A 67041-nucleotide genomic window follows, 5' to 3' on the forward strand; every position below is an offset into this window, starting at 1 on the left:
CCGTACTATGCTTCAAGTCCTCGGACGAAATAACGAGCACCTATCAATTTTCCGTTGCAGGCTTTGGCACCATCGAAGTGCTCTCCGGATTCACAAACTCCCTTCCATCGAGAGGGGATTGGCCCCAGATTTTCTTCATTGAAAACTTGCAATTCTGGCCATATACCTGCTGATTTACTAAGAGATTAGTTTAAACCGGAACTGTTTGACATGCAAACACAGTGGAAGAGATGGGAAGCAGACCTGTATCAAGGAGACCGATGATGACACCATTTCCCATTTTACTTCTGTTAAGAAGATTAGATGGGGAAGTGGAGGAGAGGCCAAGGTAATCCCAGCTTCTGGTTGTTTGCACCTTGTAGAATCGATTGCGTGTGACATGAACCACGCCAGGTAATTCTACCACCAAAATACAAACAAAGGATAAAATGCTTTCCACTCCATCAATGATTCAAGATTATCACCGTCTTATGTTTTTATACACTACTAAAAATGATGGGTTTTAAATAGCCTTCCGCGACCATAGTAATAATGTCCGTTATATAGCGGTAATAGTGCATTATTATTACATGACCGTGATATCCGTAATCATAGTAATAATAGTAAGGATGACAATTTAACTCGAAATTGACCCGATTCAATCCAACCGGGTCAGATTTTTTTTAAAAAAAAATTCAAGTTCGGATTTGAGTCGGGTCAGGTCTGGTCTTTTAAGGGGTGAGGTCGGGTTCGGGTGGAGGGTGAAAAAACTCCAACCCGACCCAACTTGGGTATAATAAGGTACCTTTTAAAAAAAAAATTATATATTTTTAATTAAGTCTTTATTTTATAACTGATTGGGTCGGGTTAGGTCGGATTTATACTTTAAAAATTCGAATCGGGTCAAAGTCGGATGGAGGATATATATTTTTCGAGTCAGGTCAGATGGAGGATATATAATTTTCAATTCAAAAAATTCAATTCGAATTGGTTCGATTCGTAATTTTATAAACTCAATTCAACTCGAAAAAAATTCAAATTCAAATTGAGTTATAAAATAAAACTCGAATAACTTGAAATTATTTAGTAGTTAGTGGATTGATTTTAAAATTAGAGTCGAGTCTCTCCACTTTGCATGATATATATTGCGTATGAAAAATATATATGTATTGTATATAGTTATAGAAAACCGTTTAAATTGGAATCAAACAGTATCATAATATCATAATATTAAATTTTATAAACTCTAACTCAAATTTTATAAATTCAGCTCGATTAAAAAATTAAATAAATTTTAAATTATAAAATAATACTAGAATTAGCATAAAATATAACCAATGTAAAGACCCAAATAGAAAATTACTAAATTCACGCACGACACAATTAGTATGTATGCTTGCATGCATGGCATGCCACCCGCCCTATTATTACCACATAGTTCTTATTATCATATAGCACATTTTGTTCGAATGATTTTTTTTTTGTATAATCACTGGTATTTGATATATTGATTTATTAGTTCAAATCAGATACTGTAAAGGTAAGGGCGATCATTCTAACCCAGTTTACTCTATTCGTAATCGCCAGAATTCAAACCTCTAACCTTACTTAAGGAATCTAGTGTTTCATCCCACTAGAATGATTGTATTCAAATAAATAATTATTTCGAATACAATATTTATTTATGTAAAAATTAAAAGGTAACCATTAATTATATAGGTGCAAAATTAGAAATTATATATATTTTTGGATGGAATAAAGAATTATTAGTTTACTAGTATAAAATAATATTTTTTTATTAAAATAAATTTTGATACCTAACTTTGTATGGATTTGCAATGTGGTGTACGATTATTTTTTATGTAATTAGATACATAATTACACCATTTAAAAAGTTAATTTAATTGTACCAAAAAAAGTTTTTTTATTAGCGTAGGATAAGTATAAGTCAATATATGTTCAAAGAATACTCTCAATCTTTCGACATCGAATGGTCACACCCCTTACATCTATGGTGCTCGAACCCGAATCTTTAAAAAATAACAACAATTCTTTTTCTACGGTGACCACTTAGTTCACACTACCAAAAAAAAGTTAAATATTTCAAATGTTCACCATAGTGTAATATTCCAATCCAATTAACTCCTCCTTGGGACTTGAATTTGAGCATATATGTAAGATTGTCTTAGCATTTAATGTCAAATGATTGAAAATCTTTGAAACATATATTATCTTATTTTTACCTATATGGATTAAATTTGTATTTATATTTTTAAAAAAGTTGTTTAAATGCAATAAAAATATAATAATTTTGCAGCGAAAAAAGTTAAGAGCACATAATATTTTAGTGTTTAGACTAGGGTCGCAAATGAGACGAGACAGATCGAGAGCTACTTGAGATCGATTCGGTCAATACTCGATAAATACTCTACTCGAATTCGTAACAAACTACTTGATACTCGTCTCAAAAAGCTCAGGACTAGGGGTGCACAAAAAATACGAATATCCGATTTTGCGAAAAAAATATCCGAAACCGGATTTGGGAAAAACCGGTTTTTTTTAACCGGATCGGATTTTTTTAAACCGGTTATTTTAACCGGTTTGGAGAAAAAAACCCAGACCGGTTTTTTTACCGGATAAAAAACCGGTTTGAAAAAAACCGGTTAAAAAACCGGTTTTTATCCGGAAAAAAAAACGGTCTGGGTTTAAAAAACTAGCCGTTAATATAGCCGTTTGTGACCGTTTTGACCGTTTTTTTCTTTAAAAAATTACCATTTTACCACCCTAAACATGTATAAATAGGTTGGGGATGTATTTGGTTGATTACAACTTTCTCAAATCTTATTACACAACACTTAAACATCTCTCAAATCTTAGTTTTGTAATTTTTTGTTCATCATGAGTAACACTGCTGAATCTTCCGTCGGGGGAAACCTTGAAGTCGTGAGAGTGATCGAACACACTCGAAACAAAGATATTTGGGATCACTACGATTTATGTGAGATGTCAAATGGCTCGAGGAGGGCGCGTTGTAAACTTTGTCTAAAGTTTCTTGCATCGGAAGGAAACACAACGTTGAAGAACCATTTGACAAAATCATGCAAGGCACTTCGCTCAAGATCGGATCCTAGTCAATTGAATCTTACACCGCAAGGTGGTGTTTTTGTTTACGACAACGAAAAATTACGAGAAGCGTTTATAAAGTTCGTGATTACAAAAGCATTGCCGTTCGACCACTTTGATGATGAAGATTTCACGACAACAATTCAACAACTAATGCAACCACGTTATACTCAAGTAAGTCGTACTACCCTTAGAAGAGATGCTATAAAAATGTGGCATACGGCGAGGGAAAAAATGATTTTAGGATTCCAAGAACACCGTTATGGTGTGTCGCTTACATGTGACGTTTGGAGTTCCCCTCATAATACCGGAAATTCTTTTTTAGCCGTTACGTCACATTGGTTAGATCAAGATAATTGGCAAATGATGAAAAGAACAATCGCGTTTGAATTATTCGGTGAGCCGCATACCGGTGCTAATTTATTTGCACTTTTAAAACGGGTAATTTGTCTTTATAAATTAGAAAATAAAGTTTTTTCTATATCCTTTGATAATGCATCGAATAATACAAACACGGTTCCAAGATTGAAAATATTACTTTCACCGATTTTAGACGGTGCGTTTTTTCATACCCGTTGCGTTGCACACATAATTAATTTATCCGTGCAAGCCGATTTGGAGGTTATTGAGCCAATTAGATTAGAATTTAAAACAATGATAAAATCGATTCTTTGTAACAACAACAAAAGACTAAATGATTATAAACGGTTTTGTAAGTCTGTTAATAAAAAAGCTTTGGGTCCTAATTTGGATTGTCCAACTCGTTGGAACTCAACTTGGATGATAATGCATACTGCCTTAAGGCAAAGGGAAACATTGCAAACATTTCACGATCGGCTTTTCGAGAGGGGTCATGTCCCAAACATTTATCCGGATTCGAGTTGGGAAACTATAGCCAAAATAACCGATTTGCTTGAGGTTTTTAAAAATGCAACAACTTTTTTATCCGGTGTTTATTACCCTACTAGCCTGTTGGTTCTTAATCAAATATTTTTGTTGGCTACCCGACTAAATGACTTTGAATTTGAAACCGAAGTTTTTCAAGAAATTGGTTTTGCAATGAAGGAAAAACTTTTAAAATATTTTAAGGAGATTCCCCCCATTTTTACTTGTGCCGCCGCTTTAAACCCAACGTTAAATGTTGGTGGGGTTGAAACACTTATTGAACAAATTGCGTTTGCTTTTAATCTAACCGATGATGAACCCAACTTTGTCCAAAACCAAATAAATTATTTTAACAAATGTTTTCGAGACATGTTTGCAATTTATTTAACTAAATACGGATCAAGTAGTGTAATACACGATCAAATGAGAATGAATGCGGAATCATCTAGTAGACGTCCAAGTAACATAAATTTGAATCTTTTTAACACTCTTGTAAATTCCCAATCCAAACGATCACGTACTACCACCCCAAGTAGCGAGTTGGGAAATTACATGTCATGCGATTTTCTATCAAAAATGACATTTGAAGAGTTTGAAAGTTTGGATATTTTGGCTTGGTGGAAAGAAAAGGAAGCACAATTTCCGATTCTAGCCGCCATGGCCCGTGATTTACTAACCGTCCAAGCTTCTACGGTAGCTTCGGAATCCGCTTTTTCTGTTAGTGGCAGGGTTATATCACAACGGAGATCAAGACTAAGTCCCGAGTCGGTGGAAGTATGCATTTGTTTAAAGGATTATTTGGATGGAGCGGCTCGTAAGCAACATATCACCACCCTAGAAGATGCAATTGATGCCGATTTGGAAGCAAACTTACACATTGAAGAAGTCGAACTTGGAATATCCCCTCCAAACGAAGAAGGCGAAGATGATGAAGAAGAGATGGCAATGTAGTTTATTTTATAACTTTATTTCAATTATCGTAAACTTTGTTTCAATTATCGAACTTGAAGTTTTTAAGTATTTGAATTTATCGAACTTGGAAGTTTTTAAGTATTTGAATTTATCAAACTTGGAAGTATTTAAGTATTTCAATTATGTTGAGTTAATTAAGTATTTCAATTAAGTATTTGAATTTATCGAACTTGAGGTTTGATGTTTTCTCTTTGATTCTCTCTTGATTTTAGTTGCTTGATGTTTCTTGTCTTTGATCAATGACTTCTAAGCTTGCTTAAATACACCTTGAATCACTTCTGAACGTTAGTGATAATTAATGAAGATAATATAGCCGTTTAAGTGTGAAAACATTTAATAAAAATGCTTAGAGCGTGGGGGAATCGGTACCCTCTCATAGGGAATCGGTTTCCTCTCATAGGGAATCGGTTCCCTAAGTGTAAAATTCAAATATTTCGACCGTTGAATATGGGGGAATCTGTACCCCTATGGGGGAATCGGTTCCCTCCGAGCATTCTGGAAATCTCGGAGCCAAACCATTCAGTGAGGAATCGGTACCCCCTTGGGGGGGAATCGGTTCCCTATGAGCAATCTGGAATATTAAAATCGGTTTTTTTATAACCGGTTTTTTGGTTTTTTTAAAACCGAAACCGGTTACACCGGTTAGGATATCCGACCCTCCAAACCGGTTAGAAACCGAACCAGTTATTTTATAAACCGGTTTTTTTTCTATGGGAAAAAACTGGATCGGATAAAAACCGATCCGGATCGGATTGAAATCCGAATTATGTGCAACCCTACTCATGAGTAACTAAAAAAATTATATATTAAAATTTTGTTTTAAAAAAAAATCAAATTATTAATAATATTAATGTTTATTTTTTTGTGAAAATATATTACTATAAGGTTTTCATATACTTAAGATTCATGTTCAAGTTTGAGTATCTTCAACCGAGTTAATTTTAAGATTTTTCTTTATTTCGAGCTTTAATTCATGATTTTGAGTTCGACTCGAGCTTGAAAATTTTAGGCTCACAAATATTCGATATGAGGAAGCTTCATTTTAGAGTTTTCTAGGCGAGTAGAACTCAAACATACTCGGGCTCAACTCGTGTGGTTTACATTTCATCCCTAGTTTAGACCAAAAAGTGAAGGAAAAGGAAAATGGAAGAGAGTTAAAAACACATACCAGAGAGCTTTTGAGCTTGATCTTCTGTCATCTTTGCCGCGAAGCCAGAGAAACCATATTTATAGCTGTATACCATGGAATCTTTGGGTGTTTCTTCTCTGCCATAGTTGACAAAATTAAGGCTCTACTTACAAAAATCCATGAGCAACATATATAGAAGAACATCAGTTCGTTTATACAAGAATTTGTCTTAGTTCAGAACCTTCCGAGAACGGATGCGAGCATGTCGTGATGGGTTTCTGCAAGAAGCTCAACATCATGGTGCTGCCTTTTTCCCATGTAAACAATGTAGACCTGTCCAGTTTTGTATAAACTTTACCTCTCTCTGAAATTAATCAGCATGAAAATTCGAAACCTAACAAAGAAAAGTGAATGAATGATGGATCATTCATGGTTATGGATTTACTAACGTTTCGATTGGAACCTGAAACTGCTGCAAGAGCCGGCAACACATGATAATGCATGTTTACGATCTGCAGTAATGCAACTAAAACTAACGACATAATCATGGCGTTCATGAAGAAGAAAAGCCTTTCTTTTTCTTCTTCCTTCTTCTGTTGCGATGAGAGAGAAACTAAGGAGAGGTGGGTTGTCGTGCTTGGAAGTTGGAGCCAATCATCCTTTAAATAGAGGGGTAAAAGGTGGATTGAACGAATTTAGCCGTAATCGAGTGTACTATAATAGAATTCATGTTATTATTTAGGATTTAGGTTTTAATATTATAAATGTCGGGGTGTGAGCGTTTTGAATGTTGAAAGGTTGAGAGTTATTTTTAAATATATATTGTATTGCATTTATCTAAGATTATTAAATAAAAAGTGATAAATTTATAAAATTTGAAAGTGTATTAATTTTTATAAAATTTTTAAAGGATAAAAACATAATTTTAATTGAATTTATAAAAAAAATCTAAAAATTTTAATTTGTTAGGGGTGATTATTTCCGCTCCATCTCGATCCATCTTTGGTTGATCTAAAAAAACAAATGAAGCTTAGTGAGATTGACAAATTTTGAAATATTACACATGTATTAATAACACAAATTTTATGGTAAATTACGTGTTTAGCATCTAAATTATTAATTTTGATTCGTTTTAGTACCTTAACTTTAATTTTTTTCAAATCATACCTAAAATTTAGTTTTTGTTTCATTTTAGTACCCAACCATTAAAAACTTTAGTTTTTGTTTCATTTTAGTATCATAATTCAAAATTTAACATCAAGTTTTGAAAAAATTAAAAGTTTGGGTACTAAAACAATCCAAAACTGATAGTTCATGTCTTAAGGGTGCGTTTGGTTCACGGAATGTAAGATTACCAGTGGGAATAAAAGATTACCAGTGAATAGGATTACTGAGAATGTTGTATTTTGTGTTTGGTTGGTTTAGCAGGAATGTAAGATTACCGTGTTTGGTTAAAGGAATAAAAGATTATTGGAATGTATATTTGACCAAATTGTCCTTATTATATATTTGTATAATATTACAAATTGTAAAATATTTATATATTTTCTTTAAAAAATTAAATTCATAATATTTATATAATTTTTTTTACAAAATTAAAAAATATAAAAAATGTTTAATGAAAGGGTAAAAAAAAATTTAACCCCTGAACTTCATATAAAATTTTAATTATAGACTTTTTTTTGTAAATATAAAATAATTTAAGGATAAATTTGTAATTTAACATTCGTAGAATTTTTATTATTCAATGACAGAAGAAGAATATTTTTGAAAAAAAAAATTTAAGGGCATTTTAGTCCAAAACGCCGGTAATGTTACAATACCTAAGGGAAGGGAGACAATGACATTCCTAGTAATATACCCCAAAAAATCTACTATTGGTAATAAAACATTACCGGGAATGAGATTCCCGGCCAACCAAACATGCATGGGAATCCCACATTCCTTGAACCAAACACCCCCTAAACGTGTTAAGTTTTTAACGGCAGATGCTAAAATGAAATGAAAACTAAACATTAGGTATGGTTTTAAAAAATTGAAAGTTTAGGTATTAAAACGAACCAAAACTAGTGGTTAGGTACGAAATGCGTGATTTACCCAATTTTTATATACGGTAAGTAAATAAAATTTCAACATGATCACAACCAACAAAATGAATAACAAATCGTAAAAAAATTCAAATGTTAAGATGAGTTCGTGCCGATTCTTAATTATGGGTTGATTCAGCCACTTGTTCGTGGGAGATAAATAATTGCATTAACCCCTCAACTAATGGAATATCGATTATTCCCCCCTCTCTCTCTCTATAAATATATATTATGGAAATGATATACAGGTATGAGTGTATAAATGAATGCTACCACTAATGGAAGCAATTTACTGTCGTGTCTTCTTTAAGCAGGGGACATTCAGTGCACCATCCATACTGTTATTTTCAGATAGGAACAAGTCCCTGTTAAGGATAAAAGCATCCACTTTCGTCCCCATTTTACTCATCAATTCCCATAAAATTATATTTTTTTTAAAAAGAAAAATGTATGTGGGGTTTACCTTCAATTTGTCTTTGCAGCTATCATTGGCTGCTGCAATTATTTTTGGTCCCCCACCCCTCACTTCCATTCAAACCCTGAATCAATTATTACTCCAAATTGAGCGGCTCTGATGTTTTCTCATGGAGCAGCCAACTGGAACTTTTTATTTTGGTGCAGCCACGATGCATAGCATTCTGCCCCCGACAAAAGGAACCTTCTTTTAGGCCCCTGAAAGACATATTGGCGTTGTATGTTTTTGTTTCTAGTGATGATCATTTTGCAGAAGACCCAGTTACACTTTCTTCTCCTTTATTCACACGCCACTTCCATCATGCGAGCCTGTGTGGGGGAACCGGGATTTAAATCGTGGTTAACGTATATTATTGCGGTCATTGTGGATATCACAATCGTGCAACAACAGTTCAAATGCACATGGTTCCCGCCACCAAAAAACTATATCTTTATGTTAGGCAGAGAAGCAAGAAAAAGAAGCTGACGTGTTTTAATTGCTTGAAATGAGATGAGTTAATGAAGTCTGAGCTCAGTCGTGGTGGGCTGAAGCCGAGTATTGAAGATGGGCAAAGCAAAGACAAGGTGCCCAATATGCAAGACCAGCAGATGACAGACCAAACAGGAGAAGAAGCCCAACATCAAAATCTAGTAATGAAGAACGAAGAGAGAGCAGCAAAAGCAGCTACGGGTTGCATTATGGTAGGTTAAATGCTTGAGGCTATTGGGAGACTATCATCATTCAACTCGTATTGGTTTTGTTGAGTTCAAAAATGGGGAGTCTGTGCCCATAAGTTTAGTTGAAGTGTGCCTTTGAAGGACAATAAACTAAGTCTAGAACATCTACTAAGGTTAACTCGCTTCTCGAATTCGGCTCATCAAAAGAGAGTTCTGCAAACTCTAAATATTCCACATCTCGAAAAGCATCAGATGCATCTCTACCGGCATCTCAAATCTTGGTTTTCTCATTTTCATATTGATTAGAATTCCTTAATAAATGACGAAGATAATAATAGATCTAAAAACTAAAATCATATGCTAATTCAACAGTACCCCATAATCATGGGACGTCTCTAGCACATACTCAAATCGTATTCCTCGGGTACCCATCTCGGAGCATATCTGAGTATTTGGTATGACACTAAATTAAAATTATTATTTTCTTTTAAATAAAAAAATTAAAATGTAAAATCCCTTCCCTTCCCTTCTGTTTTCTGTTCTTTTTTTTTTGGCTTGTAGAGAGTAATTTGCAGTCACTGGGCTTACATTGATGAACTTTGTGCAGAGGCCGCTCCGGTAACTTCTTCAACTGTTGTACCTGCATTGCATTTGTAAACCGAGTTTTTACTATCAGACGACATTATATCTCCCTCAATAATCACCATGTAAATTAATGCAAGTAAACTCAACCGGTGGCTGTGACCGGTGTCGGAGAGGGTGGCGGTGGAAGCGTTAAGGTCACAAATGCTCGGTGCTTGGGATACTGGGGAGGAGGATACATCGGGAAGTAACTCAGGTAGACTCCAGATGTCCCAGTTGTGTAATGTGATGGAAACTGTTGCCCTCCATATACACTGTAATAGTTCTGCAAGATGACTAATTAATGATCAAACACAAACCCCACAGATTCTGGATTGCAGATTTGAATGAAACTCGAGTGAACTTTACACAGAAACATGGTTTAGATAGAATAAAAGACTAACCAGTGGGTACATGTTGTGCGAGTAACCAGGATACCTGAATGTTAAAAGGAAAAGCACTTAGAGAAGCAAATTTCTAGTAAAATCGTGCATGCTTTGCCTGAGGTTTTGAATTGGATCTAACCCGTAAGGAAATGCGTACTGCGGGATGAGTTGACGGTAAAATGCAGGAGTACCGGTCGTTGAAGGGGCCATCACCTGAGCCGGTGGAGGGCTGAATTTCTCCATCTCTGTAACATCTTTTTACCAATCCAATGATATATATGTATGTATGTATGTATAAGCAATCATCTGTTATATCAAAGTAAGGGTTGGAATTTGAAATGAATACCATGGTGTGAGTGGGAACGATTCTTGTGAGCGCCAAAAGCTGCGAGATTACAGTTTGTTCTTCTTCCATCAATCACAGGAAACGGATTATAACAAGCCCTGATCGCCGAATCAACCTCCTTATACGTTACCTACACCATGCCATAAGTTCAGAATTCGAAAACAAAAACGAACCAGAGGAGGAAAAAGATAGAGAAGGGGGCTTACAAAGCCATAGCCTTTAGATTTTCCAGTGATTTTATCATTGATAACAACAGCTTCAATGATCTCTCCGAACTGCTCAAAATAACGTTTCAAGGCATCTCTTTTAGTTTCCCAAGCCAAACCCCCGACAAAGATCTTGGTGTAAGTCGTGTCTCCACCGTGACCAAACCTAACGGCATTGGCGTCGGTCTCAAACGCCATCTTCTTCAACCCTGATTCAGACATGGAGTGAACGGGCCAAAACACACTGGAAACAAGAGAGGAGACAAAGTGAGGAAGGAGCCGTTGGTTGACAAGAAATACGTGTATGGACCGAAACCAATCACATCAAACAACTCCAAGCCTTTCAAAGAACTTACTAGATTTCCATGGACAACTCACCTTAGATTCCCCCAACAAGGATACCCTAAACAAGGAACTTATGATGATCGCAGTCTATTTGGAATCAACTGATACTCGGCTTAACGATCAAAGGGTTAAAAACAAAAAAGAAGGTTGCAAGTGGGGCAGGGAAGAAGTAGAGAGGGGAATTTCCAATGAAATACGATCAACTTTCGATCATAATTTAACATACTTGCTATATATACATATTACTTTTTAATGGGTCCAAATCTACAAGCCTTGCTGTATCCAACTCCCCATTTTTTCTTCTTTCCTCATCCGTCATGATTTGTTTATGCATATATTCCTTTTCCATATCATTAAACTATGTATTAATTGCCCCCTAATGGCCCTTAAAAGACATGCTGCTATCGTCACCTCCTACTACCAGTTCAACAATCTACAGCAACTAACCATATGCATTTCCTTTCCTTTTCTTTATGGATATATACTAGTTATTATTAGGGTAAAGTACACAAATGGTCCCTCAACTAAAGAGTACTGCTTTGTTAAAAGTTACAAAATGGTGACGTGAATATTCATTATGTTTCAAACTCTTCCCTTTCCGTTAAAGATTTGACAATTCTTTAAGTTGAACGTTAACATGACGATGACTGAGATATGATAGTCGTTTGAGATTCTGGGATTAGATTTTATCATGTCACAATTAACATGGTAACGTTCAACTCACAATAGCGTCAATTTTTTTAAAGGAAAAAGACGAATTTTGAACATAATAAATAGTTGGATGATCATTCTGTAACTTTTAATAATCGAGTGACTTAACAAAGAACACTATAATTATTGGATTGTTTTCTACTTTTAATAGTCGAGGGACCACTTATGTACTCTACCCTAATTATTATTGCATAAATAAATATTAAATTTAATCACGCCAACTTTTACGCCTAATGAGACATTCGTAAAATGGAAAAGATTAGCATGCGTTAAAATATTGTATTAATTGAACAGATTATGATTACAAATAAATAATAAATTTCATCCCCAAACTATGATCTTCATCCTAAATTGATCCCCAAATCTTTTGAACAGCCCAATTTCATCCCTAACTATAAGCATATACTAATCACATACCTTGTTAATAAAACCGTTAGGTCAAGTTATACTATTATATGTTTGAAAGAAAGAAACTTTAGGTTAAATTATGGTTGAAACCGATTACACAATCAGATGAATATAGGGATGAAATTGAAATAATCAAAAGTTTGGAGGACTAATTTAGAAAGAGGGCCATAATTTAGGGATAAAATTAGAATATTCAAAAGTGAAAGCACTAATTTAGGACGAGAGTCATAGGGATGAAATTAAAATATTCAAAAGTTTAATGATTAATTTAAAATGAGAGTTATAGTTTGAGGACATAAGACGAAATTCACTCATTTAAATATCGTCTGCTTTTCTTTTTAATAAGCTAAGGTGATTACAAAGTAGTATAAGTTCTAAATACTCTTTATCATTTGACAACGAACTCTCAATCACCCTATTGTAACCGTTAGTACTCGAATTCGTAACCTCTAAGAATTCGTTTAATATTATGGATAAGAACCATAACCGCAATAGAAATCAAGGAAAAGCTGTGAATTTCGTTTTCATTACACTTTGCCAAGTATACAAAGCAAAAGTTTACGGCCCAAGTGAGTATAAAGTAAGAAACTTCATGTGATAAAGATCATGTTTGTTCATATATAGGTTTCGATATAGGTCAAGATCGGCCGACCGCTGTTGTTTCCCATAAAGTTTGTGGCTTCTGACTATGCTGTAAATAGACATAATTTTCTAGTTCTCGAAGGATTTTATCCTTAAATTTGTCCATAAATGTCCTGTATGCTTTAAGATACGCCATCAAAGCATATACCTTTCGTTTTTTTGATTGACTCAACCTGCTCATGATTCATGTGCTTTGATGCTGGAGGTGTTTCCGCTGAGTTTCTTACCATGAGATTGGGTTTTTGATAAACAAATTAAAGGGGACGCTGATGTGGTATTTTTTTATTAATTTTTAATGCGGATATAGTATTATCTTATGTTAATATGGTAGTATCTTATAATAACATCTTAGTATTATCGTTATTCTTTTTTGAGTGACCAAAATAGAATCATAACATAATTTAGGTATGATTTTTAAAAGAAAATAGTTAACTGAGCAAGACAATAACTAAGTGGTAGATAAACAAATAGGTAATTTACCAAAAATAAAAGCATAAGAATAAAAAGTGGTTACCGAGCATGGTATCTCAGTCGAAAGGTACTTAAATGATCGCTTGAGTCTGTTTGATATTATACCTTAATTAACTTTTAAATGAAAATTTTCATCAATCCACCGTTGCAAATCTTTTTGAGTGTATGTGGGGTAGAGCTAGGTATATGGGCTAAGGTCCGCGGGCTACCCATTTAACCCGTGACCCGTGCGGGTTTCGGGCCTCAAAAATTGAAGATCGTTTAAATTGTGGGCTTTTTAGCCAGGACCGTTAAACCCGCGGGTTTAATGGGTATAACCGCGGGCTACCCGCAAAACCGGCTAAAGCCCGCTTAATTTAAAATTTATAAAATTTTAGAGAAAATAAACTTAAAGAATTTTATAGAAAAAAAATAAATTACCTATAAATATGATGTTACTTATAACTATTGTAGTTCTTAAATTTATTAGGGCGTTTTTCATAATTCTACAGTTGCTTGATATTTTTTTTCATTTAAATATACATCATTAATGTATCAAATTATTCTTAATTTAAAAAAAATTAAAAAATTTATATAGTATTTTAGTCTTATTATAACCTTGAATAATCGTATTTTATAAAAGTATAATGTGGTTATTGTTTTATTTGTTTTTCAATTTAGTGATATAAGTGTATTATTTTTTTAATTTGAGTTTAAGTAATTATATCATTATATATATATAGAGATATATATATATTAATGATTAAAAAAATTAAATAATATTATTTTATAATCATTTCCGGCTATTTAAAATAAAATTTAAATATTATTTATTATTTTGACGGTGCTACCTTCCTTTTCAAGTTGCTCGATCATTTTTAAAGGTGTAGTAAGTTAAAACATTTTTTTTATTACATTTAAAGTATTTAAAATTATTTTTATTAAACGGGCCGCGGGTAAGCCTATTTAGCCCGCGGGTTAAATTGACGGGTCGCGGGCCTTAAAATTCAAAACCGTTTATGAATGCAGGCTTTTTAAACCGCTCCGTTTAAGCCCGCACTGTTAAAACTCGCACCCTTAAAACCCGCGGGTTAAACGTGCGGGTAGCCCGTATACCAACCTCTAATGTGGGGGTGATCTCTCTTATACTCACATAATATTTTACGTATTTGATTAGACGTCGTTGATTTTTTAACATATTTACATGTGAAGCTATGATTGGTTGATTTCAATTTGGATTAACTGAATGTTTGATGTTGCTTTATAAAGTGATTGATTTTCTTGTCATGCATGAATTTGCATCAAATTTTAATTAGTACTACGTATTGCAATTAATTTTATTTTTTAAAAGTATGTATTATATTTAATTAGTCACATTGTACTAAATATTATTCAATTAGTCAATACAATATATATGTATAGACTATCGTTTATGCATATTGTATTGTCTAATTGAATACTACTTTTTAAATTATGAAAATTACGTAATTATGAGATTATTAATTTACAAAGATTTTATTATATTTAATAAGAGAAAGTTGACGAAAATAATTCTCATTTGTCAACTTTTTTTTGAAGTATACTTTTTTCATGATAGAATTAGCCCTCAATTGTGTTTCATTGACATCACCAAAACCTAAGGATGATGTAATAATAAAAAGTAGAAATTTGTTTTAATTAGAACGGGATAAATTGTAGGTTCAGTAGAATATGTCCGTGTATAAAGCGTAAATTGGGTTAAGAGAGTCGATCTTACCTCTGTAGTACTTAATTTGAATTAGTCGATCAATAGATCAGATACTGATGATTATAAAAAATATGTAGGTGCATAAAATAACAGCAAATATTATATGATCTTGCCTTTTTCTCAAAAAGAGAATTTTCTGAGAGTAATTAGATTATGTAGACCGGGTAATCCAATACACCTTTGGAGTCCAACTGTCGGTCTTTATTTGTTGGCTATCCATGTCCTAATCAATCCCATTGTGCCATTTGTAGGGTCATCAAGCTGATAGATGTAAAGGGAATGACTAAAGTGTTATTTTATTCTATCTAAATATTTATACGATTACTAATTGTCGTAACCGGATTTCGTCCGGGCACGAAATAATATACTTGGCGGGAAATTGATGTAAATAAATGGTTTTTAAAATAATTTGGGAGTCGCCATCGGCCTTTTGGGTTAGGTAGGTCGAATACCTAAAAATTATCTTTTAACAGAGTTTTTAAGAAAACATCAGTTAAAAGATGAACTGATCTGCGTTTATAACCAAAAATTCGTTATTTTTAATAATAAAAAGAGATTCGTGGTCGGTTACGTTTAGGGAAGGATTAGCACCCCTACAACGCCCAAAAATTGGTACTTTTTAATTATAAATTGTCTCTATTATTAGAAATTTAAAAATTCAAAATATATTTAATTTATTATCCTATTATTTCAAAATTATAATTATGAGAAAAAAATAATTTATATATATTTATAAATAAAATGTTTATTTATTTAGAAATATCAGAAAAGGACTTCTAGGTGTCTTAAGACAGATCTTTTCTTCGATATTAATAACTATTAATATAATAATTTAAATAAAATAAAATTATAATTTTATATAATATTTAAAATACCAGAATATGACATCCAGTTGTATTAAGACTGCCCTTTTCCTCGATATTGAAAAATAAATATTAAAATAATTTATGGAAAAAAAATAATAAAAAAAATATTTAAATATATAAACAAGTAAAATTAAAATAGTAAAAATACAATTAGAACTATATATCTAAAAGCAGTAAAATAAATGAAAATATTTAAAATTAGTGACTAAATTATAATAAAATTAAAATTAAAAACCTAATTCAATATTAATTATTTAAAATTTCAGGGATTAAACATGCTATTTTCCTTATTTATTAATTTAGTGACTAAAATAAAACTATATAAAATTTGGATAATAAATTAAAATAAATTAAAAAATATAAAATCGGTATTAAAATAATAATTAATAAACCATGAGGGACTAAATTTGATATTTACCTAAATATATATATATATACGGTTAATGGCTAAAATATAAATAAATAAAATGTAGAGACCAAATTAAAAGGATCAAAAATTTGATTCAGTGACTAAAAGGTAAAGATTACAAATTAAAGGGATGGCGGACGAGATTAATCTTTTTGTTAATTACGGACAGATCCCTCCCCAAAACGGCGTCGTTTGGGGAGGGCTATTTAAGCCCATTCATAGCTGGCCCGAAGGGCCAGCAGCTCATTCTTCTCTTCTTCTTCTTCTCTCAAAAACGAGAGAAGAAGCTCTCTCTTCCTTCTCTCTTAATTCCCTCACCGGAGGGAATTCCGGCGCCGATAGCCACCGTCAACCTCACCGCCGGCCACCGCCTCCGGTGGCCGGAAAATAAAACTTTATATCATAACGTAGATCGGATCGTCCTAATGACGATTCCGGTATTTGTTTACCTTAAAAATCTCTCAATCGGAGCAAATCTTCAAAAATACCTTCGGTTTTCGAAGGTTTGTTGTGGAGCGTGGAGGCGCGTGGTTACTCCGGTGGTGGTGTGGCTTTCCTCGGTAAGGTTTCTTTCGATTTTTATCTCGTTATTTTGTTGTTTGATGGTGGTTGGATTGCTTGCTGTTGATGTTGTTGTCTCCTGTTTGCTGGCTGTCCTCCTTTCGTTTTCTGTTTTTTTTTTCTGTTTTGTTTGTTGTCGTCCTCTGTTGCTCTCTGTGGCTGTCTTCTTTCTTTCTTGCAGGTGGGGTGGCTTTTATAGCCACCACCGAGGCTCTCGTTTGGACCGGTCCCGAGAGGGATGTCTAGGTGAGTCACCATAGCTATGCTGGTGACTCACCATGGAGCTCGATTCGGGCTGCCATCTGGTGTTCTGGAATCTACGGCGGCGAGGTGGCATGGAAAAAGCAGCGTCGGCAGCGACTGATTGGACCATCTGGCAGTGGAGGCGTTGGCAGCAGCGTCTGGAAGCTGGAGAGGCAGCTTGAGCCTTCTGGAAGCGACGGCTGGGAGCTAGGGTTTGAAAACCCTAGCTGAAACCCTAAATTGGTTTAGGGTTTCCATCTGGTCTGGGCCGGTTCTAGGTCACTGTTAGGCTTCAAATTGTAAATGGGCTCGGGGATCTTGTAAAATGGGTTTGTAATATTTATTTTTTATTTAATAATAATAATATAATAAATTAATAATTAATAATAATAAAATGAACTGAAAAATTATTGTCTACAGCTGCCCCTCTTTGCTCATTCTTGTGTTAACAAGAATAGAGCAAAGACGAAAAAAAAATAAATTCATTCGGCTTATTTTAAGTAATATGGAAATGTTGAAAACATCATGCACTGAAGGACTTACAGATGACCCGAAGGCTTTAAAAACATCAAAAAGCTCCCGAAGGCTTTTTGGAAACATCATGCACTGAAGGACTTACAGATGACCCGAAGGCTTTAAAAACATCAAAAAGCTCCCGAAGGCTTTTTGGAAACATCATGCACTGAAGGACTTACAGATGACCCGAAGGCTTTAAAAACATCAAAAAGCTCCCGAAGGCTTTTTGGAAACATCATGCACTGAAGGACTTACAGATGACCCGAAGGCTTTAAGAACATCAAAAAGCTCTCGAAGGCTTTTTGGAAACATCATGCACTGAAGGACTTACAGATGACCCGAAGGCTTTAAAAACATCAAAAAGCTCCCGAAGGCTTTTTGGAAACATCATGCACTGAAGGACTTACAGATGACCCGAAGGCTTTAAGAACATCAAAAAGCTCTCGAAGGCTTTTTGGAAACATCATGCACTGAAGGACTTATAGATGAGGGAAATAGTTTACTAAGTAAAAAAACTAAGGAAATCGTTTTCTTACTTTTCAACAATTTCATTTTTAGAAAAGATTGAATGAGAAACTATGGAAATCGTTTTCTCATTATTTTTCAAAATAATATGTTGATTGGGTAACATGCCCCAATTTCAAGATAATTTTCATTCTTGTGGATTGCATCCATCTCTTCTTCACTTGATTAATATGGAGATGTTGAATAAATTCTTCTCTTTCTTCAGAAGAGTTCTTCTCATTATGAACTTTCCGCTGGGGATGATGTTGACCTATTTCCTGTGATAGAGTCATTCAAAAAGTTGAATAAGCTCTTGATGAGTTCTTCTCATTATGAACTTTCTCTAGAAAGGCTGATGCTAATCTATCTCCTTCTGTGATAGAATTATGCAAAAAGTTGAACAAATTCTTCTTATTATGAACTTCTTTTTCCTTCTTCAGATGAATTCTTCTCATTATGAACTTCTCTGGAAAAGCTGCTCCATCAAGTGATGGATTTGAGCAAAAGGTTGAACAAATTCTTCTTATTATGAACTTCTTCTTCCTTCTTCAGATGAGTTCTTCTCATTATGAACCTTCTCTGGCAAAAATAATCCATCAAGTGATGAATTCAGACAAAAGGTTGAACAAATTCTTCTCATTATGAACTTCTTCTTCCTTCTTCAGATGAGTTCTTCTCATTATGAACTTTCTCTGGAAATGATGATCCATCAAATAATAGATTCAAGTAAAAGGTTGAACAAATTCTTCTCATTATGAACTTCTTCTTCCTTTTTCAGATAAGTTCTTCTCATTATGAACTTTCTCTGGCAAAAATAATCCATCAGATGATGGATTTGAGCAAAAGGTTGAACAAATTCTTCTCATTATGAATTTCTTCTTCCTTCTTCAGATGAGTTCTTCTCATTATGAACCTTCTCTGGCAAAAATAATCCATCAAGTGATGAATTCAGACAAAAGGTTGAACAAATTCTTCTCATTATGAACTTCTTCTTCCTTCTTCAGATGAGTTCTTCTCATTATGAACTTTCTCTGGAAATGATGATCCATCAAATAATAGATTCAAGTAAAAGGTTGAACAAATTCTTCTCATTATGAATTTCTTCTTCCTTCTTCAGATGAGTTCTTCTCATTATGAACTTCTCTGGCAAAAATAATCCATCAGATGATGGATTTGAGCAAAAGGTTGAACAAATTCTTCTCATTATGAATTTCTTCTTCCTTCTTCAGATGAGTTCTTCTCATTATGAACTTCTCTGGCAAAAATAATCCATCAGATGATGGATTTGAGCAAAAGGTTGAACAAATTCTTCTCATTATGAATTTCTTCTTCCTTCTTCAGATGAGTTCTTCTCATTATGAACTCGACCTGGAATGTTGATCCATTGAATGATGGATTTGAACTTTGCTAAAATCTTTGAAATTCCTGTCAAATATTCAATATGGATAAAATGAATGAAAATGCTCCTATTTTGCAAATGTCTAAATATGATGATTGAATGTTGATGCGATCTTCGTTTAACTTCAAAATGGTGAACTCGGTTTTCCTCCACTTCATCATTTATTGCCAGGGTCACCTCTGGATATCAGTGTAGCAACTTATGCTATCAAGCTTGCATTTCTGAAGAACCATCTGATCAACTTGTATCTTTATGTCTTCTTTGCTTCATGAAAGTCTCAGAAGAATTGTTTTATTTGTGGAACTCTTGTCATAGTCAGAACTATGACCTTGATGCCCCATTTTGTCTTGGATAAAACCAACTTTCTTTGCTTGGAGTTGTGCAGAAATCCGATAAAGCTTTCATCTTTGAAAAGGGAATCTGTCATCTTTAAAAAGGGAATCTATCATCTTTGAAGAGTGTAGATGTAGATATGCCTGACTCAGCAAGGATTAATTAAGAGAGTAGAGTCTGTTCTGATTTGACTCTTGAAACATATCACAAGGAAGATTTATTCCAAATTTTTTCATGTCTCCACATATAATCAGATCTCGAATAAGGCAACTTGGACCATATCATGTCAAGATGCTTAACAACAACTTGTCGTTTAACTAGTTTCTTGTGGTTAAAATTTCAGCTCTCCATCTGCGGAAAGAAATCTTCATCATATCTCATCTTATAATCTTGAAGTTGAAAAAGACAAACTTCATCTTGGATCAAAAATGGAAACCATATGATCACAACATTGGTTCAACATCATAATCACTGGGTCGTAAAACATTTGATAACACATTATCATCTCATGTGGCTTCTGCTTGGATGTAAAACATTTGACAACACATTCATTCTTTCTTATGGTTTCTGCTAAGATTTCTCAATCATTGAAGCTCTTTTCATGGTGTTCAAAGTTTTTGTATGATGTCATAAGACCACTTGAGAACAAAACTCAATGGGGATTCAAGTGTAATGTTGGTATGACCAAAAAGTTGGTCAAATTCACAAGATATGCTAGTGTTGAATTGAATAGGAGACACTAACTGATCTTGATATCATCTCGGGCAAAGACAAATGTGATACTGATCACATTTTCTTTCATAATGAGAATTGTAGGAAGTAGAAACACATCCGCTATAGGATTTATGTACAGAAAGAGGTTCATGAAATTCTTGCTGCTGGGGATAAAACGCACATGATAACCCAAAATAGATAAAAACTCAGTTCTGCCTGGCTAGCAATAATGACCCCAGTAACAACGGGAATAACAGTAATGTAAGTGAGTCAAGTCTCAGAAGAATGTCATCAAGCAAGTAAAAACTGATGTGAAAAACAACTTCATAATCCCAACAGTATGGTTGAAACTAACTGCCAGGAACCTCAAAGAAATATTTTCAATTATCACTGACACACAAAAGGCCAAATTTAAAGCTGAGATCTTGAGGAACTGAACCTTGGAACGAGTAGTCTACCTGGGGACCATCTTTATTCATGCAACCGTAATGTAGCTTAACAAAGAACATACTATCATGTGACATACGGTTAAGAAGATTAGGTATTTGAAAACATACTTGCTGAGTAAACATTTGTTCAACAACATGATCATAATGTAACTGCCTGATGAACGAAGCAATTATGTATAGTCAGCTAGACTGTCACTGTATCACCATTTTCATTCTTCATATATTTATGTCATTAGAAATATTTGTTCAAATCAATGATCTCGACACAGGATGATATGGGCCTTCAACATGCTCCAACATTGGCTAATACAAGTGTCTAAAATGCATCAACAGTCCTGATTCTGATTGAAAAGGGTTTTCAGCATGCCCCAATATTTGCTTCTTGTTAATCTGAGTCTTCAAAATACCCCACATGGATCTGTCTGAAGTGAGCTTTAAAATGCCACAATATTTGCTGATACAGATGTTAAAAGTATGCTCAACATTACTTTTTGTTGAGATGAGCCTCCAAGAATGCCCAAATATTCATATTGCTGTGAGCCTTCAAAATGCCCCAATATTTTATTTCTGGTTGAAATGGGCCCTCAAGATGTCCCTCTAGATTTATCTTATTCACTCTCAATCTCTGTTTGACTGGAATGTCATGATCCCCACGAGGTCCAATTTTGACAATGAATTGTTGTAGGTACTTGTAGCTTTATTCGTGTCCCAAATCTATTTATCTTGAATACTCTCATTCTGGTGTCACTAAACAGTAGTGTTATCAAGTAACTGAAATTTCTTCATGTTGTCACAAACTTAAGAAGTATTCAATCATTCTGACAGAAACGTCTGAGATATGTGTCTTCTGAATGAGGTGACCATTTTCTGTATCCAGAGGGATTTAGTCAGACAGAGTAGTAAAAATAGCTTGGTAATCCATTCCAGGCTGACACAGTGGCTTGTCATCTTTCAGTGAAGGCCATCTCTGAAATATACTTTTCTGTGGGAGAGAAACCAATTTATGCAAACAGTAATCTGATGCAATGGCAAGACTACATATACAATGGTACAAGCTCATCAAAAATCCGCACCCATGCAACATGTTGATCCTGATAACAACTCATCTGATTATGAAGCGATCTTTCAGGATGATTTCACAGATATTGATAGTTCTTCTGATATCGAGGAAATCATGAATTCTGATTCTGATGAGGAGAGTAAACTGTTATACTTGACAAAAATGGGATTCTCAGAGGCTGAGGCTTCAATAACCATGGAGAGATGTGGTTCAGATTCATCAATTGCAGAATTGACAGATTTTATATGTGCTGATCAAATGGCTAAGGTTACTGATGCACTTCTTATGGTAGAAGATAGGAAGCCATTATGCACTGATCCCAATTACAAGCAAAAGCGAAACTTGGACTATGATTTGTGGAAAAGGAAGAAGCAGATGAAGCTTGAAAAGAAGCTTCTTAATGAAGATGATCATGCAAGTCATCTTTCAATTCCAATGATCGGTTCTGGGGTTCCTACCGAATCAGATCAGATAACTCAAAGAACACTTCCAGAAGATGCTATTGGGTCTCCTTATTTCTACTATGAGCAAATTCATCTTTCAAATCCAATGATTGGTTACCAAACCAGATCAGATAACTCAAAGAACACTCTAAGAAGATGCTATGGAGTCTTCTTCTTTCTACTATGAGCAAATTCATCTTTCAAATCTAATGATTGGTTTTTGGGGTTTATACCAAACCAGATCAGATAACTCAAAGAACACTTCCAGAATATGCTATTGAGTCTTCTTATTTCTACTATGAGCACATGGCACTTGCTCCAGTTAATGTTTGGACTGGAATATCACAGTACTTATTCGATGTAGAGCCATAATTTGTAGATTCGAAGTATTTTCATGCTACTACACTGAAAAGGGCTATATTCATAATTCTGCCAATTGAGAACATAATTTCTCTTATTCTGCTTCCTCCATGTGTTGATGTTTTTCCATTGACAAAGAAATGATGGCCTTCCTGGGATCCAAGAACAAAGTTGAACTGTTTATAAACATGTACAGGAAGTGCCAAATTGACAGAAAGGATCTGTAAGGCTCTTGAAGCTTATGACAATGAGCCACCTTCGAGTGTCCAGAAGTATGTTCTTAATGAGTGCTGAAAATGGAATCTAGTATGGGTTGGAAGGAATAAAGTTGCTCCACTTGAACCTGATGAGGTGGAAATACTTCTAGGTTTCCTTAAAAACCATACATAAGGATCTGTTTAGAGACATGTTTCCCAGTGATATCAATGTCTTGTTTCTTTTTGCTGGAATCAGTGCTGCAAAGATCGCCTTCTACTGTCTTAGTATATCTTTGAAAACAGAGGTGCAAGAACTGAATGGTGATCGGTTGGAGCAATTGATGAATAGATTTGGCGGATTCGACCTTGTTGTCGGTAGCATCCCGTGTAACAATCTTACCGGAAGCATAAACATCATCATGATTAACTAGAAGATTTTTGTTGGTGCATTTTCTTGTAATGACTGCTACGACAGCTGTCTCTTCTGCTGCTCCAAAATACACACTGCCATATCTCACTCTTCCTTAACTATGGAAAGGTTTAGTTGATGGTAAAACTGGTTATCTCAACTTTTGGAATCCTGTACAGCATACAAGTGTAGAATCTGTTCCAATATCTTATTCTGTGCCCTAAGTCCTCAAATTCAAATTCAGCAATCTTCTGAAGGACATAATGGGTATCATCTTGACAAAGAAAGTGATCGGCATAGAAGAAGTAGCAATGATGTATCAAGACTTGAGCCAGCATCACGGTATAACCAGAGTGCAGGTAGTGACTTGCTCATGGTTCTATAATGTAATCTTCTAGAGAACATGAATTGATGGTTGGAGAAAATAATCTGTCTGGTGATCCTTATTGCCCTCAGTATGAGATAAACGATCTTTCTTGATGAGCTGCTAATAATGTCATAGGAGAGTGTCACAAGTTCAATTCTCCAGACTTTCTGGCTTCTTGGACCACTTGCCTTCAAAAATGTGAAGTGCTTCATTATTCTGGCTTCGTTCATTCTTTTTCTACAACAGAGGTAGAATAAGCAACAATTGCTTTAAGGACATTTCTCATTTAAGACTACCAGGTTTGAAAATGTTTTTTCCTCCTTTGTTTATTGAAGAATGAATGACTTTTACAAAGTATTGTCCTTCTTAGGTTCACAATAGAATCAGATCATAAACAATGAATTTAATAAATATCAAATAAATCAACTACACTTTTAAATCATTCAAAAATCATAGTCCTATGGCAAGTGTCAAAATTATTGACTGATTTGAGGTGTAGGTGGATTCTGGTAAAGTAGGTTCTTTCAAGTTGGTTCAGTATGTCGCTTCGGCTTACACTAGCTTGAAGAAATGGTTGTTATGCCCATCTTGTAGAGATGCTTCTTGTTTCCCTATTCTCAGGAACGTCTTTGGGATGTGCGGTGCTTTATTAAGAGCTTAAAATCGTCTCTTATGTCGTTGTTGCACCATTCAATATTCGAGCCGCCTTTTCAGGTTTTCAACTCAAATCCTCCTTTGGTTCTAAGATATTATTTAAAAATTTACATCTTGAACCCCCTTTTTATCATTTTTCATATCATGTATTAAAGATTTTAAAAACCAATTTTTGCAAATAAAAATCAATCTTGAGAGGCGGAATGAATTCTAAAGATATTCTCTTTTACTTGGAAATCCATGTATGATTAAAATGGACTTTTCAGGTACGTAACATAGGTCATGGCTTATGGTTACGAAAGAAAAGAATAAAAAGGCCCCAAATAAGTGTTTAAGGGTAATCAAACCAAGGATCAATTCATTTTGATGCCATCACCTTGCCTTGCTTAACTTGGATCTGCTTTGTTGGGGATTTTTCCATCATTTGGATCCCTCTAGATTGCCAAATTTTGGATTCATTCCCATTTTCTCATATCTTCAGCATTTCTTGCTCTTCTTGTTTGTACTTGATCAACCTTGTAACTTGAGGCTCAATAAATCACCCATCTTGATTCGATTTTCCTTTTTCTTTTTTTTTTCTTTTTCTTCTTCTTCTTTCTTTGCTGGATGAGTATAATACTTCAATTGCTTTGAGCACCTCTTTTTCCTTTTGCATTTTGGAGGTTTTCCATTATTCTTGATTGGATTGATCTTCAAGCACTCTGTATTTGACATACTTTGTAGTTCAAAACTTTAATGACTTCATGGAAACTTGTCTTCGTAATAAAACTGTATTGACAATCTTTATTCTTGTGAGCCAATATCCTTTACCTTGCCCCCCAATGTAGAGGGTGATCCTTGGTTAGGGTTGAATTAGAAGAAAAATTATTCAGGCTCAAATGGGGACAACAAAGGATATATATATATATATATATATTAAAGGATAAATGAAACAATGCCGTTCATCATCTCATACACAGAAACCTTTGTAAAAAGAGGTATCCACAGGGGGATGAATATTCAAGATTAACTTTATTTACATGAAAAAATGTAATTAATGCATGATATATTTATTTCAATCAATCACTTTCCCCTTCTTCTTTGAGTATGCCCTAATCACTCGAAATTATCATCAATGAGTTGGTCCATGATGCCTCATCTCGTCTCTTCTTGTAGTAAGATTCACGGATAATTGAAAGTTTGGTTCTTTTGAGGTCTTTTGGTTTATGATGGTTTTGTGTTTGAAAGGACAAATGTGTGACTTTTAAAGTCATGTATATGGTGGAAGGTAGTATCATCAATCAATCGACTCTACCCGAGAAGGTAAACATCTAATGTTTGTGTCTCAAAAACAGGTAGAGACATTTCTTCAGAGTCTCAGATAAATGTAGTGTCAGGATTTGGTTTTGGTACAGGTCGAGTAATTGGTGTTGGATGGGATATTGAAGATATAATTTTATCACTTGCCAATAAATCTATAACTCTTGAAAAATTAAAAGGATATTTAATCTATTCGATACTCAATAATCTTAAGGTTAAGACTTGATTCCTTGCTCATAACCTTAATAAGCAACACACATTTATTTATTACACAAAAAGCGGAGAAAGGAACAAAACAAGTTCAAACAAGATGCTGAAAATAGAAAAGTACTACAGTGGTAGATAACACTTCCACTTATTTATTTATTATGCCTCATTACTCCTATAATGGTATGTAATAGGATCAGGGTTCTTTTCTTCATTTGCCCCCCCATTTCTTGATCATTTCTTGTGTCAAAACCCCTTTGTCAACAAGCATCTCAATTTCTTTTAACAATGGCCTACAATTTCCTGTAGAATGCCCCTTTACCCCTAAGTGGAAATTACAAATACTATTTTGATCATAGCTATGAGCAGAAGGGTTTGATGTCATTTTAGTTGGTCTTGGTGTGATGTATTGACCTTTAACCAAATGAGGATACAATTCTGTAATGGAAGTTTGGAACACTTCCAAAGTTTTTCTTGATCGTATGACTTTCTTTGGTCGATCCGAACAGTTACTTGCTCTTTTTCTTTTGCAGTTGCGGGGATTCTGGATGTGACATACATTCATATCATCAGCTTTTGTTTTCTGATCAGTCGGGCTCTTGGATGTGACTTTTAAGTTTTCTTCACTGATTACATTCTCAATTAAATCTCCACTTGTCACAAGATTCTCGAATTCCTTTGTCGGATTTGCCTGCATCAACTCGCGGAAAGGAGCAGGAAGGGAATCACGAAACATACGTGATATCTCTTCTTCTATTATGGGAGGTTGAACTTGTGCTGCTATTCCTCTCCATCTTAGGGCATATTCTTGAAATCTTTCATTGATTTTCTTCTTTATTCTTCGAAGATCCATACGTTTTGGAGCTAAGCCTTTAATATACCGATATTGTCTCAAAAATGCATCAGCTAGATCTACCCATCTCTTGATCTGTTCTTGGGCCAACTGATTATACCAGACTACTGTTGGGCCAACAAGACTATCATGGAAAGAGTGAATTAACAGGTCATCAGAATTTAAATATCCTCCCATTTTTCTGCAAAACATTCTCAAATGGATTAAGGGACAACTGGTGCCATCATATTTCTCAAAATCAGGCATTTTGAATTCATGGGGAATAATCAAATCTGGAACTAAGCTAAGCTCTCTTGCTTCTAATTCTTTGTGGTAGGTACTAACATCTTTCATGTTTCTGATTGCTTTCTCTGTCCTCTTGACTTTCTCCTCATATTGTGAATAATTAATGAGGCTATTCTTTGGGTTTGAGTGGGATGCCCCAGGGTATGTTATCTTTCTCAACTCTTCAATCTGATAGCACGATTTCTCTATAACAGTTGTATCTTCTTTATCAGATTCCATTCCCTGGATAATTTGATCTGATCCATCTGGTACTGAATCTGAAACTTCTTTCCTTGTATCCCGAGGTAACCCTGTCAATGGTTCTGGCCAATGGTCTTGTAGTCCTTCATAAGATTGCTCCATTGTTTTCATGATGATGGTACAGTAAAATAAATGAATGATCTTGGTTTTTACTGTTACAGAAACCTTTCATGAATTATTTATATGTTTTTATAATTAAAGTACATGACAGTAATTAAATAAAAATATGAAAAATGCATAAATGAAAAAATAAGAATGCAAAATGTGCAATTCAAAGATATAAAAATACAAAATGAAAATGCACAGATACAAAATGTAAATGCATGTATGAAAAGGTGTTACTTAAGAGTGATCATCTTAGAACAGATTTTATTGAACACAAAAGCTTCAGTACATCAAACAAAACTTTTACATGTAGGGGACAACTTTTAATCCTAACTTCAACAAAACTTTACATATAGGGAATAACTTTCCCATTTTCTTCTCTAAAACCAAGTTAGATTATCAGCTTATGGGCCATATTGCTTGTCTGGACTGCAGCTTCTTTCATGACACTCTCCTTCATCTTCTGTGTCACTTCTCGGAGTTGCTCATTTTCCCTTGTAAGAGAACCTTTATGTCCAAGAAGTTCTTGAACAAGATCTTCATATATGTTGCAGCTCTTTTTCAGCTTGGTGACCCCTGTGATCCACTCTTCTGGGGTGCTTCCTAGGCCAGCATTTTGAAAGGTTTGACTGATCTTCTGGAAATCTACATGCATGGTTTTTATTTATGTGCTCAATTTCTTGTTTTGGTCGTTCAAGTCCTTCAAATAACATGCTTGAGCTTCATAAAAGCCTCATCCACTCTGAATGCCCTGACTGATGCTCTTACCATAGACTGCTTTTGGTATCAATCTGGCAGAATCTTTGTGGAGTACTTTTGGTATAACCGGTTCTCTGTGTGCAGAACTTCCCTCGATCCTCGTAGTTTCTTCAGGATGCCTTTCCTTAGCCGCATCATATTTTGTTTGATCATAAAACTTTTTGTCCATTTACGATTTCTTTCTAATTTGATGAATAATCTTTCAAGTCAACACCTTTTGGTTATGCCATGATCATGCAATGCAAACAGAAGAAAATAATTTAAACAAATTAGAGCAAAAATAACATACATGGGAAAATAAAAAAGAATAAAATGGTTAATTTATTTATCATGGTATATAATAAATCCTAACCTCATGCTTTCTAGTTCCATGCTTTGTTTGGAAAAATTAACCTAACCGCATGATTTCTAGTTCGCATGCGTTTAATCATAAAAAATAATAAATTAAAAAAAAAAAAGCTAAAACTTATTTCTCCTTTGTGTACACCTAAGGACAGAGGTTCAGTACTGTCTTAGATCAGGAGGAGTTCTAAGTTTTATTACATGTAGGGTTTTAGTTCTAGGAGTAAGGGTACTCGAATTGTCCTTGTTAGTGCCCCCTTGGGCTGTCAACCCTCAATCCTAGTCCATTACAGACTTAAACGGACCGAGTTCAATTCGAGGGGATACATTTCTCTATGACTAACACGGAGAATAAATTCTCACGAAGACATAGAGCATATGAACCCCGAAAGTTACTTGCTAGGTCTGACACGGAGAATAAATTCTCACGAAGACGTCGCTTTCACTCCCACTTAAAAGGGACAAGCTCAATTATAGAGCTTTATGTTATGCAATGCAAGTGTTGTGTGTGAGGAGAAATATTCAAACCTCTAACAGATAAATAAAATAATTAATACCTGAATAAAAAAAGCAATATTAATATAAAAATAATAAATAATAAAAATTTGAAAGAAAAGAATTAAAAATTAAATAAATGAATTTTTAATTTCTAATTAATAGAGACAATTTATAATTGATTTTAAAGTTTGACAAATCCCCAGCAGAGTCGCCAAGCTGTCGTAACCGGATTTCGTCCGGGCACGAAATAATATACTTGGCGGGAAATTGATGTAAATAAATGGTTTTTAAAATAATTTGGGAGTCGCCATCGGCCTTTTGGGTTAGGTAGGTCGAATACCTAAAAATTATCTTTTAACAGAGTTTTTAAGAAAACATCAGTTAAAAGATGAACTGATCTGCGTTTATAACCAAAAATTCGTTCTTTTTAATAATAAAAAGAGATTCGTGGTCGGTTACGTTTAGGGAAGGATTAGCACCCCTACAACGCCCAAAAATTGGTACTTTTTAATTATAAATTGTCTCTATTATTAGAAATTTAAAAATTCAAAATATATTTAATTTATTATCCTATTATTTCAAAATTATAATTATGAGAAAAAAATAATTTATATATATTTATAAATAAAATGTTTATTTATTTAGAAATATCAGAAAAGGACTTCTAGGTGTCTTAAGACAGCTCTTTTCTTCGATATTAATAACTATTAATATAATAATTTAAATAAAATTAAATTATAATTTTATATAATATTTAAAATACCAGAATAGGACATCCAGTTGTATTAAGACTGCCCTTTTCCTCGATATTGAAAAATAAATATTAAAATAATTTATGGAAAAAAAAAATAAAAAAAATATTTAAATATATAAACAAGTAAAATTAAAATAGTAAAAATACAATTAGAACTATATATCTAAAAGCAGTAAAATAAATGAAAATATTTAAAATTAGTGACTAAATTATAATAAAATTAAAATTAAAAACCTAATTCAATATTAATTATTTAAAATTTCAGGGATTAAACATGCTATTTTCCTTATTTATTAATTTAGTGACTAAAATAAAACTATATAAAATTCGGATAATAAATTAAAATAAATTAAAAAATATAAAATCGGTATTAAAATAATAATTAATAAACCATGAGGGACTAAATTTGATATTTACCTAAATATATATATATACGGTTAATGGCTAAAATATAAATAAATAAAATGTAGAGACCAAATTAAAAGGATCAAAATTTGATTCAGTGACTAAAAGGTAAAGATTACAAATTAAAGGGATGGCGGACGAGATTAATCTTTTTGTTAATTACGGACAGATCCCTCCCCAAAACGGCGTCGTTTGGGGAGGGCTATTTAAGCCCATTCATAGCTGGCCCGAAGGGCCAGCAGCTCATTCTTCTCTTCTTCTTCTTCTCTCAAAAACGAGAGAAGAAGCTCTCTCTTCCTTCTCTCTTAATTCCCTCACCGGAGGGAATTCCGGCGCCGATAGCCACCGTCAACCTCACCGCCGGCCACCGCCTCCGGTGGCCGGAAAATAAAACTTTATATCATAACGTAGATCGGATCGTCCTAATGACGATTCTGGTATTTGTTTACCTTAAAAAGCTCTCAATCGGAGCAAATCTTCAAAAATACCTTCGGTTTTCGAAGGTTTGTTGTGGAGCGTGGAGGCGCGTGGTTACTCCGGTGGTGGTGTGGCTTTCCTCGGTAAGGTTTCTTTCGATTTTTATCTCGTTATTTTGTTGTTTGATGGTGGTTGGATTGCTTGCTGTTGATGTTGTTGTCTCCTGTTTGCTGGCTGTCCTCCTTTCGTTTTCTGTTTTTTTTTTCTGTTTTGTTTGTTGTCGTCCTCTGTTGCTCTCTGTGGCTGTCTTCTTTCTTTCTTGCAGGTGGGGTGGCTTTTATAGCCACCACCGAGGCTCTCGTTTGGACCGGTCCCGAGAGGGATGTCTAGGTGAGTCACCATAGCTATGCTCGTGACTCACCATGGAGCTCGATTCGGGCTGCCATCTGGTGTTCTGGAATCTACGGCGGCGAGGTGGCATGGCAAAAGCAGCGTCGACAGCGACTGATTGGACCATCTGGCACTGGAGGCGTTGGCAGCAGCGTCTGGAAGCTGGAGAGGCAGCTTGAGCCTTCTAGAAGCGACGGCTGGGAGCTAGGGTTTGAAAACCCTAGCTGAAACCCTAAATTGGTTTAGGGTTTCCATCTGGTCTGGGCCGGTTCTAGGTCACTGTTGGGCTTCAAATTGTAAATGGGCTCGGGGATCTTGTAAAATGGGTTTGTAATATTTATTTTTTATTTAATAATAATAATATAATAAATTAATAATTAATAATAATAAAATGAACTGAAAAATTATTGTCTACACTAATGATTTGTAATTCTCATTTCATTTATAATTGAGAATGTTATTTTACGACGGGCTTTAATATAATACGATATTTGTTTATTTTAAAAAATTATACATTGATAATAATTTTAGTTATAATTTGACAATGTTTTGACAAATAGCTTTTGAGATTGAAACTGGAATAGTTACGACATTCACATGATTTATAATGGGAGGGCACTAAAGGGGCTAGTGAAGCTTCAAGCCTTGGTGAAAGGCCACAGTGTTCGAAAGCGAGCAAATATCACGCTTCAATGCATGGAGGCCATGGTTCGAGTTTAAGCTCGCATGTGCAATCAACGCAAGAAGCTTTCTGTGCATGAGGGAAGCACAGAATCCGTATTTAGTGATCCCAAGGACCCAACAGCACGTTGCTCGCATCTTGTCGACAAAATGTCCATAGTAAGAAATACTACTTTCATAAAGATGACATGTTTTGTTTTTCTAAATGGCCTTGTGGTGCGGTGTAGAGAAGAGAGCTGCAATGTCGATGAATGGGTACAATGAGACGAGCACCCGAAAACACTGGAGGAGATTCCAGCCATTTTGCAGAAAACAAAGGAAGCTCTCCAAATGTACTCAGCTAGCCCTCGCTACCTTAAAGAAGAGAAGAGCCACCCATCCCCAGCTCATACGCCCAACTCAGAGTCTTACACCATAGAATGAGTGGTAACAATGCTGGTGTTTCCGCAGGAATTCCAAACTACATCGCAGCTACATTATCTGCTAAGGCTCGGTTTCTGTCCCAAAGTGCACCGAAGCAGAGGCCCTTGAGTTCAACAATAGAGAAGGACAAAGTGGGATGTTTCGAAAAACATCAGTCATTTCCAGTTCCAGAGCAACATGGTAATCCAACAGAAACATTTCTGGAACATTAGAGTCCATTGAGCTTAACACTTCTCTCAATTACTTACTAATAAGGAATGTGTTATTTTAAATCCTTCACAACTAATTTTCATAATCAAAATTGTAAAACAATAAGCTGCAGATCCAAATTATTTTTCCAGCTACCGTCGTCGGTAGGTTCTCATGTTCTTCGATGGGGCTCTTTTGGAATAGCTAAACAAGCAATTTTAGAGGAAATAGAACATAGAATGAACAAACTATTTAAGCAACAGCCCTCTTTGTTGTGCTATGAAAATGTATAGATAGAAACAACGGTAATATTTCCATAATCATGGTATAATTAATCAGTTAACAACTAAATAACAGGCAAGATATAACAAAGCAATTCATCAAGTTAACCACAAATTGAATTCAATCAATTTCAAAATGCAGTCACTGTTCCATCCATTAAAGAAAAACCAAATAAACGAGGGAAATCATGTCAACTGGCGAAGTATTCCCATAAAGAAGTACACAAAACTTCAGCTACAAATATCTGTTTATCATAAGAGGTCCGAAAGGAGAATCAAAGGAAAGGAACCAATTTCACTGTTAGGAAACATTATACTCTTCTGCTTCCGCATGTTGTGAAGTTTCACCTTGTTTCAAACTCTCCAGAGCAGATATCCGCCGATCCAGGGGCTCATGAAGACTTTTCAGCTTGAAACAAAGGGGAAAATATGAAATATAAGCACACAGCATAGCTAAAGACACTGAACCAGTTCAACCAACAAACAGGAAACTATTCATTTTTTTAGTATCCTGTTCAGTAGAACATAGGTAATTCACCATAAATCACTAGCCTATGAACATTCAGTTAATCTATTTCAGGTCACAAGAGGAAGTGGAGACTCATTGGAATGAGAGTCTAAATGTGAGTATCGAGTAATAGGATCATTTTACTAGGATTTGCCTTGTCAAAGCCCTTATGCATGAAAATCGAACCTTTAAACCCAAGATATCATTTTTCTCTTCCCTTACCAAACAACATAAGCCTGCTACGATTGGGTTAATTCAGACCATGAAATTCAATCTAACAGAGATCTGAAACAGGCTATCCCTTTATGCCAGAACAACCGACATATTCGTTTACAAAGGAAATCAGTTTCCCAAGCATTCGCATGCCTTCAAAAACGTTTACAGATGAGCATAAATCCGAATACCCAGAAATTAATCCATGATTTACATAAGAAATCGAAAGGTAGGGCAGCTGCTATGAAAGAAAAAAGGGGGAAAGGGGAAGTACGGAGTACCTGTTGGGTGATGGATTCATGGGCAACCTTGTAATCCTTGTAGAGGACGTAGAATCCCAGAAACGACGCCGTTGCTGCCCCCGTGAAGAATGAAGCCAATCTCACCCTCAACAAGTACCTCATCTTTGATGTTGCTCCTTCCTTTCTCTTCTTCCTCTTGTTAGTCTATATTTTTGCTTTTAAAAAAGGATTAATACCAAAATTAACTGCTCAAACTATATATTTTTTTCTCGAATAGGTATTTAAAGTTTTTTTATCCATTCAAGTGTCAAAAGTTATAAACGATATCAATTTAGATGACTGTACCACCAACGAAAATAATGTTTTATGTTAAATAACATGTATCACAATCTAATAATTTGAAATTGAATTTTTTTAAAAATATTATTATACTTATAAAAAATTAATTTCTCTTAAATTATAAAAAAACTCTAAAATCCTCAAATCCTAATCTTAACTTGCCGTCGTCGCCCTTTCCGACCACGATCACCACCGCTGACGTAGTTTTCACCATACTCTTAATCATATGTCGTCGTAGTTGTTGCCTATTAGCTGTTGAAATCGCATATGATCGCGATTTTTATCCTAGGATTCACGAGATATAAAACGTCAATTCGTCATCGATCAGACACAATTTTATAGGGGTTTTTGTCATCGAAGGATGTAAGTTGGGTGAGTTTTTTCGATAGAAAAGGTCGACGGTGGTGTGGATTTAGGAGTTGAAATAAATGTTTTCAAAGTTTTAAAGTTATTTCAAAATTTGCTTTTTCTTTTTAAAAATATATATATATAATTTTAAATAAAAAATTTAAAATCATTATATCATAATATGTATTATTTAATAAAAAAAATTAATACAGCTGACGGTTCGAATATAAGGTTAGAAACGTTAGTCACAAGATTAATCAAAAACTTTTTTTTTTCTCTTGGGGGTTAAAAATTAGTCTGTGACTTGTTGATTAGAGGCTGCAAGCCATTGTATATAAAGGAGAGTGCAATATTTACACGTTTCAGTGTAGAGCAAAACAGCCCACTTTGCCCCCACTTCCTCCGTTTCAAAGAAAACTTAGGGTCTGGGTTCCTTTCCTTTCTTCTTCTTTTTCCTGTTCGTGAGCGATTCTGAAGAGGAAAATATGCAGCAGCCACCACAGTTGATGAACATCACCACTGAGCAGATTCAAAAGGTTTTTTGTTCTTTACAGCATTGACCTTTCTTTATATCTAATGTGTTTCTATTGATGGGTTTTGCATGCATTGTTTTCTCTATGTACCATTTGTTATCAAATTAAGATTCTTTTGGATTATTGGCGTTCTTGATCATATTTACCACAGTTTCACAATCATGTCATTTGTTTTCTTAGTTGCACTGGTTAAAATAACTGTGAACCCTTGTTGATTTTCGAAGTTTTCTCTTTGTTTGTTGGGAAAAAAATTGTATGTAATTTATGTGAATATTGATACGATAATGGATCATGTTTCTTGTAGTACCTGGACGAGAATAAGGAGTTGATTATGGCCATAATGGAGAACCAAAACCAGGGAAAGATGGCTGAGAGTACCTCGTGAGTCACCCTTTTTGAACATCGTTCCTCTTATTCTTTACTCACGGCATTATGCCAATTGTTGTAGGCTCTTTGCTGTCCAGTTTTTGTTGTCGAGCCGAATGTTTAGACCAATTTCTTTCATCCATTAATTACTGCATTATACCAATTGTTATAGGCCCTTTGCTGTCCGGTTTTTGTCGTCGAGCCGAATGTTTAGACCAATTTCATTCATCCATTACTTACAGCATCATACCAATTGTTATAGGCCCTTTTCTGTCCAGTTTTTGGTGTCAAGTCGAATGTTTAGACCAATTTCATTCATCCATTACTGCATTATACCAATTGTTATAGACCCTTTGCTGTCCAGTTTTGTTGTCGAGACAATGGCTAGATCATTTTCATTCATCCATTACTTACAGCATTATACCAGTTGTTATAGGCCCTTTTTTGTGCTTCACAGTTTCTCCCGTGTTTCTTTCATTTTACCTTTAACTGCTAGGGAAAGTTTGTGAATTTACTAGGCCTCCTATTGGTTGGCGAATCTTTGAGATCGAGTTCTTCACCAGAAACATTATTCTTGGGTAATTAAGTTTTTAAGTTGCATGTGCAATTTAGTGCTAGTTTAGTGCCCAACTTGTAGGCTTTCTTTTTGTGTTATCAAAGATGCATTTAAAAGTTGATGGGGAAAAAACTTGAAAACGACATATACATGGCCATTAACACTTGGTCATCTGTATTTTAAAGATGAGATGAATGATTGTTTACCATTGGTTTGCCTATAATTGAAGGAACTGAAGAACAGTGACCACCATGGTGGAAGAACTAGGGTAGATCTGTGTATTTAAGTCTGTGTGAGTAATGCAGTCGGTTAATCAGTATGTCTGTTCTCATTTTTTAAAAAATGATTCAGGTATCAAGCAAGACTGCAGCAGAATCTAATGTATCTAGCTAAAATTGCTGATGCACAGCCACAGGGATCGGCATCTTCCCAGGTTGTGTCTTGGAGCTTTCTTTGGTTTAATATATTTGGATAAGCCAATATGCATTTTATTTGAACTCATTTGTGGAATGTTGCAGATGCCTCAACAACCCGCGATGCAGCAAGAGCAACATGTTCAGTCTTCACAAGCTGTAATGGCTAAGCAGCATTCAGGTTTCTTAGCTCCAAAGTTGCCTTACCATTTGAATGATCAGCAGCAGCAGCAGCAGCAACCTGAGCAGACGATGTATCTCCAACAGCAGCAACTGAACCAGCCACAAGTGGGGTTACGATCCGCTGCCCCCGGTGGCACATATCATGGGGTGCAAGCTGGGATCGGTAACAATTTCATGAACATTCAAGGGAACAGACAAGATAGCTCGGAAGACGGTGCAGGCGAAGGCTTCAGAAACTCGGCGTACGGCCAGCGCTAGACAGAACATGAGGGGCATAAACGATGTAAACATGGCTAATGCTAATACCCTGGTTTTCATATTTTGTAGAGCCGTTCCAATACTTGTCTGCCTCTAATGATCTGTTTTTATTTTGGTAGGCGCATACATGTGTAGGGGCTAACTTTGGTTCTTTTGTCTTCTCTTTGGTTGAATCTCGGCAATATATTTGCTATTAGTGATTAAAATAATCGTTTCAAAGTTCCATTATTTTCTTATACAGGATAATGCTCTGCTGCAGTTGTCCTACATACTCTGTGAAAGCAGTATTCTCATTCTTCGCAAGGTTGAGCTCAAATGATGGCAGGACCTTCTTTAGTCAGTTAGGCTGCGTCATTGGAGTTGTCTCAACGGTGATCAAGCCGTTGGATTTTTTGGTAAACTATGTTTTTAGTACCTAAACTATCAGTTTTAATATGTTTTAGTATTTTAACTTTCATTTTTTTCGAAACTATAACTAAAGTTTAATTTTTGTTTCATTTTAGTATCTGTTAAAAAATTAATGTTAAGTTTTGAAAAAAAAAATTCAGGTACTAAAATAAATCAAAACCGATAATTTAGGTACTAAACGCGTTAAGTTTTTAACGGTTGGGTACTAAAATGAAACAAAATCTAAATATTGGGTATGATTTTGAAAAATTGAAAGTTTGATAGTTTAGGTACTAAACGTGTAGTTTATCCAAAAATTAATAGAAAAAAATGAGAATCATTTGATTGAATCATTTAAAAATATATATTTAGCGAGCAAGCACATTTGGTCTGTTGGTTAAACTATGTCTTTGTTTTTTCATATTCTTTTAGGTCATAGGTTCTAGATCTTTCTTTTTCTTAGTAGGTCTAAAACCTATGACTTTAGGAAACATGATACAAAAATGAATAATTTGACCAACCCGGCCAAATATACTTAAAACTATTAAAAAATTATATTCTAATCTTTAGATTATTTAAGAGATGTGAGCCATAACCTAGGGAAAGAAATAAGAAAATGATATGGCAAATAGAAACTATTTTTATTAAATATTTTTATAAAATAGTATGAAAAATAGAGATTAAAATGATCACTTATTAAAAACAGCATTATTTACTTCAAAATAATATGACTTGAAAATAATATGTGATAGTAGAGGTTAAAATAGATATTAAAATATATATATTATAAAATAATATGGAAAATAGAAAATATGTTTATTTATTTTATCCTCAAAATAGTTTATTTGAATAAGTGATAAAATCTAAAATCTTTTTTTCAAATATAGGATGACTTCAACTATTAAAAGTTAACTATAAAACATTGTTTTATTAAGTAAACGATTATCTAACCATTCATATGTTCCAATTTTTTTTTCATTTCATATTAAAAATTTGACGATAGTCTGAACAAGACGTTTAACTGAGCATTAACCTAAGAGTGTTTTGTTTACACAGCAACAGAGAGCATCAAAACATAGAAAATACACCATCATCGTATCAAAAACCAACAATTCATTATCAAATGTCAAACAGAATCACAAACACGAGTTTCAAGCTCAACTTAAAGCCAACTTTAAGATAGTCATGATCTCTTGTTTTCAGAACTGTGCCGTCCTAAAAAAAACCCAGGAATCTAACAGTAAAAGCAGAATTTCCTCCCTCAACATTGGCATCTACTTGATCTTCTTCTTTGGCCTCAACTGTCGTTACCAAGAAATAGTGAATGTCAATCGGATGCAACGAAAGAGCACAAGCACCAATGAGTTCTACAAGACGAAGTCTTATAGAGTGGCGGCTCACAAAAATGAAATAATAGGACGGAAACTGATGGTTTACCTGATTGCTGTGACCACACTTCTTTTTCCTGCAGTTCACAGCACGTGGGTGCAGACGAGCATAACACCTACAACATGGATATCACTCCATTCATCAGCACATTTTCAGTACGGAAGTTCGGAAAAGATTTATGCACTAAACGCAAGCCCCATTTTATAAAGAAAATGTAATTTTATACGCAGTGATATGGTATTGTTCTGCCCACATAGAATCGGCAGAAGACTTGACATTTTAAAGTTAATAAAACATAAACAATTATATATATATATATATATATATATGTATATGTTAAACTAAATTAAATTACATTAGCAGCTCAAAATTTATGACTTACAAGTCAAAAAATATATGATTGTATTTTTATGTCTTTTCATTTTAGAAATGCATACTTTCACATAACTTTGTTGCCCTTGTAGTTATCTTATTCCACTAACATTCCAAATTATCAACTTTTACTGGAATATATATATATATATAAGCTTTTAAATCTTTTCACGTTTTCTATTTTATACGGTATTTAATGAAGAATGTTTTTTCTTTCTTTGGCTTAAACATGTGTGCTAGTTTAAAAAATTTAAATCTTTCCCAAGAAAGGAGACTCAAAAGATATATGTCGTATATATGTAGTCATGAGAACAATAACAAAATATGATCAGTTTGCAAAATTAATAAAAAGGGTTATTTCCCCCAAAACTAATTTCTAAATTCACCACTAATAGGCAGGATGCAGAGGGAAATTCTTAACTAGATGTATGAATAAGATATAAACGATGGTATGCCAATGAAAAATTCACTTTGAATGAACTTCGTAAATTGAGATTATAAACAATTAAAATTATGGGCAAGAGAAAGGTGTATGTACACATACTTGCGGCAGATCATCTTGTCCTGATTGTATTTCCTAGCCAATGCCATCAAAGAAGGCTCGATAATGCCACCACGAAGCCTCAGAACAAGATGCAAGGTTGACTCTACAAAATTCCATTCGAACATTCACTTCAAGCATCGGGATAAAGACAAAACTACAATAAACGTCAGATATAGGAAGGGGGAGCTCGGGCTTTCAATTCAACACCCCAATTTCCATCCCAAACATGAAACCATTTTTTCTCATTACACAGATCCTATAAAATCGTCTAAATACTGCTAATATAGTTCTACTGACTGCTATAGAATCCTATTCAGCTACTTCTATCGCTTTCTCAACAGGTATACAATATCTAAAAATATCCACCATTTTGAGTCAAAGTTCTGGAACAAAATAAATCAAAATACTTTTAATATATTCTGTCTAAAATTGAGTTAAATTTTCTCGAGAATCAAATCAGGGCCAATAACAACCAATATGTACCTTTCTGAATATTGTAGTCAGCAAGAGTACGGCCATCCTCGAGCTGCTTTCCGGCGAAGATCAACCTCTGCTGGTCAGGCGGGATACCTGACGAAATTTTAACCGGAAAATATAAGACATCGAATCCACCCGATCAACAAATTTCACTCCTAAAGCAGAGATAGGAAGCAAAAAAAAATACAAGGAAAAGAGATGCGAATACCTTCCTTATCCTGAATCTTAGCCTTAACATTGTCGATAGTGTCGCTGGATTCGACCTCCAGGGTAATGGTCTTACCCGTTAGGGTTTTCACGAAGATCTGCATTTTCACAACCTCCGCTTCTCTCTTTGTCCCACTCGGCCCTTCCCGTTTACAAGTTATTTAGTTATATATGTGGGAATGTTGCGGATTAGGGTTTTGAGGTGTATGTTTGGTTATAGGGTTATCTATTTCCTTTCTTTAGTTCGGCCACTGTGATAATAATAATCTCCCAACCAAACAAACCTTCACACAAACTTAGCCACGTGCCTGAAGGACGCCTCTCTCACGTCGTCAGTAGACGCCTCCTCGCCATTGAAATAAACGTCGGCTGGATAAAAGTAATTATCTATTGTTATTAAAAAATACTTTTAATTTAGAATCTTAAATTATAGATCATAAGTTAGGGTTTATAGTTTATAGTTTATGATTTAGGGTTTAGGGTTTTGAGTTAGAATAGGGTATGCAATAATGTAATTAAGGAATTATGAATGTTAAATTAATGTAAAAATACGATAGAAATGAAAATGATAAATTAAATTTACTACATTGACAAAAATTACCTTTTTACCTACAAAAAGTTATTATTTTTTGACTAAATAATTATTTTAAAGTATTCTTTCATTATTTGAATCTCTTAATGTTTTATTTTGAGATTAAAAGTTCTATTTAGGGATGAAAATCATTAGTTAATAAATGCTAAAATTATTTGATATTAAATGCTCACACCCTTAGTATTTTTGGTATTCAAACTCGGAATCTCAAAGAATAACAACAATTCTTTTACCACTGAGGTCGTTACTTGATTCATTCTATTTAATCAAACATTATAAATTTTTAACCTAAAATAAAATATGAGGATGAAAATACTAGAGACTAACATGATCATTTTAATGAATGCTAAGGGCTAATTTTGATAATTACGTCAAGCAAAAATTAAAACTCTAATGATAACATTTTAAATGAAAAAAAACGACATCAAAAAAGTGGTTGAATCTGTTATAAATACTAAAGGTAATCAAAACAACAGCAAAATGTATTTTATTTTTTTCATTCGATCTCGGATAATTATTTGTGTTCCATATCTTCACTAGTTTATGGAACTATACAGCAGGTCAGTCCAATAATTAGGGGGCAGCTGTTTCAATAGGTCAAAATTGGGTCTGGTGTCGAAGAATCTATTCTACACAAGTGTGCACAAATACGTACGTAGGATATTATATTAGAATGACGAATTTAAATTTAGAGGATGTAAATTTGGATTTATAAAATTACATAGTGAACGAAAATATATTTTCAATAAAAAATATATAAAAAGAAATTAAAATTTATGATAATTTTAAATGCATGAATGATGACTGTCCTCGCCCAATCTTCAATCCATTCTAGTAGGTGTGGACTTACAGCGCTGGGGCTCATAAACCCTTTTTTTTTAATGTGTAAACATGCACTCGTAGTAAAATGTTTTGAGTTGATGCATGATGGAGTGGAACCAGGAAAGGAATATGCGTCATAGATTCTTCACACTCATAATCTATGGACAAGTTGGCCAAATTTTGGGATGCCGATTGCTGCATGTAGCACATGGGCACGAGTGAATAACTACAAATTCCTTCCTGCTCACACTCTTTTTTCTTCCATGTTCAATTTCTGTATGGTGTTGGGGTTTGGTATCTTTCCTTTTTCTTGCAAATTTAAAATGGGTTTTTGGGGTTTCCAAAACTTGCATCTGGGATGCAATGGATGCTCAGTCCAAGATGATAAACTTCCTGTTATAAGCTTGCTAACATGCGCTTGTGTGTTTTTTTATTGCCCTCTCGATTTCAAAGCTTCACCTTGATTAATCCGGATTGACTTGCTTCGCACACTTGGTTTTGGTGGGTACGTCTCCCAATAAAAATTTTCCACATACACAATAACTCAAACTCGAGACCTTACTTAAGCAATATCAAACTATTTACCACTTAAATCAACCTTTTTTCCGAAAGAAAAAAAATTATGATTATTATTGTGGTGGGCAATTGAAAAGTTTGAGCATGCTATTGCTAACATCATTATTCATTTTGTAAAAGTTGATGGATTCTCCCATGGTCCCTGCCCACTTATCCACATTAAAGTTGTCCCATTTTTCATTTTGATTTTTTTTCTTCATTTTCAATTAAGCTAAGGTGATCATGTTTTAAATATTTTCAATCATTTGATAATGAACTCTCAATCACTCATACTACAGTCGTTGATGTTCAAATCCGAGACCTTTAAAAATAACAACAATTTCTTTAACTACTGAAGTAATTTAATTCGTGTTTGGTCTCATTTCGATGGTGAAGATTGTATCTTTTTTCGTAGTTATGTTAGTTGAATTTTTCATTGACTCTGGAGTTTATGTTATATATGATATTATCACATTCTAATAATTCCTAAATAAAATTAAGGGTAAAGTACACAAATGCTCGTTCGATTATATGACATTGTTTTGTTGGGTCCTTTAACTATTAAAAGTTACAAGATGATCCCTTAATATAAGACATTATTTTTTGAGTTCCCTTACAATTAAAAATTACAAAATAGTCACATGAGTATTAAAAGTTACAAAATGGTCATCCGACTATTCATATGTTCCAAAATTGTCATTTTCTATTAAAAAACTTGACGTCTGTCTGAACTGGATGTTAATATTTTGATTAAGATATTATAAAATTATATTTTAGTGATGTCTATTTGCACCATCATTGCTTTCAAACATTGGCTCGACTATATAATATAAACAGAGATTCGATCCAAAAAATACAACTAAAATGATTATGATATCATATTTTATCATATCTTAGTCAATATGTTTACGTTCATTTCAAATGGTCATCATTTTTTAACAAAAAAGATTAGTTTGATACATGTGAATAGTTAGGTGACCATTTTATAACTTTTAATAGTCAAATAACTCAATAAAGTAATGTCCTATATTCAGAGGATCATGTTGTAACTTTTAATAACCAGTGGACTAAATAAAGCAATACCCTATAGTCGGGGACCATCTAAGAAAAATTTTGTACATATGGTGTCTTGTAGATAAATATTTTTTTTATTAAACTAAGGTGATTACAAAATAGTATATATTCTAAATATTCTCAATCATTTGACAATAAACATTGAATGACCTTACTGCATCTGTTGGTACCCAAACTCGTAACTTGTAGAAATAATAAAGGTTTCTTTAACTATCAAAATAAATTGATTTGTGCTTTTGTAGATAAATACTCACGTAGATAGTGACGAATTTATAAATTAAAAATTTACATATAAAATAAGTTATATTTATTAAAGTGGAGAAGAATAAAGTAGAAAGTATTAAAGTAGAGAGAGAAATAGAAACGGTGGTTGATTTGTCAAAGTGGAAGAAGTCAGAGATATAGTCAGCAAAATCAGGTCTTTTAGGCATTGATGAAGAAGTTTACATTAATTAGTTGAATATGTAACTAAATTGTTAATTAAGCTTCCTGGAGAAGCCAACTCGACAGTGATTAATACTCTGGTTGAATATCAGCGGAATATTCGGAACTCTATACCATATTTTTAGAGAAAAAAAGACTTGGCCTGCCTAACTTTACCATTTATTACTAGGGAAAACTATTTAAAATACCATCAAACTTGAGTGTTGATTTGTTTATACCATTAAAGTTTCGATTGATCGATTATAATATTGAATTTTTATTTTTATTTTAATTATGACACTTAAAAAAGAATGGTAATTTAAATTAAATCTGATGGGTTTCAACTTGACTTGATCCGATCTGATAGGGTTAGGTTTTTAAAAGAAAAATCCGAGTTTTGGTTGTGTCTGGTTGGATTTTTTAAGTAGGGATGTCGGGTCGGATCAAATTCGCTTGGAGCGTGCATAAACTTCGAGCCGACCCGACTCGAGGACAATAATGTAGTTTTCTTTAAAAAAATATTATTTTTTAATTAAATTCTTATTTTTTATCGGGTCATGATAGATTTATACTCTAAAAATTCGGTTCGGTTCGGGTCGGAGTCAATGGAGGATATATATTTTTCAAGTTGGGTAGAGGTTATAAAATTTTCGAGCCGGATCGGTTCGAGCGGAGGATGCATACTTGGGGATGAAAATTTAACTCGAATATGACGAGTTCCAATTCGTCCCGATCCGATATGGTCGGATTTTTAAAAGAAAAATACAAGTTCGGGTCGGATCATGTTGAATCTTTTAAAAAGCGATTTCAGATTGGGTTTGAATTTCAGGTGAATGGTGCAAAATCTCCGACCTGATGATAATAATGTAGTTTTATTTTAAAAATCATTATTTTTTAATTAAATCCTTATTTTTATTGGGTTGGGACGGATTCGGTGGAAAATATATATTTTTCGGAACGGATATTAAATTTTTTTGTCAGATCAGGTTCAAGTGGAAGATGCATATTTTCGGGTCGTGTTGGGTCGACTCTAACCCGACCCGTTGTCATCCCTAATGGCACTTCACCATTAAATTACTAACATCACAATAACATAACTAGCGACTGATGGCGTGAGTATCATACCAAAACGACATCATTTTGGTGTGAATATTTTAATGTCCAAAAAAAATCAAGACAACATCGTTGTGCTTATGCTTTTATGTGGTACACTAATGAATGTTGGTAAGCAAAATATCCTAAATAGTGGTGATATATGTTTATGTTCTTGGCTATCTGCTTATACTTGCATCGCATGATTATATTTATGGATTACATGAATTTTAGTAGAGCGGATGTGTTCCATTGAGCTACATGAATATCAACGTTCAAATGTTTTCGTTTATAAATGAGTAGATTTTGTTAATGTCATAGAAGCGTCACGGTTAAGGGATTTTCAACACCTGCCTTCAAAGTACAATATCCGACTAACATTGACGAACATATATATTCATAGTACCTTACTATTATTTTGATATGTAAAGTATATTATTAGTTCGATTTTAATTTACACTATGATCTTTAAAGAGGGTTGAATACATTCTATTAAAATTTTAGAGTTTTTAAATTTATTAATTATCTCGATAGTCTTATATGACATCTTAGATTTTAAATTTGTTACAAGTAGAAATACACCGAGAATGAAGAGAGAAAATCAAAAACCTTTTCTCTATTAAAAAATGATTAATATTTGTAATATTTTAAATTTATATATTATCTCAATAGTGTTTTAGTATCTTTTAATAATTTAAATTTTATTTTAGCATCTTTTAATTTATTTTTTAAATATTGAAATATTTTAATTTTAAAAACATTTATTAATCTTTTTATTTTTCTTAAAAGCTAAACAACCTATTTGAACTTTTAATGAAAAATCAATTAAGGATCAAATTTTCTAAAACTAAATTACATATCATTATATATGGACTCTCACGTTAGTATCATATGTTGTCATCGTACCTCTCAATTTTATATTTATTTAGTCAAAGGATTAAGTTATTTTCCCCCTCAAACTAGGGGCCAAATTGGATACAAAATAAGTTCAGAATTACATTGTTTTTTTCCTTTTAAAAGTTACCATTGACTGATCATTATACTAATTTTATTAATTATTAACATCATGTCTTGTTAAGTTTTTAAATGACCAACTTATATTTTTTTAGCTCAGATGATTATTTTATAACTTTTCATAATCAGATGATCAAATAAAAAATATCTTACAATAGAGGTTAACATAAAATTCTTACTGGGAGACTCAACGTGCAACGTGAGTCGATCTGCATTAATCAAGATGAAGCCTTGAAACCGAGATTACAACCAAATAAAAACAAATCACTTAGAGATTTGAAGAGTTGATGATAACCCCTTTGCTTGAGCTGTTTAATGATGCGATTGACATCCAAAATTAGGACAAAATCATGATCAAATGTACACCTTCGATGGTTCTCTTCAAATGTTTTTTAATAATAGTAAATAAATAGAAATCTACACCTAATTTTGTTTATTATTCGCATCACACAAACGGGATGGGAATATTTGAATACACAATTAAAACTTTAGTTAAAAACTTGGTTAGGTAAAACACTTCTAATTGTTGTCAAAATTTGACCCTTTCTCCTACTCATAAATAATTATTAACTAAAAAATTATTCACACATAATAATAACACTTTGGGTTCGGAACATAAAACTTTATGGTAGATATAAATTTATCAAATTTTAAAAGCTTTTCAATAAAAATATAAAATTATATTTAAATTATAAAAATGTATTTATTTAAAAAATATTGTATCAAACCAGTAAAATCTGGAAATATGAGCAAAAAAAATTAGGAAAAATATAATTGTCAGATAATTAATTTAGGATATATGTCATTTGTTACAATACACGAAGATATCATTATGCAAATATGACGAGTTTTATAACATATAACATAAATTAAAACTTACCATTTCAGCGAATGAAAATTGTATGAGACTCATCATATCTACATGATAAATTCTAATTATTTATTATTTTTACAATACTTATTACACGATAAATTTTAAATATATTATAACAAATGAATTAGGTTTCAAATTATTTTTTAATACTTATATTTCCTATAATCTTTTTAGCCTAAATTATATCATTGAATAAGTCTATATCTGACTACCCTCTCAATCCATTATTATCCTAAGTAATATTGCATAATAAAAACCATTATTCTAATTAGGTTTATTATACTCCTTTTTAATGCCTAAACTATACATAAAAAATGATTTGGAGCCTAAATAATTGGTTTGCTAATAATAGATATCTAAAGTTTTAAACGCTATATGTATAGACCGTAACGACGTTAAATTTAACCTTCATCCAACGCATATAAAATTTAAAAATTATTTTATTTTAAAAATTATTATTATAATTAAAACACTCCAAATTTTACATATTATGTTGTCAATCAACCATCGTCGGTCCGCGACTGTCACCATTGACACCATCAGAATCGTCTCTTCACCGTGATCAAAACACAGTCCCTCACTGACCGTGAAACTGCGCCGATCGTAGTGATACATGTCGCAAAGTTCATCGGTTTTGTAGTTTTTTTCGTTATTGTTTTTCAATGATTTCGATAACTACAATCGTTCGTAAGTAACACTGCCACCATTGTTGAGTTCTTTGTCTTGCTCCGAACAAAACTTAACGGGTTTATTTTTTTCTTTTTTTTAAAATAATATTTTTATTATTAAAAAATAAAAAATATAATGATAGGCAGATAAAAATTGAAAAAATACTGAAAGTATAACGGGAAAGATTAGACACTTATCAAATTATATTTTGAAGTATAATTTATATATTAAAAATAATATTAAGCGTTATTTATACAATTAATAAAACAAAGGGGAGGAAATTCTTTAAAAAAAAGGCTTCAAGAAGCAGAGCACTTTATTTTTTTATTTGTCGAATAAGTCTGGATCTGCAATATTTCTAATAAAGCTATAGGTTAGAGTCTAGAGAGAGACAAAGGGAAAAGACTGTTTGGGGGAAGGGAGAGAGAGAGACAAAAGTGAATGGCTAAAGCTGAAGAAGTGAGAGAAGGAAGAGCAGTTGGGTTTCAGTTGGGAGCGATCAGCTTTTGGGAAAGCAGCAGCAATTAAAGCAACAAACAAAACAGAAACCCTCCATTTAGAGATTACGATAAAGGAAAAGGGCAGGCAGCTGGACCATCATCACCCAACAATCACCGTACCGGAATCCTACATTTCGCCGGAGGAGGAGGACGCGGGTTTTCTTCGCTTGGAGCGATGCCGCCCTCTGCTACCGCCGTTGTCTTCGCTGCCGTTTTATATGCCTAGCGAAAAGAAAAGAAAAACTGGTTGATCAACGCTGAAGGGTAAAAATCTCCAAAAGCACCAGTGACGATACGGTAAAAATTCGAGTTCTAATAGATGAGACCTCTTAGACGAAGCCAGCTGACTTCCTCTTCTTCTCCGAACTCGACCTCATCGTCTTCGTCTTCTTCGTCGTCGTGGATTCATTTGCGTTCGGTTCTTTTTGTCGTTACTTCTTCTTCGCCGGCTTCCTGTTCTTCCTCTGATCGGTGAGTCCTCTTCCTCTTTTCCTACAATAGTTGCTCATTTCCTCTAATGTCTTGTTAGATATTTTTATTCAGATCCGATCTCCGGTCACGGATTTCCCCCCTTTGTTTCCTTGTTTGCTTAAATTTGGATTCTTCCTTCTCCATTTTAGGCATTAATTTTTGTTAATTAGGGTTTCTGCTTTTCCATTCTTAGATGTTTCGGCCTCTGTTGGTCCATTGTTTCCGTTTTTTATTCAAATTCTAATACTTATTTGCTGTATCTGTTTTGATATGGCGCTGTTTTCTTGTTATTGACTAAGCTTGCTTTTATATCTGCTTCAATTAGCTAGGATATATCATGTATTATCATGTTAATAGACTCATTAAAGTTTAAAGTTGCAATATTTGATTATTGTTAACACACACAATAAAATAAAACATGGATATTTGGGAGGACTTTATTATTATGATGTGAAATGAGATTTTTTCTCTCCCTTGGATGAAAAGAGTTTTCTTTTCTCCAGGAAGAATCCTGACTTCCGACTGTTAGGTTTTGTTTGACTGGATGAAGAAATGAAGAGATGAAAGTAGGTGTTACGATTCATATAACTGGAGCTGGTGTATTTATGTTCGGTATTTGAGGCTGTTTTGGATTGAAATCTGGTCATCAGAACTGACATTCTAGTTTTCTACCAGCAAGGTCCATAACAGACCCTCCTGCCCATTGCTTATCTCCTAAGCTAAATAGAATTGAAACATTAATTTTCTTGGTGGACCTTCATTTCTGTAAGGAAGTACTCTTTGCTCATGAGAGTTGTGCTAAGCTTGATGAGTGAAGAGTGGGCAGCCTAATAATGATTGCTGAAACAACCCAACATACCTTTGTGGCAAGCTTAATTATTACTGTTCTCCTTGAACCTCCCTTTATATATTGGTTCTCTTAACTGTTGCTTAGATACTCGAATTTTTGCTTACAGAAATTTGTTTTTGTCCTGTACAAATCACATGTTCTTGGCATATTTTCATTAGCTTCTCATCACCCGTTGAAAATTTAACCTTTCTTTTTCAGTGTTCGACTCAAATCACCCTGGTCTCGCCGCCGAAAGAAACGTGCCCTTTCACCACAGCAGTGGAGAGATTTCTTTACACCAGACGGTAGACTACGCGATGGTGGAGTGAAGTTCTTGAAGAAAGTTCGCAGTAGAGTGAGTTACTGCTGTGACTAACCAATTCATTTCCTCTTTGATTTGGTTTTTTGTAATTGGTTTGCTTAATCTTGTATGTTACTGATATAGGGTGTTGACCGAAGTATTAGGGCTGAGGTCTGGCCCTTCATCCTTGGAGTGTAAGCACACATAATCTTTGTTACAATTTTTTTATTGTGGTTGCTGCTGTTTCTGTTGTTGTTCTCTTACTCTTTCTCAAGCCATGGCATCATGAAACTCAGTGGAACATTTTAGCTACTCTTGAGCCATGGGTTTGGCAACTCATACCATGATGTTTTTTTTTTCCTTTTCCTCTGCGACAGCTATGATTTAAACAGTTCCAAAGAAGAAAGAAATGCCATTAGAACTCAGAAAAGGTACATTTCCCATTATCTTCCCCATATTTGTTACTTTGTTGTTCCTTTGAGCTATATAAGTTGATTGTTATTGAAAAGTACCTCTTTAGTTTATTCTTCTTTTTTGTCAATTTCTTGATTCAGGAAAGAATATGAAAAACTACGGAGAGATTGTCGGCGGCTCTTAAAACACAGCAGTGGAAGTTCTAAGTTAACTGAAATAGGCGGAACTTGTCAAAATGGAGACAGTGGAAGTCTTATCCGGGAGACAAATGCATCTAGCTCCGAAGATGTGGTTAGTGCTAGAGAATCTCTGTCTAGTGAGGAAAGGAGTCCAGATGCTGAATACTCAGATGAAGCATCCAGTACACTGTTGCAAGGAGATGACAGTTCAAGAAGAATAACAAATGCTGATGTGTCAGCACTAAACAGTGAGTCATCAGACTCTGACTCCTCAGAAGACCCCGAAGTGATTCAGGGTTCCCCCTCTTTGTACAGCAGGGAGGGTAATGATCCTAACATGTCTTCTAAAAGGAATGTTTCTTCCTCAAGCACTGAAGGGTTATCTGAACTACGTGCTGCTGAAGATTTTTCCACCTGGAAACGCATCATTCGTGTGGATGCCGTTCGTGCCAATGCTGAATGGATGCCATACTATGCTTGTCAAGTTGCCATATCAGAAGGGAGGGCACGTCGTTCAGCTGAGGCTGTTGGGTTAAAGGATTATGATCACCTGGAGCCCTACAGAATTTTCCATGCTGCGCGTTTGGTTGCTATCCTTGAAGCTTATGCGGTTTATGACCCTGAAATTGGCTACTGCCAGGGAATGAGTGATCTCCTTTCTCCAATAATTTCTGTCATCCCCGAGGATTATGAGGCATTCTGGTGTTTTGTAGGCTTCATGAAGAAAGCTCGACATAATTTTAGGCTGGATGAGGTGGGAATCAGAAGGCAACTTAATATTGTTTCCAAGATAATCAAATGCAAGAACTCTCACCTCTACAGGCATTTGGAGAAGCTCCAGGCTGAGGATTGCTTTTTTGTTTATAGGATGGTGGTGGTACTATTTAGAAGGGAATTGACATTTGAACAGACAATTTGCCTTTGGGAGGTCATGTGGGCAGATCAGGCAGCCATTAGAGCTGGGATAGGGAAGTCGGCCTGGAGCAAAATAAGACAGAGGGCACCCCCTACAGATGATTTATTGCTTTATGCGATTGCAGCATTAGTGTTGCAGAGGAGGAAATTGATCATAGAGAAGTACAGCAGCATGGACGAGATTTTAAGGGAGTGCAATAGTATGTCGGGACAACTGGACGTATGGAAACTCCTAAGTGATGCTCATGACTTGGTTGTGAATCTTCATGACAAGATAGAGTCATCCTTTTGATCATCGCCATATTTGTCTCGTTCTTGAATCTGGGTTCTTTGAATATTCATGTCTCCCTTGTGATGCACAACTTAAAATGTTGTGTGTGCTTATCTTGTCATGGCTAAGGATGCAGTGACAATAATTGAGAAAATGCTTATTTATTTAGTCTATAAATATGCAGTCCACTATTCCCCATTGCAAGAGAATGTTTCATGAAGTCTACCTCTAATGTCTTTTAACTCTTTTTAGCCTCCTTGCATGGAATAGTTTTGAAAACATCAAAACAAGACATTTCTCCGTGGCAATCGAGAAGGGATGGGACTAAGTGATCTTTGAGGGGATGCTTTCTCCGTCATTAATAGATTGAGAAATCCACAACAGGACATTTCGGTTGATTGGATTCATGCACGAGGTGCGCACGGCACTCGCTAGATCCCCAACCTTCAAAGTTCATGACATGAATAGGGAGGAAACCGGATTGCTCATTCACTCTCATTGGGCTTTATCGAGAACCAATCCTCTGGTTTTTTTCATGATGAACCAGAGTGTATTAAAAACAATGTAATATTGGATGCCTTGGTATTTGAGTTTAACTTCAAAAGAAGGGTTCAAAACATTCATAATCTTTGGACAAAGAACATGTGATGAACCCAGAATTGGGTTGAACACTAAAAAGGAAAATAAACAACACATGAGAGTTTTAAAGTAAAAAGATGAAAGTAGCAATTCCTTCCTAGTTCCTAGTCCTTTTTAGTGTATTGGCGAACTGTAACAGCCAAGCCGAGGATGAGGAGGGGCACTAGAAATTGAAGGATCTTAATGACAAATTCAGAGGCCTTGGCGTTGGGGTTGTAAGGGGTTTGCTGTGGGGGAATGTAGGTGCGCTTGTTGGGGACGGTGCTTGAATCAATCTCCCCTATGTAGTACTTTTCCATCATGTCTCGTGCATCATCACTGTGCCCTATATCTTCAAAATCATTTGTGCCATCCTTCCCTGTTACAACACCCCAATACCCATCATTATTTTCCCCCACACCAGATTATGGCTTAACTGAATAAATTTAATCAAAAGATTACCAGTGGCTGAAAGCAAGACTTCACCGCCTCCTGGATGTTCATCCATGAATGGAGTTACATCATACACCTATTACAGGGAAATCTCAATTATATATACTATGGCAAGCAAGCATAATCTAAGAGTTGCAGAAACAACACCAATCAAGCGATCTCAATGACAAAAGAATATCATAGCCCGAGTTCAAACACTAATAGGTGTATGAACATTCATTTTCAAACATAGCCCGAGTTCAATCACTAATAGGTGTATGAACATTCATTTTCAAATGGTTGAGAGTATTTAAACAATCCCCATTTGTCAGGAAAAAGTTGCAGAGACAAAGCTGATTAATCACTCATTCCCACACAAAATCACACTTTTGGCTTTGGAAACTTGCAATTGAAAGATGACCAGAAGCACTCAACAATCAATAATCAAACAAAAACAGTCAAACCATCCGGATCAAATAAAAGAAAGATCAGACCTTCCCAGAAATGATGAGCCAGCAATCTTTGATCTTGTTGTGCTTTGCAACCTCTTCAAAACTGTGCATCTTTGCATCTGGAGCCATTTTGCCTCGCCGCTGCCAATCAAACAAAACACCAAAACTTTTATAACCCCACCAACAACAATCCCAATCCAAAAAATCTTTAAGTTCATGGTGCATAGAAATACCAGAAATAAAGCTATCAACCCTAATCCCTCGCAAGTAAACAAGAGGAGCCTGCAAAATCAAAAAAGGCCTTCAAATGAATATATAGTTGAAAGTCTTGAGGTAATAAACAAACAGAGGAATCTCATTGACCGAGGGGACTTGGGGGAGTTCTTCTTGATAAACTCGTCCTTGTCTTTTTCTCATTTGTTTATCTTTGAATTTAATTGTGTAAATTATAAAAATACTCGCATATTTTTGTACAATTTTACTTACTAAATTTAAAAAAATTATATTCGATCCCTTACGTTATTATTTTATTAAATTCTAATAAATGAGACACTTAATGTTGTTAATTTAATAACTTTACATTTAATTTTTATTTAAATCTCTTAACTTTTAGGGTGAAATATACAAATAGTCCCTTGACTATTAGGATATTAAGTCATTCGACTATTAAAAGTTATAGAATGATCATCTAACTATAAAATGTTTCTTTGTTAAGTCTTTCAACTATTAAAAGTTACAAAAAATAATCACTCGACTATTCATTATGTTCCAAACTCATCATTTTCTGTGAAAAAATTGACGGTTGTCTAATCTGGACGTTAACATAATGACTAAGATATAATAGTCATTTGAGATTATGAGATTATATTTCATCGTATCAGAGTCAGTAGTTAACGTTCAACTCTGAATACCGTCAAATTTTTAACAGAGAAAGACGAGTTTAGAACATAATGAATAGTTTGGTGACCATTTTGTAACTTTTAATAGACGAGGAGCTCAACAAAGAAACGATCTATAATTAAAGGATCATTTTGTAACTTTTAATAATTAATGGACTTAATAAAATAATATGCTACAGTCAAGGAACCATGCGTGTACTTTACCCTAACTTTTAACTGTTAGTAATAAGAGTTTTGGTGAAGTTAAAATGAAGTTATTTATAGAATTACATTGAAACAAATACTTATCTCACGTTACAAAAGTGATAATATATATATAAATTCAAGACTTAACCTCTAATAAAAAACACTAATTAAATTTACTTTAGATTAGATGACGTAATCAAGATGATATTTATTTGTTATTATGCTCATCTTCCAAAGCTTGGACCCCTCAAGTTAGATTTGAATACGCGATTTGCAGTAAGAGATATTTTCTTACGACGTTCAACTCTTATTTGTGATTGTTGATGGTCTTTCAATAGTTTGATTTCATGTTGTTAGGGGTGAGCAATATTCAATCAAACTCAAATAATCGATTTTTTTTTCAATTCAACTTGAAAAAACTCGATTTGAATGGACTTTAAGTTAAATTTCATAAACTCGAAAAGGTTTTAAATTCGAGTCGTGTTATAAAAATATAAATAATTCTTAATTATTTAATATTAAATGCTCATGTCCTTGACATTGTTGATGCCCGAACCCAAATTTCATGGGTGCTTCGCCTTGATACCTTAAGTCCAAATCCGACCTCTGTTTTGTCGAAACTTGTTTCAAAGTCCGCGAATTGGAGATTAAAAGCGAGGAAGCCGAAAAAATTGAATCGATATTCATGAATTTTGGGACATATTCTGGTGAAACAACCAGCAAATTTAGACTCAAGAGGTCGAGACAAACCGACCAATAAAATTTGATTTAGTGGTTAGGCTTCTTCCCATGCTACATCACACATTTAATTAGAAAAATAAATTTATTAAATTAAATTGATAGAATATACGAGTAACGAGAATCAAATGCAAAACCGTACAAATTTTTTTTTGTCACCATGTCAATATTTTTCATTAGTGGCTTTATTGAAATTATTTTAATAGATAAGTAGTGATCTATTGATAAAATTCATTATTCGATGGTCAAAATAAACCACTTTATGATTTAGTAGCTATACATGTAATTTACCCAATAAATAATGCCTTTGTTTTTCAACGTTGACGGTACCAAAAATGTTCCAATTCCATATCGGTTGCTATATTTTAAAGTATCTCACTTTAAAACACACCAAACCAAGGACTTCAACAACGGCTGATTTTTTTTTATATAAACACGGAATTCAATCAACTAATCTAGATCAAGTACTGTAGAGGTGAGGATAACTCTTTCAACCTAATTTGCTCTATTCACAATCATCATGATTCGAACTCCTGACATTAATTAAAGGATTTAGTGACTCATCCCACTAGACCAACTGGTTGTTGATATCTGAATTTGATTTGATTTATATTAATGATGATATAAATTAATATAAAATTAAGGAAAATAGGGAAGTTGATTTGATTAAGAGTAAAAAATATATCTATATTTTATAATTAAAAGTAGAAAAATTAATTTTAATATTTCTCTACTAAATAAATATTTTTATAATAATGTAATTATCCTTGTAATATATACTACCAACGAGGATCGGTTCAAGTGGTAAGTAGTTTAATATTATTTAATCAAGTCTCGAGTTCGAAATTTTGTGTAGGCAGAAAATCCTCGTTGAGAAACACACCTACTAGAACCATGTATATATTACCAATAACTAAGAAATACAGACATACATCAAAACAAAACTATTCCTGCCTAGATTAAAAGGTATGTTACATTAGAGCAGCTACATATGTATGTCTCAAATGTTGCATTTGACCAATCTGAAGACAGCTTGTGTATCGGATATTGTACGGGTGAGAAATCCGTGGCGCATTTCGAACTGTACTACATTCGATATTTTGTTAAATGTAGCTAACAAACCCTCTGCAATCTACCCCTGTATGTATGTCCTCCGAACAACGTCTATGGCGATGCGAAGAAGTTCATGCAGATCGGAGGACGGACCTTAAGCAGAGCAAGAATAGATGACGGAAGAAGCCACAAACCGTTTCCGCAGATCAAGCCGGACGCGACGGCGGGAACCATCAAACCAGCCTTCTTGCCATTGAGCCTGTGCCATGCGAACACGACCAAACTCCCCACACACACGTCGATGGCAAAGTATGCACCTACAAGGAAAGGCACGGCCATTACCATTGGAAGTGGAACGAATTTTCCAATGTGTTTGGGATTAAAATCTCTCAACAAGTTGGTTGCTATGGCAAAGGCAAAGAACCCATAGCAGAGCTGCAAACAGTGGTGGGGTAGTGCCGAAGAGCCTTCAACACACACCTAGAATCGCCATGTTTCGATAGATTAGAGCATATGGAGCTTTGTATTCACCATCAGGGTTCCCCACATCGAAAGCCATGTAGAAAAGAAAGAATGTAAGAGGAGCAACAACAAAGCCAATGGCAGTTCCGATTGCCTGGCTGACGAGCATGGATCTTGGAGCATAATCACACGCATTTAAACTTGACATTCCATCAATTAAAGAACAAATGAATTAACTGCAATGAGGCACTTTTGTAAACCCTTGAAGCTTAGGGTCAACACGACCTGAACATGGTGACTGTTTCTTTGGAAGGTCTATAATGACCTTGTATGTGTCACTTTGGAGATGGGGATATGAATCCAACATTGGAAAGGAAAAAGAGAGATCATGAAATTTATAAATGACGGAACTGCACATCCTGTAATGAACCCATGACAAATGATATCGGAGTGATTTTTTAATTGTCTGGCTTCACATGGAGTGCTACAGTAGGTGAGGTAGGCATGATGGATACCTGTGACGAGGGCGTCACGCCTTGGAGAGGTGCTACATGAATCCCACATCAAAAATGAAAAAATGGAGGTCCTGGAGGATGTCTTTTGGGAGCATGGTAATGACCCATGACATATGATCCTGCATGATTCAGTTACAGCTTCGACTCGAGATTGGTTTAATCGAGTACATGAGTCTTATATAGATAGTTGAAGAAAACGGTTGAACTTATGAGTCTTTTCAAGGCTAAATCTACGAGATAATGTGTTGGAATTATTTATTTCACGAGATAACGTTCTCCCAAGATTAATTGCTAAACTAAGGCGAATTGCACAGTGTTGGTCGTAGTTCGCCATGCCTTCCGGGCGACCTACGACGTGGCAGCTTATGCACAACCCAACCCATAGGTCACCATGCACTCCCAGCGACCTCCTAGGTCGCCATGCATTCCGGGCGACCAAGGAGGTCGCCATGCACGCCCGGTGACCTTGTCTCCTTGCATGGCCATGTGATATTTCTGCATGTCCCGCTCTATGGATGCAACGCATGCATGAGGGAGTAGAGGGTTAAAGCTTGGTCGTCGGGCAGGAATCTCCCAGCTATGACATGTAGGGCGTGCAAGGGTTAAAAGCTTGGTCGCCGGGCATGCATGGCAACCTCCTTGATCGCCCGGAGTGCATGGCGACCTAGGAGGTCGCTGGGAGTGCATGGCGACCTATGGGTTGGGTTGTGCATGTCCCATGCACACGATCATTCCCTCGTCGAAAGCTGCCACATCGTAGGTCGCCCGGAAGGCATGGCGACCTACGGCCAACACTGTGCAATTCGCCCTACTTCAACAATTAATCTTGGGAAAACGTTATCTCGTGAAATAAATAATTCCAACACATTATCTCGTAGATTTAACCGTCTTTTCAAGTAGTAAAAAGATTGGTTTAACATTCCACAATGAATTGAAGATGCTAAAGAAGAGAAACCGATATAGATCAACGTGAACTGAAAAGAAACATACCAATAGCATTATTTACCATATTCATATCATGGTTTATTCATCATACAACTAAAACGTACATATACAACAATATCACATTATAACCCCAAACCGTTTGACCTTCCGAGATTAGTGTTCACAGCACCCTACCACGTTTGGCACCATCAGATGCAGCTTCAAGATCCCCCAAGAAAAACAGGATCTTGTCCAGAATCCCTCGACACGGTTCCTCGACGTTTACCTCTTGTCCCGATGTGCTCGACTCGCAGTCTTCCGCCCCTTTCCTCTTCAACCTCGAACCCAGATACCGTTGGATTTTGCCTTGATGTACAAGAAAGTAATCCCCACCTTCTCTGATTATCTTCAGCCCCCTACCAACATGTTTCAACCACAACACAATCATCACTGTTCGAATTGCGATAGCTATGTAAATCGATCAAAGGGGTTGTGTTGTGTAACTTACAATCCGACCCGATCACATCGGTCTTGTGTTTCGTAAACATCTTTCCATGATGTGGAATGCATAGGATCAGGGGCATAGAATGCAGCTTGATCGACTCCCCATCTGTCTTTGAACAGGTTAGACCATAGTAAGTTATCCGAACCCAACGCTTTCCATTTCCTGCAAACTTTTCAATTCCAAATTGCAAAGGCTTAAGTACCACACGATGTAACCCTATTTAATTTCATAATGAGAATGTAAACAAGAAAACTCGTCCATTGATCACACAATTCTGGAATTATTAAGTGCAGAATTCAAGAAATGCAGCTCAATTCTATTTAGACACTAAAAAGGGCAATTAAGGGGGAGGAATTGGGGAAATTAAGCAGAGATCTCATCTTAATTTGATCTAAAAACATAAAGACTTGGTTTAGGCGGTAAGCAGTTTGATATCAGCTAAGCATAGAATTCGAGTCATGCAGAAAATTCCCACTGAATTGAGCTCACCGTCAAAATCAGGTGTATGATCCGAGAGGACAACTAAAAACAAGAAGAGAAAAGCAAACTAAACCCACAAAAGAAGAGAAATAAAGGCTTTGGGGGATGGCTAACCTTGAAGAGCAGAGGCAAGGTTGTGATGATCCAAGAAACAGAAAATCTTGAGGCATATGTCGCAAGGCAATTTCTCCATTTGTTGAGTTTTTTTTTTATCAGATGAAAAAGATGTAATTTTGAAAGCAATCCTCTTTACTTAATTGAAGGGACAAGAGAGAGAGAGAAGCTGTCTGTTTTTATGTGGGAATTGAACTCTCTGGAGTTTTAAGAGGAAGAGGTACTCGCTTCCACAGTGATGCCACGTTAAATAGTGGGGCCCACCTGCTTTGTAAGATGGCGAGTTGGCTCACAGAGGAAGAGGCCGAGTTTTAAAAGGTATTTTTTAAAACTATTGGAAATTATAAATTGGTCTTTTAATTATAAGCCATTGTTTTATTAATTCACTGACTATTAAAAATAACAAAATGATCATCTGACTATTCATACATTCTAAACTCGTCATTTTCTTTTAAAAACTTGATTGTAGTTTGAGTTAGACGTTAAGCTGTTGATTGAGATATGATAAAATATGATCCGAAATCTCAAAAGACTGTCATATCCCAGTCAGCATCTTAACATCCAACTCAAACGATCACTAAGCTCTTAACAAAAAATGACGAATTTAAAACATATGAATAGTTAGGGAATCATTTTAAAATTTTTAATAGTTGACATGTATTCATCGATTATTAAAAAAATAGATCAAGGAATAAATAATAAGTTATATTTTATAAATTACTTGGTTTACCCGGTTCAGCAGTTGAGGTGAAGGAAGCATGTGCAGGCATATGGATGAGATGTGATTCATGGAGGAGAGTCGGGAGACCAGCCTCGATGAGATCTCATCTTACTGGAGTAAGAAAGAGAAAATGGTTGTAAAATGGGCTAATGTCTTTCTATATATTTGAATATGTAGATCGAAATATCCTCCGATACACTTAGAAAACTTAAAGATGTATATTTCTAGATATTTAAAATTACGATCTATATTTGATCCGAAAAAATCGAATATTTGAGGTCCAAAAACAGAGATACACTTCGCTGTGCTTTACCTAACTAGATGTATAAATTCCCTGAGTGGCAGCCCATATTGTAAGGGCTCTGCTTGTAATGCCCCCAAGAGCCCCAGTTGCATAAATCCAATGATGCAATATTTGAGGGCACCAATATTTCCATTATGTCCTTAGTGATGCTACTATTGGCTTGAAATGCAAATGAGGCATGTTACAATCTGATGTAATTAGCTGACTCTACTCCCATATGTAATGGGGTAAGGGGGAGGTAGGGTAGTAGGCTGCCCCCAACATCAGATTGAGAGCAGTTTCCGTAAAAGACCTCCGTTATGAATTGTCCTCACTGGAACTCGATCCCACGACCGCAAGATTAGACGAGCAATTCCACAAACTCTTAAGACATTTGTAATCTTATTTATAAAATACCATTGCTTTTACACACAAACTATTTCTTTTGCCGGTTATGAGCACAATTTTCTTTTCAAATGAAATCCTCTTCGAGAGATTATTATATTTAAGTAAACCAATACTTCAACAACTGACCAATCAAAAACACACAACCAATTCCCAAATATACATTACCATTTGATCACGTCCGTTTTTGTCCGGGGTTTTATTTATTATTATTTTGTTTGTAGGTTACAAAAACCCAAACCAAATGGCCTAAACTACACCAAACTCTAACTTTTGTAACCTAGTCTAACCCTAGCCTACCGCCACCTCTGTTCATCATTACCTACAGTGGTTGTCCCTTGTTCCCATATATAATGGGGTAAGGGGGAAGTAAGATAGTAAGCTGCCCCCAACACTAGGTTGAGTTGCAGCTTCCATAGGAGACCTCCAAATTATGAAATACCCTCCATGGGACTCGATCCCACAACCTCAAGATTAAGAACCTCGTGCTCTACCAACTGAGTTGGATGGTCATTTCCATCATTACCTACAGTAAAAAAGCAAAAAATTTATCACCATAAAAGAAGAAGAGAACGATTCGAACAAGGGGAAAGAATCGGGGGGAATCCGATGAAAAAAAGAGTGGAGAAAAGCATAAGCGAAAAAAGGGAGAGAACTTATCTCCATCGTTTTTTCTCTGGAGAATAAAAAAACAAAGAGATCTTCTCAGATATAAGACTCTAGGGACCCTTTTTGAATTAACGTAGTCCGAATTATTAATCAAGGCGAAGAGACCCTTTTTGGGTTAGATATGTATTCAACTTACTTAATTCAAAAGTGAATAGCGACTTCAAATTTTTAAATTAAAACAAATCCAAATTTAGCAAAATAAAATTATAATTATTTTTAAAATTAATTTATTCATAAAAAAAATGGTTATGACAAATGTGATTATAAAGTAGTCCGTGCTAAAAGGGAAAAAATTTAGTCCCTTGGAAAAAAAGATAATTTGTATATTTGATTACAGCTGTCGGATAATGAACTTTTTAATTCCAATGCCATTCACTAACTACTTTATTTCCAAACTATCAAGATAGATTTGTATATGTCGAAGAGGTTGTTAGTCATATGAATAAACATGTGACTTTGGACCATTTTCCCCCTTTTTTAGCTTATTTTTGGTTGTAACATTGGCATCAGCATCTGTATGAATAATTGTGGTTCTCTAATTTATATCAACAGATTTCTTTTTAAGATTGGCATCAGCACCTCAAAGTAAAGATAGTTTATAGATCGCAATGGCGGATCCGCAATGTACTTAGAGTGAGCATGTGTCCACTCGTATAAAAATTGTGTTGATAATATATATATATATATATATATATATATATATATATATCTATCCTAAAAAATATTTTTGAATATATCATTCTTATTAAGCTCCTTTAAAAGCTAGCTAGCAAATGATGTTTGACCTTTGGCAGCTTCTTGGTACAAGCTGATAGATATATAAAGGATTTAACTATGATCACAGAATATGTTGACGATGCCGATTACTTAGAGAACCTTGAAAATGATGATGGAGATAGCATGATGACCCTGCTTCATGCATCATATCCTTCAAAAAAGGCTTGGTATTTAGCAAGTCTGTCTTCTACATCTCGTTGTTTAGCCTGTTCAGATGCACCAAATACATATTGTATGGCATGAAAATGTTCACATTCAACCCAGGGCCTCTGTCCTGGGCTTAAAATTCTCATTTTGTTTCAATGTTCCTTATTTACTGGGCTTTATACACGAACTCTTTGAACGAATAAATATATGAAGAGGAGATTCCTGCAACTGATGATGGAAACCAATTAAAGCCCTACAATTGTACAAGATCTAGCAGTTGACAGAAATCAAATAGGGAGTGGTGGTAGACAGCGAGGAACTTTAACTACATCATTCAGTACTAAGTTTGTACAGAAAGCAGTGAGTTCCCCCAGAAAAAAAAAAAAGAAGTCCCATAACAGTTAACACCCACAATTCCCAGCCTTACGTACAACTGCATTGCATTGTTTATTAAAACCTCAGGACCACCCTAATTGGTTCAGAGAAACAAAATCAAGCCTAGGATGGTCCAAAAGGCATTAGCACCGTCAGGTTAGGATCAGATGTACGCCCCACAAACAGAAAGTGGTCCAATCTCTCGTTACTAAATGCCCATCGGATGCAACCCCCACAATGGATTTTTGGTGGTGGTTCTTTTATTTTCAGTGTGTACTTTTGTTTGGGTGTCTCAAGATCCAGGCCTGGCCTGGCCTGCACATAAATAAAATTTAGGCAAAAAGTTATATGCTTTTTACTTTTAAAAGAAAATTAACGTAATTCTAATATTATTTTTTTAATGTGGTCCTCCAACACATAAAATAAATCTAATGTGATCCTTTGACCAACGTTTTTCGTTGTTGACCGTTACAATACTGACGTGGCGGTTCATGGTGCTGATGTAGCGTTCACGTGGCAATCCATCTACCATGTTTGACTTACCAATTTAGCCAACCTGTTATGTTAATTTGTCACCCTAGACTATTATGTCAGTACCATGGACTGTCACGTTAAAACTGTGAAATGCCACATCATCACTATAACAATCAATCACGAAAAGATATTAGTCAAAGTGCTACATTAGATTTATTTTATGAGTTGAAAAGCTATGTTGAGAGTAAAAAATAATATGAATATCATATTAAATTTGTGTTCAAAAGTATAGGGACATGTAGCGACTTTTACCTAAAATTTACTTAAATCCCAAGGGAAAGGCCTTCTTCCACTGTAGTCCTACTAAAGTGAACGTTCCTACTAAAAATTTACAGATGCCCGACCACAATCGATTCCCTTGATTCTTGTCTCGGTATTCACAGTGGATGATCGATGAGCCCATCTCCCAAATTACCTCAAGTATCTAAGCTATAAGATTAATCACTTTTTATTTGCATTTTTTTCTTTATTAAATTTAAAAAATATAATACTTGGTTATTTTTATTTTTATTTACTTAAAATGTAGTCACCGAAGATTAAAAAGAGTAAACTACATAAATGATCCCTAATATTTGAGTAAGTTTTCTTTTTTTCCCACTAAAGTTTAAAAAGTAACAAATTGATCACTAAAACATCAAATAAGTCCTTGAACTATGATTTATTATTTTATTTACCCAGAAAATCCTTCTAATTTTTCAACAACAAAAAATCAATGTCAATCTTTTTCATCCAGGCAAAGAGAATACAAAAAAAAGTTGGACCTCTACAGGAAATTCTCAAATGCACTAGCTGTTGCTGTGATTGTTTCAATTGCATGGATAACTTACGAGGTATGTTTTGTCTAGATTTTTTTTTTCTCAGCAAGAGAATTTTATTAAAATAACGAATACTTAGTGGAAACAGAATTTATGGGAGTATACGGAAAATTCTGAAGTTAAGGAAGGAAGTTCAACCCTTGTTCTCGGGGATCATGGACTGGGACAAGGTTACAACTCGTTGACTATGACAGGAGATTAGGGGAAGGAAAGAGAAGGTGGAATGGCATAAGGTTGTCTGGTTTCCTTTGGACATTCTTAAACACTCCCTCATAGCCTGGATGGCTATTCTTGATAGATTGTCTACTGCTAATAGACTTGCTCGAATGGGGATTGGGGTGGAAGATAAGTGCAGGCTCTGTGGAACCGAGGCTAAGACCCGCAACCGCATCTTTTTTGGATGCTCCTTCTCAAAGGCTGTTTGGGAGGTGATTACCCGGTTATGTAATGTTGGTTATCTCTCGGTTTAAAGGCAAAACCCTCTTTGTGTCTATATTTAGAATAGATTGGTGTGCATACGTATACTGTATATGGGAGTAAAGAAATCATAGGCAGTTTAGGGGCATTTGTAGAGATGTTGACAGTGTTGTTAGCGGTATTAAAGAGATTGTTAGGCTGAAGTCAACTCGTTTTGTCATAAAAAATAGTGTTAACAATAGAAATCTTTGTTTAGCTTGGGGGATTAGCAACTCCTATGAGGTTCTTGCTTGTTTTGTAACTTGTATTGATTGTAGCAGTGAGCTTTCTACTGCTTCTTGGATAATAATACGAAACTTATCCAAAAAAAGAATTTATGGTTTTCTAGTTTAACAGTTAATAATTAATCTATTAAAATAAGATTATAAAAAAATAATATAATTAATATTTTACTTTAAATAATTTACGTTCAGATTTTTAACTAACTTATAATTACACGTCGAATACTTTATAATTTTAAAATTTTATAAATTAAATTAATGGTGCTTATCATTAGTGGTGCCCATCGATACTCGTCAAACGTTGTAGAATTTCCCTTTTATAAAGATGGATTATAATCAATAATGTTTTCCTAAAGTATCTTTTATTTACTATTTTAATTATGTACTATATATATATAACGTGTGAAAGTGGAATCCAAATTATTGAGGAATTATTTAAGCAAACTCCTTAATATCTATTATTCAAAAATATAAAATGGCTGTCCCTTTTTCCCATATGTATGGGGTAAGGGGGAAGTAAGATAGTAGGCTACTTCCAACACCAGGTTGAGAGCAGCTTCCGTAAGAGACCTCCAAATTATGAAATGTCCTCCGAATTATTCAAAAATATACTCTAATTAATTCAGTTGAGAATTATTAGGGGAACTTTCCCACATCTCCAACTGGTATTTCAAAATAAATTGTAGCTATACATATATAGATGATTAATTTCTTTATCAATTTTTTTCCTTTTTAATATTCGATATTATCAAAGCTATTATACTAATGCATAAGTTTTAGTTACATGTCACGTTGTATTTTATAATGATGTCTTATGTTCATCTGAAACCACCTTATGAAATAATATTGTCAAAAGTGAAATTGATTTCATAATGTAAAATCATACGCATAAATTAGTGTATCTTCCTCCGAGATTGAACAAACCATTAGACCTTAAATGAAAAAAATAAAAGTAGATAGAACAATTGATAAGTATAAGACCAAACTAATTATAAAAGATTATAAACAAAAGAAATATCTGGACTATTTTGATATTTTTTCTTCAATATTTAGAATAAATTTTTTTAGCTGACCCTTATTCCCATATGTAATGGGGTAAGAGGGAGGTAGGATAGTAGGCTACCCCCAATACCAGGTTGAGAGCAGCTTCCATAGGAGACCTCTGAATTATGAAATGCCTTCCGTGAGACTCGATCCCACGACCCCAAGGTTAAGAATCTTGTACTCTACCAACTGAGTTGGATGGTCATTTCTATATAAACCTCTTCATCGAGATATTTATTCAAAAAGTTGTTTTAACATCCATTTGATGTACTTTAAGATTCCATAAGGTGATAATTACGAGTATCGTCTTTATGGAATACTCACAATTATCACCTTATGAAATCTTAAAGTACATTAAATGGATGTTAAAATAACTTTTTGAATAAAGATCTCGATGAAGAGGTTTACATAGAATAATATGAGGGTCAAATAATTTTAAGTCAGGAAAGGAAAGTTCATAGATAGATGAAGTCATTGTAATTAGGCGAGCACCAAAGCAATGAATTAAGAAGTTCGATATGTCTCGAAGTCATCGGTATTCTCAATATTCGAATTCGAGACTTTAAAAAATATCAATAATTCTTTTTTCATTTCGTTTATAAATAATAATTTCACAACTTTAATCTTCATGGAACCTCAAAATGTTTTTAAAGTTAAATTCAACGAATCCAACAACACCTTTTTGTTGAAAAATAGTAATTTCTACGTGAAAACAGTATCACCTCCAGTCAAATAAATCTTCATCAACTGTCGGCTAGCAATGTCTACGCGCCCAGTATAGAATTTCAAACTAGCAAAATAAAATAATTAAAAATCTCTATTTAGAGGGGAAAAAACAACTTCCAACATCATTAAATTAATAATCATTAATTCATTGATGTCGGCAGCCAAATTAAGGAGCAATTCAAGGTACTGTTCATGTGGCCTTATATATGTCATCTTCCCATGCATGAACTCTTTATTTTTATATATTATTTATTTTGTTCATGGGGAGAGGTTGATCGTCTCCTCACCAACCAGCTTTACCTTTAATCCAACTATGGCTAGGGTTTTAATAATCTTCCATGATCTTAACTCAAACTTCTATGGGACCAAAAAAAAAACCCTAGATTAACAAATTACAATTTTAGTACATCCGACGGTGCTAGGGTTTTTATTAAAATGTGTTTTCGTTTTTAAAATTTTATAATATTATTCTCGTAAAATTTAAGAAGTTTTTTATTTAATATAAAACCATATGTATCTCTTTGCATGCAAATAAAACCAAGACCTGCAACGCATAACATAAACATAAGACATGGTCAAGTCTAGAATATTGGGCGGGCGTAGATTTCTTGCTTACCAAACAGGCAACTCTTACTAACGGAGTTGGTTCAAGTCGTAAGCAGCTTGATTCTATTTAAGCAGATCTCGAGTTCGAGTCTTTATTAATACAGAAAATCTCCGTTAAGAGACTCACCCTTCAAAACCAAGTGTGCAACCCAAATATCCTTAAAACCGGAAGAAAAAAAAACAGGCAACTCTTATACGGTGATACATATATTTTCTCTTTCAAGTAATGTTTATTTATATATAAAAGAGAAATAATTAAATATTTAATGCAACATCGGCGTATAATTTTATACATTGTCAGAGAAATGTCAAGCAAGGTTTAACATTGGATTCAAAATCCCAGATTTGGTAACCGATGATGGTATAGTTTTAGAGCATTTTAGCTGTCTTATTCCCGTGAAAAATAAAAATTAAAGGCCCGATCTAGAGTGCATAACGAATATAAAGAGGAACATAATAAAGATGCCAACAATTCTTACGATGTGAACCATAGATTATTCATAAAATATTGTCCTACATGTAAAAGGAATTGCTACTGGAAATAAAAAAAGGAAAAAAATACATCTTAAGTCCATGTACTTTAAAAAAATTAATATGAGCCTCGTATTATTTTTTATCTCAATGTAGCCCTCCAACTCAGAAAATAAGTATGACGTGGCCCTTTGAGCAACGTGTTTTGTCGTTGACCGTAACAGTGCTGACATGGTAGTTCATGATGTTAATGTGACGGTCTGCGATGTTGATGTGGCAATC

General features: G+C 34.5%; 7 protein-coding genes and 2 pseudogenes across 9 annotated transcripts; 2 read left to right on the forward strand and 7 right to left on the reverse strand.

The window, feature by feature from the left end:
* The window catches only part of LOC120210615, an 8724-nt pseudogene extending 2118 nt beyond the window's left edge, over positions 1-6606 (reverse strand).
* A 3192-nt stretch (positions 6607-9798) lies between these two features.
* Positions 9799-11362, reverse strand: LOC120210573 (RNA-binding protein 24-B-like). 3 transcript variants are annotated; one of them, XM_039209277.1, is made up of 7 exons: positions 11244-11362; positions 10866-11109; positions 10660-10789; positions 10453-10567; positions 10332-10365; positions 10039-10213; positions 9799-9946 (listed from the first exon to the last, which is right to left on the reverse strand). In XM_039209277.1, exons 2-7 carry the CDS (start codon positions 11085-11087, stop codon positions 9891-9893), a joined length of 732 nt encoding a protein of 243 aa, XP_039065208.1. In that variant the 5' UTR covers positions 11088-11109; positions 11244-11362; the 3' UTR covers positions 9799-9890. The 3 variants fall into 3 exon arrangements, with proteins under 3 accessions (XP_039065208.1, XP_039065207.1, XP_039065206.1); XM_039209276.1 differs by having other exon boundaries at positions 10453-10558; positions 11222-11247; XM_039209275.1 differs by having other exon boundaries at positions 11222-11247.
* Positions 11363-32875: 21513 nt separating this feature from the next.
* On the reverse strand, positions 32876-33947 carry LOC120210574. Its single transcript, XM_039209278.1, has 2 exons — positions 33783-33947; positions 32876-33189 (listed from the first exon to the last, which is right to left on the reverse strand). Exons 1-2 carry the CDS (start codon positions 33903-33905, stop codon positions 33082-33084), a joined length of 231 nt encoding a protein of 76 aa, XP_039065209.1. The 5' UTR covers positions 33906-33947; the 3' UTR covers positions 32876-33081.
* Positions 33948-34760: 813 nt separating this feature from the next.
* On the forward strand, positions 34761-36872 carry LOC120210587 (GRF1-interacting factor 1-like). Its single transcript, XM_039209288.1, has 4 exons — positions 34761-34966; positions 35268-35344; positions 36237-36318; positions 36404-36872. Exons 1-4 carry the CDS (start codon positions 34916-34918, stop codon positions 36737-36739), a joined length of 546 nt encoding a protein of 181 aa, XP_039065219.1. The 5' UTR covers positions 34761-34915; the 3' UTR covers positions 36740-36872.
* Positions 36873-38222: 1350 nt separating this feature from the next.
* LOC120210575 (ubiquitin-60S ribosomal protein L40) lies at positions 38223-40275 on the reverse strand. The gene is made up of 5 exons (XM_039209279.1): positions 40117-40275; positions 39915-40001; positions 39432-39534; positions 38564-38630; positions 38223-38427 (listed from the first exon to the last, which is right to left on the reverse strand). The coding sequence occupies exons 1-5, from the start codon at positions 40217-40219 to the stop codon at positions 38401-38403; spliced, it is 387 nt and encodes a 128-aa protein (XP_039065210.1). The 5' UTR covers positions 40220-40275; the 3' UTR covers positions 38223-38400.
* Positions 40276-47907: 7632 nt separating this feature from the next.
* On the forward strand, positions 47908-51140 carry LOC120210624 (GTPase-activating protein gyp7-like). The gene is made up of 5 exons (XM_039209326.1): positions 47908-48201; positions 49250-49385; positions 49476-49525; positions 49709-49762; positions 49886-51140. The coding sequence occupies exons 1-5, from the start codon at positions 48050-48052 to the stop codon at positions 51129-51131; spliced, it is 1638 nt and encodes a 545-aa protein (XP_039065257.1). The 5' UTR covers positions 47908-48049; the 3' UTR covers positions 51132-51140.
* Positions 51141-51663: 523 nt separating this feature from the next.
* Positions 51664-52932, reverse strand: LOC120210626 (cytochrome b5-like). Its single transcript, XM_039209328.1, has 4 exons — positions 52846-52932; positions 52655-52753; positions 52191-52257; positions 51664-52107 (listed from the first exon to the last, which is right to left on the reverse strand). Exons 2-4 carry the CDS (start codon positions 52739-52741, stop codon positions 51854-51856), a joined length of 408 nt encoding a protein of 135 aa, XP_039065259.1. The 5' UTR covers positions 52742-52753; positions 52846-52932; the 3' UTR covers positions 51664-51853.
* A 2667-nt stretch (positions 52933-55599) lies between these two features.
* Positions 55600-56158, reverse strand: LOC120210733 (annotated as a pseudogene).
* Positions 56159-57440: 1282 nt separating this feature from the next.
* Positions 57441-58608, reverse strand: LOC120210625. Its single transcript, XM_039209327.1, has 3 exons — positions 58489-58608; positions 57898-58063; positions 57441-57805 (listed from the first exon to the last, which is right to left on the reverse strand). The coding sequence occupies exons 1-3, from the start codon at positions 58565-58567 to the stop codon at positions 57571-57573; spliced, it is 480 nt and encodes a 159-aa protein (XP_039065258.1). The 5' UTR covers positions 58568-58608; the 3' UTR covers positions 57441-57570.
* Positions 58609-67041: the final 8433 nt, after the last annotated feature.

The sequence above is a fragment of the Hibiscus syriacus genome, unplaced genomic scaffold, assembly GCF_006381635.1.
Source record: "Hibiscus syriacus cultivar Baekdansim isolate YM2019G1 unplaced genomic scaffold, ASM638163v2 tig00109926_pilon, whole genome shotgun sequence".
Taxonomy (NCBI): domain Eukaryota; kingdom Viridiplantae; phylum Streptophyta; class Magnoliopsida; order Malvales; family Malvaceae; genus Hibiscus; species Hibiscus syriacus.

What these genes read in the sequence shown, in the direction of transcription:
- LOC120210626 (XM_039209328.1), bottom strand. Translation starts at nt 52,741, where the DNA reads ATGGCTCCAGATGCAAAGATGCACAGTTTTGAAGAGGTTGCAAAGCAC. An exon ending in GGCTCATCATTTCTGGGAAG is followed by an intron (nt 52,258 to 52,654) that starts GTCTGATCTTTC and finishes TCCCTGTAATAG; the next exon opens with GTGTATGATGTAACTCCATT. An exon ending in AGTCTTGCTTTCAGCCACTG is followed by an intron (nt 52,108 to 52,190) that starts GTAATCTTTTGA and finishes GTGTTGTAACAG; the next exon opens with GGAAGGATGGCACAAATGAT.
- LOC120210573 (XM_039209275.1), bottom strand. An exon ending in CAGTACGCATTTCCTTACGG is followed by an intron (nt 10,366 to 10,452) that starts GTTAGATCCAAT and finishes TTTAACATTCAG; the next exon opens with GTATCCTGGTTACTCGCACA. An exon ending in GACACCGGTCACAGCCACCG is followed by an intron (nt 9,947 to 10,038) that starts GTTGAGTTTACT and finishes AATGCAATGCAG; the next exon opens with GTACAACAGTTGAAGAAGTT.
- LOC120210587 (XM_039209288.1), top strand. Translation starts at nt 34,916, where the DNA reads ATGCAGCAGCCACCACAGTTGATGAACATCACCACTGAGCAGATTCAA. An exon ending in CCACTGAGCAGATTCAAAAG is followed by an intron (nt 34,967 to 35,267) that starts GTTTTTTGTTCT and finishes TGTTTCTTGTAG; the next exon opens with TACCTGGACGAGAATAAGGA. An exon ending in AAGATGGCTGAGAGTACCTC is followed by an intron (nt 35,345 to 36,236) that starts GTGAGTCACCCT and finishes AAAATGATTCAG; the next exon opens with GTATCAAGCAAGACTGCAGC.
- LOC120210575 (XM_039209279.1), bottom strand. Translation starts at nt 40,219, where the DNA reads ATGCAGATCTTCGTGAAAACCCTAACGGGTAAGACCATTACCCTGGAG. An exon ending in GACAAGATGATCTGCCGCAA is followed by an intron (nt 38,631 to 39,431) that starts GTATGTGTACAT and finishes TCCATGTTGTAG; the next exon opens with GTGTTATGCTCGTCTGCACC. An exon ending in AGTGTGGTCACAGCAATCAG is followed by an intron (nt 38,428 to 38,563) that starts GTAAACCATCAG and finishes TGGTAACGACAG; the next exon opens with TTGAGGCCAAAGAAGAAGAT.
- LOC120210625 (XM_039209327.1), bottom strand. Translation starts at nt 58,567, where the DNA reads ATGGAGAAATTGCCTTGCGACATATGCCTCAAGATTTTCTGTTTCTTG. An exon ending in CCTTGCCTCTGCTCTTCAAG is followed by an intron (nt 58,064 to 58,488) that starts GTTAGCCATCCC and finishes GGAATTGAAAAG; the next exon opens with TTTGCAGGAAATGGAAAGCG. An exon ending in CGATGTGATCGGGTCGGATT is followed by an intron (nt 57,806 to 57,897) that starts GTAAGTTACACA and finishes ACATGTTGGTAG; the next exon opens with GGGGCTGAAGATAATCAGAG.
- LOC120210574 (XM_039209278.1), bottom strand. Translation starts at nt 33,905, where the DNA reads ATGAGGTACTTGTTGAGGGTGAGATTGGCTTCATTCTTCACGGGGGCA. An exon ending in ATGAATCCATCACCCAACAG is followed by an intron (nt 33,190 to 33,782) that starts GTACTCCGTACT and finishes CTTTGTTTCAAG; the next exon opens with CTGAAAAGTCTTCATGAGCC.
- LOC120210624 (XM_039209326.1), top strand. Translation starts at nt 48,050, where the DNA reads ATGAGACCTCTTAGACGAAGCCAGCTGACTTCCTCTTCTTCTCCGAAC. An exon ending in TGAAGAAAGTTCGCAGTAGA is followed by an intron (nt 49,386 to 49,475) that starts GTGAGTTACTGC and finishes TTACTGATATAG; the next exon opens with GGTGTTGACCGAAGTATTAG. An exon ending in TGGCCCTTCATCCTTGGAGT is followed by an intron (nt 49,526 to 49,708) that starts GTAAGCACACAT and finishes CCTCTGCGACAG; the next exon opens with CTATGATTTAAACAGTTCCA.